The 71,815-nt window shown below is 39.7% G+C and overlaps 3 protein-coding genes and 1 long non-coding RNA gene across 5 annotated transcripts; 3 read left to right on the top strand and 1 right to left on the bottom strand.

Annotated features, from left to right (window-relative positions):
* Positions 1–20,488: 20,488 nt before the first annotated feature.
* On the top strand, positions 20,489–38,600 carry sgta (small glutamine rich tetratricopeptide repeat co-chaperone alpha). 2 transcript variants are annotated; one of them, XM_077202909.1, is made up of 12 exons: positions 20,489–21,154; positions 22,020–22,165; positions 22,246–22,349; positions 22,442–22,529; positions 23,537–23,636; positions 24,194–24,298; positions 25,802–25,943; positions 26,034–26,096; positions 26,175–26,212; positions 36,967–37,113; positions 37,967–38,089; positions 38,174–38,600. In XM_077202909.1, exons 2-11 carry the CDS (start codon positions 22,066–22,068, stop codon positions 38,076–38,078), a joined length of 999 nt encoding a protein of 332 aa, XP_077059024.1. In that variant the 5' UTR covers positions 20,489–21,154; positions 22,020–22,065; the 3' UTR covers positions 38,079–38,089; positions 38,174–38,600. The 2 variants fall into 2 exon arrangements, with proteins under 2 accessions (XP_077059024.1, XP_077059025.1); XM_077202910.1 differs by having other exon boundaries at positions 20,998–21,154; positions 22,445–22,529.
* A 2,843-nt stretch (positions 38,601–41,443) lies between these two features.
* On the top strand, positions 41,444–42,561 carry LOC143712063 (zinc transporter ZIP3-like). Its single transcript, XM_077204282.1, has 2 exons — positions 41,444–41,453; positions 42,347–42,561. The coding sequence occupies exons 1-2, from the start codon at positions 41,444–41,446 to the stop codon at positions 42,559–42,561; spliced, it is 225 nt and encodes a 74-aa protein (XP_077060397.1).
* A 2,776-nt stretch (positions 42,562–45,337) lies between these two features.
* On the top strand, positions 45,338–47,537 carry LOC143711440 (uncharacterized). The gene is made up of 2 exons (XM_077202901.1): positions 45,338–45,594; positions 46,002–47,537. Exons 1-2 carry the CDS (start codon positions 45,417–45,419, stop codon positions 47,291–47,293), a joined length of 1,470 nt encoding a protein of 489 aa, XP_077059016.1. The 5' UTR covers positions 45,338–45,416; the 3' UTR covers positions 47,294–47,537.
* Positions 47,538–48,681: 1,144 nt separating this feature from the next.
* Positions 48,682–50,547, bottom strand: LOC143712043 (uncharacterized). The gene is made up of 3 exons (XR_013194976.1): positions 50,473–50,547; positions 50,095–50,236; positions 48,682–49,017 (listed from the first exon to the last, which is right to left on the bottom strand). It is a non-coding gene; the product is annotated as an uncharacterized LOC143712043 (long non-coding RNA).
* Positions 50,548–71,815: the final 21,268 nt, after the last annotated feature.

The raw sequence follows: 71,815 nt of genomic DNA, 5'->3' as shown, positions 1-71,815 counted from the left end.
TGTTGATTAAAATGAAGGAAAACAAATATATTGATCTGAAATATAGCACATTAATTTAAAATTTATTTAGGTTCAATTACCAAACATACAATCTTAATTTAATTTAAAGCAAACAATACATTTAAAAGATTTGGGTTGTATGCACTTTTTTTTAATAAAAAAAGATATATATCCAAAAAACAAGGGCTTAAATATGAAGGTAGTTTTGTTTCTTTATTATTCAATCAAAAAATATATTTTCAATTAAAAAAAAACCTTCACTTCAATAAAAGAAAAACTTTTCAATCAAAGAAAAAAAGTATTTGAATCCAAAAATATATTTGAGACTCAAAAAAATAAATTTGAACACTGCTTTTCTTTGATTGAAAATGTTTTCTTTGATAGAAGTCCGTTTTGTTTTGTTTAAAGCAACCTTTTTAATTGAAGTAACATTGTTTTTTGATTGGACCACATAATAGGTAGGACATTTGTGTCTTTATCATTCAATCAAAAAAGAAGTTGCTTCAAACAAACAAACAACAGAATCAATAGAAAAGTCACTTCAATGAAAAGATAAACATTTTCAAATATAGAAAATTGTTTTTGAATGCAAATAAAATATTTGAGACTCCAAAAATAGCATTTTGAACACTTTTTTTATTATTGAAAATGTTCTCTTTGATTGAAGTAATCTTTTTTGTGTTTGGGCCATACATGGGTAGGACATTTGTGTCTTAATCATTCAATTCCAAAAAAGTTGTTTCAATCAAAAAAAAATATTTTCAATCAAAGAAAAAACTGTTCAAATGCAAAAAAAAAAAATTACCCCGTGAATAAAAAAAGTATTGAAGAGAATGTGTTTTTTCATTGTTGTTTTTTTTATTTTAAGTGAAAAAAATTTAGAAGTTCAAATTGTTTTGATTGAATAATTTTTTTTTTTAAGTGAAAAAGTTTTGAAGTTCAGATTTTTTCGTTTGAATCACTTTTTTTTTGAAGTGCAAAAAGTTTTGAAGTTCAAATTTTTTTGATTGAATCATTTTGACACAAACGTTCCGCAGTGGGCGGGTGCTTCTCTATTGGTCAGACATGTTTGATTGACAAGTGTCTACACCAACGACATCTTTCTGACAAAGAAGTCATGTTCGCCACTCGCCAGCCATAGACTGTAAAAAATAGTCGCCAGCAAGTGGAGGGAGCAGCCATGAAGTTCATTTTTCTGAAGCTACAGATCTATCTCTGTGAGCCTTGCAGCGGCCAAGTACAGGGGGTAGTGAACTGATGATCAAATGAGTGTTCCAATTATTTATAATTTTGGTTTATAGTCAATCTTGCACCTAGCACCCTAAAACCAAGTGATGTACGCAGTTGTGGTCATGATTACTTTCAGGAATTGAATAATCTGTTCCATATTTTGTATTTAGCTGTCTATTGCTGAAAATGACAATAAATACACAATCATACATCAAGTTAAACAATCTGTTATTTATTTCTTCCTCTATGTGTGTGCATTAATTCTATCTATCAATCTATCTATCCATCCATAAATACGTATCCATAAACTGATATCAGTTTGTCTAATGAGTGCACACTGCACACACTAGCTCAAAAAGAGTAGATCGACTTGTTTGAGCGTCCACGGTTGTCGTAGTTCCCCTGTAGTGAGAGCGCAGCTGTTGCGAGTTAGCAACATGCACGCGCAATATTTGCTGGTGGTGGGCAGATCGAGGCTTCGTGAAGCAATGAGCAGTTGAACCAAATGGTCCATATTGTTTCGAGGCTTCGAATCAATCCGACACCCGTCTCAACAGTGACACCTAGTGGTCACTTGCAGGTGTTGATCTGAAACAACCTTGACGAGCCATGAAAATTTGTTTTTTTTTTATTATTGTACTTTTCTAATATGTGAATCTTGTAACCTATAGGCTCCTCCCTGTGCATAATGTTATTTTGGTCCTGCAAAATGAATATTAATAAAATAAACCAAGCCACAATGTCTCACTTTTTTACATATTTTTATTCAAAAATATTAATTTTTCTGCTGTGGAAGGACTTCGCCTACTTCTTTTTTTACAGATAATTTCTCCAGCCTTTGAAAAAATCCTCTCACAAGGGACACTTGTTGCTGGCATGCAAAGATATCTTTAAGCTAGGACATACAAATGAGGAAAGATTACTGCTCTCTCTTTCAAGTAAATTAGTGGATCATGAGTTCTGTGGCATCAGCTGTAGCATTGTGTATCATCTGGGTTTGATGGATACGAGTATCAAAAAGTTCCCATAAAGTTCCCTGTGTTTATACTGGTGTTTATGGTGATGGTGATGGTGATGGTGATGATGTTGATGGTGATGGATACATCTATGCATACCTTGCTTAGATGGCCCAGCAGTGTCAGTAGCAGGCCTAGGTACAGGGGGAATGCCATCCTCTGTACCCTGCAAAATGGCAGGATGAGTGCTCCTCAAATGGCGCATCATGGATGATGTATTGTTGCAGTAGGCGAGCTGCCGATCACAATACACACATCTCACTTTATTTGGGGTTTCTAAATGGAAATGCTCCCACACCACAGATGTACGGCATCTCTTCTGGGGAGCCTCCATTTTATCTATCTATCCAAATCTATCTAGATATGTATCTCTAATCTATCTATGTAATTAGATATATGTATCTACAATCTATCATTTAGATATGTATATATATATATATATAACATGTATCTATAATATATGTATTTAGACATGTATCTATAAATGTATCTATAATCTATGTATTTATATATAGGCTATCTTTAATCTATCTATATATGTATCTATCTATCTATCTATCTATCTATCTATCTATCTATCTATCTATCTATCTATCTATTAATCTAGCTGTCTATATATATTTATATCTATGTATCTATTAATGTGTCACTATATGTATACTCTGTGTCTCTAGCCTATCAGTCAATGTGTTGTGTAAATTTAAATGTAAGCCTAAATATAACTAAACAAATTGCACTTTAAATGTCACTATATCACCAAAAATCCGCTATCTCAAAATCAAACTCCTCTCACAAAAACCCACGAGGTCAATATTCGTTGATTTCACTTTTATACAGATGTGCGATTGTGTGGTCTGTTTCCGACCGTGTCAATCAAACGCTGATTCGGGCATCGCGAACGTTATCAACTAGCCGTTCGCACACTGCTATCCTGTCTGAATATATTTAGATATCTAACCTAACACCATCACAAAAATTCCTCAACGTGAAGTTCCACTCCCTCCACTTGCTGGCAAAAAGCTTGCTGGCGATTGGCGAACATGACTTCTTTGTCAGAAAGATGTCGTTGGTGTAGGCACTTGTCAATCAAACATGTCTGACCAATAGAGAAGCACCCGCCCACTGCGGAACGTTTGTGTCAAAATGATTCAATCAAAAAAAAATTGAACTTCAAAACTTTTTGCACTTAAAAAAAAAAAAAGTGATTCAAACGAAAAAATCTGAACTTCAAAACTTTTTTCACTTAAAAAAAAATGATTCAATCAAAGCAATTTGAACTTCTAAATTTTTTTAAAAAAATTCTAAAACGAAAAAACACATTCCCTTTCAAGGGAACTCGAGCTGCGTTGAGACGCGGTGGGAACGCACTGCGTGATTGCGTCGTGAAGCACGTGTATAATCAGTCCAATGGAAGAGCAAGACGTCATAGGCGGTGACGTCATAGACCAGGAAGCTATAAAGCACACCAGAAAACAGACCGCGACAGCTTCTGTTGCTTTCAGCAAGCGATCTGTGTATTCTGTCCTTGTCATATTTATTGTTGTCTGTCAAGTTGCAATATATATATATATTATGGCAAAAGAGAGCAAGCAGCTTTTGTGTTGTTCCCTGCCCACGTTATATCACGGGTGGGGACACACACATCAGCTTTTTGTTACTATTTGGGAGTGGAGCATGCCACAGTCAGTTCTCGAGGGGGCTGACTGTGAGCATTGCGAGAAGCTGTCCGTGAGGACGCTCCGCTCCCGCCGGGCGTTCTTCGAGGAGGACGGTTCGGTTCGCTCTCTTTATTTTATTAGAATACATTTTATTTAGTTTATTAGATGAAATAAATCTAAAAACAGAAAAACTCTGTATCTCAGCCTCCTCGTCGGGGACTGCCGTTTTTTCCCTATCTCCACACCACACTGAGGTGTCGAGATCGTGGAATAAGTCGGTTTCTATTTTATGTGTTTAATGCCCAACGTCTAACTATAGTAATGCTATGGGTATTAAGTATCATGGTATGACAGTGCCTCGGGTTAAAGAGACGCTTGCAAGCTTTCTCTCTCCCGAGTCGGCGTCATCATTTTTAACCCCGACGTTACCCACCAGCCATCTAAATAAAATTTTTTATTAGGCAACGCTGGTGGGTAAATTATAAAGACATGGATGAATGTGAGGTTGTCAGCACTGACGCTATTCGAGAATTGCGTCGTGCAAAAACAGATAAACTATACTGGGGAGGGACGGTTTCGAGAAATCGTTTCTCCTCTGCGTCCTCTGGGTGGCGACTCTCTGAGGAGGGTCGCAGCACGGCCAGTTCGGTTGTTTTCCTGCTGGTGGCCACGGAGTGATATATTTATATATATATATATATATATATATATATATATATATATATATATATATATATATATATATACGTTTTTCTGATTTAAAAATAAAGAAAAATAAGATAAAATTATGTCTGTTCTTCTGGACGCTCCGCTTTCAAAAAAAAAAAAAAAACTAAGAATAAACCGTTCAGCGGCGTTCCAGAGGTTTCTTCCTCACCAATCTAATGTTCCTGAGACTGCTGGGCGGAGCAGTCTCAGTCTACTAAGCTCCTCGCAGCACAGAGTGCAAGAACGAGAATCGCCATTTGGGCTCCTCCACAATCGAAGGGGACTTGGGTGGCGGTAGCAGTCTAGCCAGTTAGAGATATGCAAGATCTGAGGACTATTTTATCTCTAAAAAAGCTTGGACAATAGGAAGCCCTGACGCCGAGGCTATCAGGCTTCTAAAGGGTGGTCCCCTCCGGGGTAGGGATGGTTTTGAGAAAATCGTTTCTCCTCGGCGCCCTCTGGGGTGCGACTCTCTGAGGAGGGTCGCAGCGCTGCCAGTTCGGTTTTCCTGCCGGTTCGCCGTTCAGGACACCAAGGTGTCAGTGTCCCCAAACGATCCTCCGAGGGGGGTCGTAGAGGAGTCAGTTCGGTTTCCCTGCTGGTTCGCCGTTTCAGGGTGCAGAGGTGCCTGCTTTTTCCAATGATCCTCTGAGGAGGGTCGTTGGAACTAAGTTATTTAAAGGGAGGCAAGATCTGAGGACTGTCGTCATCTCTAATAAAGCTTCTGAGGGCTCCTCCGGGGCAGGGACGGTTTTGAGAAATCGTTTCTCCTCGGCGCCCTCTGGGGTGCGACTCTCTGAGGAGGGTCGCAGCGCTGCCAGTTCGGTTGTTCCCTGCCGGTTCGCCGTTCAGGGCACCGAGGTGACAGCGTCCCCATACGATCCTCCGAGGAGGGTCGTAGAACGGTCAGTTCGGTTGTTCCCTGCCGGTTCGCCGCTTCAGGGCACCGTAGTGACTGTTCAACCAAATCCAGAGGCCAGTCTTGAGAGACTGGTTCCCCTAGTAGAATTTCTGGCAGCGTGGAAACTACTGCCACATATTTCTCGGTGGGTCCTGCACACTATAGAAAAGGGTTCAGAATTCGGTTCTTGTCCGCCCAGATTTCTAGGGGTCCTCCCCACTGTGGTGGACCCCGAGCAGGCTTTGGTTATGGAGCAGGAAGTACTGACACTTCTGCAAAAGGAGCTGTAGAAGGGGTTCCTCCTCCCGGCAGACAGTCAGGGTTTTACTGCCATTACTTCATTGTTCCGAAAGAGGATGAGGGGTTGCGTCCTACTCTAGACCTGCGTCAATTAAACAGCAGGTTTCAGAATCTTAAGTTCAAAGTATGCTTACGCTAAATATGATTGTGTCACAGATTCAGTCCGAGGACTGGTTTGTCACAATAGACTTAAAGGACGCTTACTTATCTATCCATCCTCATCACAGGAGGTTCCTGAGGTTTGCTTTCAGGGGCGAAGCATACCAGTATCGGGTTCTTCCATTCGGCCTAGGTTATCACCCCACACCTTTAACAATATGCGTGGATGCAGCTCTGGCTCCTCTGAGATTCCAGGGCATTCGCGTATTAAATTATATCGACGATTGGTTGATTTTAGCTCAGTCCGAGCTTTTGGCAGTTCAACATCGAGATGTCGTTCTGTCCCACATAAGGAGGTTGGGGTTGCGGCTCAACACCAAAAAGAGTGTACTCCTCCCAGCTCAGAGGACCACTTTCTAGGTGTATTATGGGATTTGACAACAATGCAAGCACGTCTGTCTCCTGCACGTATTTCTGCGATTTCTCACAGCCGTAAAGAATGTAAAACTAGGTCAGTCACTCACTGCAAACAGTCTCTGAGACTGTTGGGGCTCATGGTAGTTGCGTCTAACGTAGTTACTTTTGGCCTTCTGTACATGAGACCCCTGCAGTGGTGGCTCGGGACCAAGGGGTTTTCTCCGAGGGGAAATCCGTTTTCGCATGATCAAGGTCACGCGGCTATGCCTTCGTGCCTCGGTCATGTGGAAGAAACCTTGGTTCCTCGCCCAGGGCCCAGTGCTGGGTGCTTCTTGTCGACGCGTCACGCTATCGACGGATGCTTCCCTCACAGGATGGGGGGCGGTCATGAGTGGCCGCTCGGTGAAAGGTCTTTGGCTGGGGCTCATGGCAGTTGCGTCCAACGTAGTTACTTTTGGCCTTCTGTACATGAGACCCCTGCAGTGGTGGCTCGGGACCAAGGGGTTTTCTCCTAGGGGAAATCCATTTTCGCATGATCAAGGTCACGCGGCTATGCCTACGTGCCTCGGTCATGTGGAAGAACCTTGGTTCCTCGCCCAGGCCCAGTGTTGGGGGCTTCTTGTCGACGCATAATGCTATCGACGGATGTTTCCCTCACAAGTCGGGGACAATCATGAGTGGTTGGTCGGCGAAGGGTCCGGACAACACACTGATGGTCTCGTATATAAGAGCAGATATCCTGTTGAGGCAGGGGCTGTGGCCCAGGGAATGGAGACTTCACCCCGAGGTGGTGGAGCTTCTTAGGGAGAACTTCGGTCAAACTACAAGTCGACCTTTCGCATCGCTTGTACAATGCATTGCCCTTGTGGTTCTCCCTCACGCATCCAGCTCCGCTTGGACTGGATGTAATGTAATAGGTGTGGTTGCCGCTACACCTATACGCTTTTCCCGATATCTTTGCTCCTGGGAGCTCTGGAGTTGTGGATACTGTGGGCTCGGCCTCTGAGGGGGCCCAGCTCATAGATTCAGGTTTCTCGACCGAGGTCGTGGAGACCATACTCCAGTCTAGAGCTCCCTCCACGAGAAGACTAATATGCTGTTCTCTGCCTGGTGCAGAGAACGCCTTCTGAATCTCGTTTCTGCCCTGTTGGTACAGTACTTGATTTCTGTAATGAATGTTTCTTTGCTGGGCTATCTCTGAGGAGAGATCCTTAATTTCGTCTTCTCCGTGGTACATGAGGCTGAGGCCTGCACGTACTTGGATTTGCACCTGGTTGGTGGTAGTATTTCTTCACCCCAGATCGGGTTGTATTTCTAGGTCCCTACTAAATGTGCGGGTCATTTGTGCTCCAGGCCTTCTGTCCTCCACCTTTAATACCCCAGATCAGGAAAATCTTAAATCTGTTATGCCCTGTCCGGGCTTTGGATGCTTAGGTCCACAGAGCTGCTCAGTGGCGTTTATCAGAACAATTATTTGTCTGCTTCTATTAACCTAAGATAGGTTGCCCTGCATCTAAACAGATAATGAGCAAGTGGGTAGTTGAGGCTATCTCACTTGCTTATGAAGCGGCCGGACAGCGTTCACCTTTCTACAAGGAGTATGGCTGCCTCTAGGCTTTAATTTCGGGTGTTTCCCTTCAGGATATTTGTAATGCGGCAGGCTGGTCCTCACCTCATACATTTGTCAGATTTTATGACCTACACCTCTCCACTCCCGGGGCTAGGTTGCTTGCTTCTTGTGTGCGCAAGGACTTCACACAGAACGGGCATTTGTCTTATGGCGTAGTGGGTATGGGGTTCCCACCGCGTCTCAACGCAGCTCGAGTTCCCTTGAAAGGGAACGTCTCAGGTTACGTATGTAACCCTGATTCCCTGAGAGGGAACGAGACGCTGCGTTCTCCTGTCATACTTCCTGCATGCCCTGATCGACTTGCTTCAGGCTTTTTCAGAAGCTGTCGCGGTCTGTTTTCTGGTGTGCTTTATAGCTTCCTGGTCTATGACGTCACCGCCTATGACGTCTCGCTCTTCCATTGGACTGATTATACACGTGCTTCACGACGCAATCACGCAGTGCGTTCCCACCACGTCTCAACGCAGCGTCTCGTTCCCTCTCAGGGAACCAGGGTTACATACGTAACCTGAGACGTTCTCTTCAATACTTTTTTTATTCACGGGGTAATTTTTTTTTTGCATTTGAACCGTTTTTTCTTTGATTGAAAATATTTTTTTTGATTGAAACAACTTTTTTGGAATTGAATTATTAAGACACAAATGTCCTACCCATGTATGGCCCAAACACAAAAAAGATTACTTCAATCAAAGAGAACATTTTCAATAAAAAAAAAAGTGTTCAAATGCAATTTTTGGAGTCTCAAATATTTTATTTGCATTCAAAAACGATTTTCTATATTTGAAAATGTTTATCTTTTCATTGAAGTGACTTTTTTATTGATTCTGTTGTTTGTTTGTTTGAAGCAACTTCTTTTTTGATTGAATGATAAAGACACAAATGTCCTACCTATTATATGGTCCAATCAAAAAACAATGTTACTTCAATTAAAAAGAACTTCTATCAAAGAAAACATTTTCAATCAAAGAAAAGCAGTGTTCAAATTTATTTTTTTGAGTCTCAAATATATTTTTGGATTCAAATACTTTTTTTCTTTGATTGAAAAGTTTTTCTTTTATTGAAGTGAAGGTTTTTTTAATTTATTTATATTTAATATAATTTATACTTTTTGATTGAATAATAAAGAAACAAAACTACCTCCATACTTAAAGGGTTAAACTCTTGTCACTGTAACAGACACAATCTCTCTCTCTCTCACACACACACACACACACACACACACACACACACACACACACACACACACACACACACACACACACACACACACACACACACACACACACACACACACACACACACGTCAAGTCACTTCCATTTTAGATGCAATATTGAATAAGCAGAAAATTCGGATTTTCTGCTCTGAAAATATAAATAAGCATAAAAATTGAATAAGCACTTTTAATATTCTAAACAGAATAAGCACTAGTCGCTAATGAATAAGTACTAGTACTTAATGGAATAGATACTAGTATCTAAAAAATAAGTACTAGTAGCATGAAAATAGAGACTAGTAGGTTAAAATGATAAAATGTTAAAACGGCTTGCCATATTGGCTCAGAGAGAGAGAGAGAAAATGACCTTTTAGATACTAGTACCTATTAATAGATACTAGTATTTATTCAATAAATACTAGTACTAAGTCATTAGATACTAGTACCTATTAAATAGATACCAGTACTTATTCATTAGCTACTAATACGTATTCAAAAGAATATCTAAAGAATAAGCACTAGTATCTAAAGAATAGGCACTAGTACTAAAGAATAAGCACTAGTCGCTAATGAATAAGTACTAGTACTTAATGGAATAGATACTAGTATCTAAAAAATAAGTACTAGAAGCATGAAAATAGAGACTAGTAGGTTAAAATGATTAAATGTTAAAACGGCTTGCCATATTGGCTCAGAGAGAGAGAGAGAGAGAGAAAAAATGACCATATTCAAACCAAAATATCTGACTTCCTCTTGGTCTGAGCTAATGACAGTTAATTAGAAAGTTGTCCGGCTTGATCTGAACAATATGCGTACCGAGTTTTATGATTGTAGGTAAAACTATAAAACTAACCCCCCCACTTTTGTCAAAAGGTGGCGCTACTGAGCCCCTCACCACGCCCGTTTCTGAAACTTTGCACATGTCTACAGGCTAATAAATGTGATCTGTCTGTCGAGTTTCATGCAATTTTAAGCAATTTCAGGCATGCTAAGAGTCTCAAAAGCATCCAAAAAGAATATTAAAGTTTGATGCGTTGCCATGGCACCAGTATCTAAGATATCAATAATCCTTTCACAGGTCTACATCTGCCGTGTATTTACATTATACAGATGAAGTTTGAAGCAAATCGGGTTAAAATAAGAGGGTGATTTCAAAGCATTTTGACAGTGACACACTTCCTGCTGCCAGTTGGTGGCGCTATAACTTTGACTCACAATAGTCACATCCATGTGATCGGCCTCTTACAACGAACACACTGCTGAAGTTTCATTAAGATCAGCTAATGTATGCTGAAGTTATAACACACTTCCTGTTTCCATTATTCGCCATAAATTCGTTTCCTCGTCACGGCCAAACCGTTCGAGATATCAGAAATCCCCTGGCAATTTTTCATCCTCAATGTCTTGACATCATGCTGACCGAGTTTCGTTGCGATTGGTTGAATTCTCTAGGAGGAGTATATCGAATTCCAGGGGCATACGCTTCCAAACAAACCATAATAGCCGACTTCCTGTTGGGCTGGGGTAAAAAGTAAAAGTACAAAGGATATATAAACCGATGAGATCTATATGTGTACCGAGTTTCATATTATTACATGCAAGCGTGTTTGATTTATGGACCAAGTTTTCGGACCCCGTTCCAGGGGGCGCTGTCGAGCCCCCCTGCCACGCCCGGGTACCACCTTCAGCCCGGCCCTGATGGCCGCGGGTTCTGACCTGTGTGCAAAGTTTCAAGAGTTTTCGTGCACGTTAAGAGCCCCAAAAGTGCCCGAATAGTCGTTAGAATAATAATAATAATAATAATAATAATAATAATAATAATAATAATAATAATAAATATAGCTGCGAGCAGCGATTACGGGCCCAAGCCGGTGGCACCGCAACCCCGGTGCCTTTAGTTACCTACAGGCACCGGGGTGGCGGTACCGCCGGCTTTGGCCCTAGATCACTGCTCGCAGCTATATATATATATATATATATATATATATATAAAAAGCCGGTGGCACCGCCACCCTGGTGCCTTTAGGGTTATTGTGCACGACGTGACACAAAATATCTGCTGGCTATCTGCCGAACGGCTCTGGTAGTTCCGCTTCAGCACTGATGATGTTGTAGATATAGTGCGCTCTGGTTGGTCTGGATTATTTGGGATTTTTTATTTTATACAGAAATAAGTTATTTATAATTCAGATGAGAATAAAGTTAGTGTTGATTAAAATGAAGGAAAACAAATATATTGATCTGAAATATAGCACATTAATTTTAAATTTATTTAGGTTCAATTACCAAACATACAATCTTAATTTAATTTAAAGCAAACAATACATTTAAAAGATATGGGTTGTATGGACTTTTTTTTTTAATAAAAAAAGATATATATCCAAAAAACAAGGCCTTAAAGGGTTAAACTCTTGTCACTGTAACAGACACAATCTCTCTCTCTCTCTCTCTCACACACACACACACACACACACACACACACACACACACACACACACACACACACACACACACACACACACACGTCAAGTCACTTCCATTTTAGATGCAATATTGAATAAGCAGAAAATTCGGATTTTCTGCTCTGAAAATATAAATAAGCATAAAAATTGAATAAGCACTTTTAATATTCTAAACAGAATAAGCACTAGTCGCTAATGAATAAGTACTAGTACTTAATGGAATAGATACTAGTATCTAAAAAATAAGTACTAGTAGCATGAAAATAGAGACTAGTAGGTTAAAATGATAAAATGTTAAAACGGCTTGCCATATTGGCTCAGAGAGAGAGAGAGAGAAAATGACCTTTTAGATACTAGTACCTATTAATAGATACTAGTATTTATTCAATAAATACTAGTACTAAGTCATTAGATACTAGTACCTATTAAATAGATACCAGTACTTATTCATTAGCTACTAATACGTATTCAAAAGAATATCTAAAGAATAAGCACTAGTATCTAAAGAATAGGCACTAGTACTAAAGAATAAGCACTAGTCGCTAATGAATAAGTACTAGTACTTAATGGAATAGATACTAGTATCTAAAAAATAAGTACTAGAAGCATGAAAATAGAGACTAGTAGGTTAAAATGATTAAATGTTAAAACGGCTTGCCATATTGGCTCAGAGAGAGAGAGAGAGAGAAAATGACCATATTCAAACCAAAATATCTGACTTCCTCTTGGTCTGAGCTAATGACAGTTAATTAGAAAGTTGTCCGGCTTGATCTGAACAATATGCGTACCGAGTTTTATGATTGTAGATAAAACTATAAAACTAACCCCCCCACTTTTGTCAAAAGGTGGTGCTACTGAGTCCCTGCACCACGCCCGTTTCTGAAACTTTGCACATGTCTACAGGCTAATAAATGTGATCTGTCTGTCGAGTTTCATGCAATTTTAAGCAATTTCAGGCATGCTAAGAGTCTCAAAAGCATCCAAAAAGAATATTAAAGTTTGATGCGTTGCCATGGCACCAGTATCTAAGATATCAATAATCCTTTCACAGGTCTACATCTGCCGTGTATTTACATTATACAGATGAAGTTTGAAGCAAATCGGGTTAAAATAAGAGGGTGATTTCAAAGCATTTTGAAAGTGACACACTTCCTGCTGCCAGTTGGTGGCGCTATAACTTTGACTCACAATAGTCACATCCATGTGATCGGCCTCTTACAACGAACACACTGCTGAAGTTTCATTAAGATCAGCTAATGTATGCTGAAGTTATAACACACTTCCTGTTTCACGTTTCTCGCCATAAATTCGTTTCCTCGCCACGGCCAAACCGTTCGAGATATCAAAAATCCCCTGGCAATTTTTCATCCTCAATGTCTTGACTTCATGCTGACCGAGTTTCGTGGCATTTCTTTGAATTCTCTAGGACAAGTACTTTAAATTCCATTGCATGCGTTTTACAAACAACCCTAAATAGCCGACTTCCTGTTGGGCTGGGGTAAAAAGTAAGAGCATGAAGTATATATGAACCGATGAGATCTATATGTGTACCGAGTTTCATATTATTACATGCAAGCGTGTTTGATTTATGGACCAAGTTTTCGGACCCAGTTCCAGGGGGCGCTGTCGAGCCCCCCTGCCACGCCCGGGTACCACCTTCAGCCCGGCCCTGATGGCCGCGGGTTCTGACCTGTGTGCAAAGTTTCAAGAGTTTTCGTGCACGTTAAGAGCCCCAAAAGTGCCCGTATAGTCGTTAGAATAATAATAATAATAATAAATATAGCTGCGAGCAGCGATTACGGGCCCAAGCCGGTGGCACCGCAACCCCGGTGCCTTTAGTTACCTAAAGGCACCGGGGTGGCGGTACCGCCGGCTTTGGCCCTTCATCGCTGCTCGCAGCTATATTTATATATATATATATATATATATATATATATATATATATATATAAAAAGCCGGTGGCACCGCCACCCTGGTGCCTTTAGGGTTATTGTGCACGACGTGACACAAAATATCTGCTGGCTATCTGCCGAACGGCTCTGGTAGTTCCGCTTCAGCACTGATGATGTTGTAGAAATAGTGCGCTCTGGTTGGTCTGGATTATTCGGGATTTTTTATTTTATACAGAAATAAGTTATTTATAATTCAGATGAGAATAAAGTTAGTGTTGATTAAAATGAAGGAAAACAAATATATTGATCTGAAATATAGCACATTAATTTTAAATTTATTATGGTTCAATTTCCAAAGATACAATCTTAATTTAATTTAAAGCAAACAATACATTTAAAAGATATGGGTTGTATGCACTTTTTTTTAATAAAAAAAGATATATATCCAAAAAACAAGGCCTTAAAGGGTTAAACTCTTGTCACTGTAACAGACACAATCTCTCTCTCTCTCTCTCTCACACACACACACACACACACACACACACACACACACACACACACACACACACACACACACACACACACACACGTCAAGTCACTTCCATTTTAGATGCAATATTGAATAAGCAGAAAATTCGGATTTTCTGCTCTGAAAATATAAATAAGCATAAAAATTGAATAAGCACTTTTAATATTCTAAACAGAATAAGCACTAGTCGCTAATGAATAAGTACTAGTACTTAATGGAATAGATACTTGTATTTAAGAAATAAGTACTAGTAGCATGAAAATAGAGACTAGTAGGTTAAAATGATAAAATGTTAAAACGGCTTGCCATATTGGCTCAGAGAGAGAGAGAGAGAGAGAAAATGACCTTTTAGATACTAGTACCTATTAATAGATACTAGTATTTATTCAATAAATACTAGTACTAAGTCATTAGATACTATTACCTATTAAATAGATACCAGTACTTATTCATTAGCTACTAATACGTATTCAAAAGAATATCTAAAGAATAAGCACTAGTATCTAAAGAATAGGCACTAGTACTAAAGAATAAGCACTAGTCGCTAATGAATAAGTACTAGTACTTAATGGAATAGATACTAGTATCTAAAAAATAAGTACTAGAAGCATGAAAATAGAGACTAGTAGGTTAAAATGATTAAATGTTAAAACGGCTTGCCATATTGGCTCAGAGGGAGAGAGAGAGAAAATGACCATATTCAAACCAAAATATCTGACTTCCTCTTGGTCTGAGCTAATGACAGTTAATTAGAAAGTTGTCCGGCTTGATCTGAACAATATGCGTACCGAGTTTTATGATTGTAGGTAAAACTATAAAACTAACCCCCCCACTTTTGTCAAAAGGTGGCGCTACTGAGTCCCTGCACCACGCCCGTTTCTGAAACTTTGCACATGTCTACTGGCTAATAAATGTGATCTGTCTGTCGAGTTTCATGCAATTTCAAGCAATTTCAGGCATGCTAAGAGTCTCAAAAGCATCCAAAAAGAATTTTAAAGTTTGATGTGTTGCCACGGCAACAGTATCAAAGATATCAAGAATCCATTCACAGGTCTACATCTGCCGTGTATTTACATTATACAGATGAAGTTTGAAGCAAATCGGGTTAAAATAAGAGGGTGATTTCAAAGCATTTTGAAAGTGACACACTTCCTGCTGCCAGTTGGTGGCGCTATAACTTTGACTCACAATAGTCACATCCATGTGATCGGCCTCTTACAGCGAACACACTGCTGAAGTTTCATCAAGATCAGTTAATGTATGCAGAAGTTATAACACACTTCCTGTTTCACGTTTCTCGCCATAATTTCGTTTCCTCGCCACGGCCAAACCGTTCGAGATATCAAAAATCCCTTCGCAATTTTTCATCCTCAATGTCTTGACTTCATGCTGACCGAGTTTCGTGGCATTTCTTTGAATTCTCTAGGAGAAGTACTTTAAATTCCATTGCATGCGTTTTACAAACAACCCTAAATAGCCGACTTCCTGTTGGGCTGGGGTAAAAAGTAAGAGCATGAAGTATATATGAACCGATGAGATCTATATGTGTACCGAGTTTCATATTCTTACATGCAAGCGTGTTTGATTTATGGACCAAGTTTTCGGACCCCGTTCCAGGGGGCGCTGTCGAGCCCCCCTGCCACGCCCGGGTACTAGTCGCTAATGTATAAGTACTAGTACTTAATGGAATAGATACTAGTATCTAAAAAATAAGTACTAGTAGCATGAAAATAGAGACTAGTAGGTTAAAATGATTAAATGTTAAAACGGCTTGCCATATTGGCTCAGAGATAGAGAGAGAGAGAGAGAGAGAGAGAGAGAAAATTACCTTTTAGATACTAGTACCTATTAATAGATACTAGTATTTAGGCTCTAGATCCACTCCGAAAGTCACTTCGTGATCATTTAACCGCTTCATTTGAGAAAAACTATCATTATGACATAAACAAACAAACTCAAAAGGTCTTCACGGCAACCCGTCAAAATAAAAGTTCGGTTTAACTTGACAGAAATATATTACCGTTGTACAGTAGAATTTAGATATGTCCCAATGTAATAATACTAACACTAATCCAAATAAATTATCATCAAAACTGAATTTAAGGAATAATCCATGTTTTAATTTTAAAGTCCCCGTGAACCGGAAGTTGCAAACGACTTTTCTCCAGTGTTGTGACGTATTTCCGAGAGAAACGGAATACTAAATGAGGCAAAATGGTGGGCGTGGCTTTTTCCCCAACTAGCACCTGATTGGATCTAGAAAAGTAGGTGTTTTCATTCAGCCTGTCTACTGTCAGTTGGAGGGGCGTGATTACGGATGTTAAGAAGACGCCCAAACCGTGAAACCTACGTCATCAGGCAAGGTCCTCCAACGCAGAGGGGAGGGGAAATTTCAGATTTTGATTAAAGATTACGAAGCCAAACAATTTTTTTGTGTGGATTGACTTGCATGGATGAATTGTTCACCACAAAACGATCAATTTAAGCAAACAAAGTAAGTATGGTCAATTTTGAATTCATGGGGACTTTAACAGTAAAGCTCATTGTGCAGCACGTTATTTGACAAAAAGTTTATTTAATTTCATATGATTAAAATTGATGATAAATGATCAAATTTGTGTTTTATGTCTTCATTTTATTACCAGAAAAAACACAACACAGAATTAGTGTGACATTTTTTTTCATATTTTTTTTTAAATGTTGTATACGTTTAATGATTCATAATACACTATTTCAATTAATTAGACATGCTTTTTGATTGCTAAAAAATTGACACCACGTATTCGTAATACACCCGCTCCGCAACACTAGCAGTTCCCCCAATCCCCCCCCCCCCCCTGAAAAAAAATCCTAGGGGAAACACTGGGCATTCATAACGGTGCGCGTCCATGGCGACGAGCGAGCAGAGCTGAGCGAACGTTTAGTTAATTTATTCATTCGAGCGCTCTGCAAGAGCCACCATTATCAATGTGGACGTCCGTATTTAAAAGCTCTCGATCCTCAGTCACATACCAAATATGTATATAATTTTGAACACAATAGGGCAGTATGGCCCTATGTATGAGTTGGTGTTTGAACTAAACTATCACTCAAAGAGCCCCCCCCCCTCCCCTCCTCCCCTCCCCCCCTCCCCACACAGACACACACACACACACACACACAAACAGAATGGCAGGGGGACAAGAAATCCATTCAAACTACAATATCTGACTTTCTGTTGCTCTGAGCAAATGACTTTAAATTAGAAAGTCGATTGGCTTGATGAGAACAATATGCGTGGCAAGTTTTGTAACTGTAGGTAAAACGAGCAAAGTTATAACACACTTTATGTGTCCTTTTTTAGTCATAAAATTAATTTCCTCGCCACGGCCAAACCGTTCGAGATATCAAAAATCCCTCCGGAATTTAGCATCATCAATGTCTTGACGTCATGCTGACCGAGTTTGCTTGAAATCCGATTAATTCCCAAGGAGAATTAAATAGAATTTCAGGGGTATGCGTTTCCAAACAAACCATGATAGCCGGCTTCCTGTTGGGATGTCGTAAAACTTAGAGCACGAAAGTTGTTCAACCCAATGAGATCTATAAGTGTACCGAGTTTCATATTATTACATGCAAGTGTCTTTGATTTATGGACAAGTGTTCGAATCCCAGTCCAGGGGGCGCTGTCGGTCCGCCCTGCCACGCCCGGGTACCAGCTTCAGTCCGGCCCTGATGGCCACGGGTTCTGACCCGTGTGCAAAGTTTCAAGAGTTTTAGAGGATGTTAAGGGCCCCAAAAGCCCCCAAAACCTTGATCAACAATAATTAAAAGCTTTGTCACTCAAACAGACACATCCCCCTCCCCCCACAGACACAGAGGTATGCAGAGAGAGGGAGAGAGGGACAGAGATTACTCCAAAACATCCCATTCAAACCAAAATATCTGACTTCCTGTTGTTCGGAACCAAAATCTGTAAATTAGAAAGTTGTCCGGCTTGATCTGAACAATATGCCTACCGAGTTTTAAGATTGCAGGTAAAACTATGAAACTAACCCTCTCACTTTTGTCAAAAGGTGGCGCTACTGAGTCCCTGCACCACGCCCGTTCCTGAAACTTTGCACATGTCTACTGGCTAATATATGTGACATGTCTGTCGAGTTTCATGCAATTTCAAGCATGCTAAGAGTCTCAAAAGCATCAAAAAAGAATTTTAAAGTTTGATGTGTTGCCACGGCAACAGTATCAAAGATATCAAGAATCCATTCACAGGTCTACATATGGCGTATGTTTACATTATACAGATGAAGTTTGAAGCAAATTGGGTTAAAATAAGAGGGTGATTTCGAAGCATTTTGAAAGTGACACACTTCCTGCTGCCAGTTGGTGGCGCTATAACTTTGACTCACAAAAGTCACATCCATGTGATCGGCCTCTTACAACGAACACACTGCTGAAGTTTCATCAAGATCAGTTAATGTATGCAGAAGTTATAACACACTTCCTGTTTCACGTTTCTCGCCATAATTTCGTTTCCTCGCCACGGCCACACCGTTCGAGATATCAAAAATCCCCTCGCAATTTTTCATCCTCAATGTCTTGACTTCATGCTGACCGAGTTTCGTGGCATTTCTTTGAATTCTCTAGGAGAAGTACTTTAAATTCCATTGCATGCGTTTTACAAACAACCCTAAATAGCCGACTTCCTGTTGGGCTGGGGTAAAAAGTAAGAGCATGAAGTATATATGAACCGATGAGATCTATATGTGTACCGAGTTTCATATTCTTACATACAAGCGTGTTTGATTTATGGACCAAGTTTTCGGACCCCGTTCCAGGGGGCGCTGTCGAGCCCCCCTGCCACGCCCGGGTACCATCTTCACCCCGACCCTGATGGCCGCGGGTTCTGACCCGCGTGCAAAGTTTCAAGAGTTTTCGTGCACGTTAAGAGCCCCAAAAGTGCCCGAATAGTCGTAAGAAAAATAAAAGAGGAGAAAAAAAAAAAAAATAATCCTAAGGAAAACAATAGGGCCTTCGCCTTTTCAAGGCTTGGGCCCTAATAATCCTTAGGAAAACAATAGGGCCTTCGCCTTTTCAAGGCTTGGGCCCTAATAATAATAATAATAATAATAATAATAATAATAATAATAATCCTTAGGAAAACAAAAGGACCTTCGCCTTTTCAAGGCTTGGGCCCTAATAATAATAATAATAATAATAATAATAATAATAATAATAATAATAATAATAATAATAATAATAATAATAATAATAATAATAATCCTTAGGAAAACAATAGGGCCTTCGCCTCTTCAAGGCTTGGGCCCTAATAATAATAATAATAATCCTTGGGAAAACAATAGGGCCTTCTCCTTTTCAAGGCTTGGGCCCTAAATAATAATAATAATCCTTAGGAAAACAATAGGGCCTTTGCCTTTTCAAGGCTTGGGCCCTAATAATAAGTGAAAAGCATTGCGTAATATAAAAGTCACGTGTAGAAGGCGGTTACTCAAAAACCAAAACAAAAATGAGTTTAAAACCACAACCAAGACAGAATATAGGCTAGGTTGTTTATGTTTTACAATAGTAGCCTATGGGCTTATTTTTTTTTACGAAATGTCAATCTTCATCTTTATAACAGAAGATAAAATACAATACAACAATCTTCAAGATACGGTAAATCTTCAAAATTTGTAACGGATTGTCACCTTAAAAAGTGTCTTTTGTGATGGAACAAGCAATGCTACATATATAGCCTCATAAGTTGTCCTTATGAAAGATGCAAGCTAATCCTTTTTGCCTCCCTTTAATTCGAATACATCCGTGAACATATTGGCCAGTTTTGAAAAGTGCTTTGAATGTAGTCCGTCTTATACAGCCTCAACAAAAATGTGTTTCTACCCAGAAATATAAAATGATTTACATGATATGGCAAGATGAGAGAGGGGGTAAAATCTTTGCGTGGCAGGTGGAGCTGCCACTCGACCAGTCACGGCCATGTTCCATCCAGACATTATAGCACATATGTGACAGAAAATTACGTGATGTGACGTAACATAGGTATCTTGTATAATATAGTGAACGGAGTCCATTATTCATGAATAAAAATTGTTCAGTCTTTAGAAAATCCTTTGCAAGCCCAGTTTAAAATAATTTTTTGTTATCATCTGCTTTGTGGGGAAATAATCAGGGCAGTGGATGATTCTGAATTAAATTGCTGTTTACTGACACAGTGATTTACTTTTTGTCCTTTTTTTCAGATCATTAATCCACATCATTTTCAAGTAAGCAAGTATAATAAGCCAATCCTTGACGACAGCTTGATTGAACAAATCATTGACTAAATCACAGTAGCATACTTTTACTTGTATTAGATGCCTTGACTCAACGTCTTACAACGGCAAACACCTATGACTTAGCTCAAACTGTACAGAAGTGGCTGCCCTACGCCCCAGACCGAGTGGGAGGAGCTGGAAGACAGATGCTGCAGGAGTTAGCACGTTAAAAGAAAAAAAGGAAATAATACAATAAAAATGATATAGCCTTATAATAATGTTTTTAATATTATATTAAAATTACAGACCTTCAGATTAAACCTGTGCTATACTAAAACACCATTGAAGTTTTGTTGATATGCTGGGATTTCAACATTGTTTTAATATCCATTGTAATCGAAATACCATTGGAATTCTGTTGATCTCTAGGTAAGATTTAAACGTTGTTTCAATGATAATAGAGGGTGCAACATGATGAAGAATCAACATCAGATTCAGAGTTCGGCGTTGATTCAAAGAATTTATCGTTGACAGCGGGATGTTGATTTAACATCGTTTCAATACTATTCGCTATCTGGGTATTAAGCTGGGGGGGGGAAATCGTTCTTAAAACGATTCCAACGATTAGTACCGTTATCATTATAGTTGTGGTGTGGACTATTCTTTTATATTTAGAACGATTTTTAGAACTGTATTATATGTATCGTTGTAGTTTATATTATATATAGTTTGCAAGGGTAACTTAACATGTGACGTCACGAGCGTTACGGAAGCCTTCCGGGCTCACACACGTGAATCGTCACACTACTGGGTCTGGCTAGAGATCCTTGAGAAGAGACAACTGGTGAGTCTGAGTTAAAGGCGCATTCAAAATTATGCACACACAAATAATATCTTGAATAACAGTGGAGTAAAACTCACAGGCATCTAGCTCGCTTTCAATCCTCATTAAATCCTCTTGTTTTGACTTTAAATCACAGGAGCGAACTGAAGCTAATGCTAACAGAATTAGCACACACGTTGTACACCAATATAAACTGTTAGCATGAGCTAATAGCTATTGTGTGCTAGAATATTCCGTCTTTGTTTAAACTTGTTTTAACTTTGTTTTAATACAGTGAGCATATCCAAGCTTATCCACGTTAACATCAATTGTTACAGATCTGAAGCTAGTTAGTTTGTAAGTTTCTTAACGTTACATTGGCTACTATTTATCATTTGAATCAAGTGTAAGTTACAGAGTTGATAACTGAGGACGTTAAGTCAAATGATTAAACCTAGAAAATGAAATTTTGGTAACACTTTATTTTGATGGTCCCTTTTGAATATTCTACCGACTGTAAGTAACTTTGCAACTACATGTTAACTGACTCTCATTGGAGTATTCGTAGACTGTCTGCTTAATATCTGCTAACTCTTTACTTTGATTCTTCCCAACAGGCACTCTACTGACTAGTAACTTTGCAACTACTTGTCGACTTATTCTAACCCTAAACCTACCAGTCTACTAATAAAGGAACCATAAAAATAAAGTGAAACCGAAATTTTAACTTGACAACTTGAATATATATTTTGCAACATTAGAATGATCTCGCACTCAACTAAACCTCCATCATTCTTGTCAAACTGATTTGCAAACAATTATCATACTTTCTGTCTGTAATTTTGTAGGCTATTCAGTAATTATAACACTTAACTTTGTCTCTTAGGTTTGCTTAACACATTTATTTGGTGTGGTTCAAGCCTCAAGACAGAATGGCAGACACAAAGCGTCTTGCGTTTTCCATTATCCAATTTCTCCATGATCAGCTGTCCTCTGGGGGACTGTCATCAGATGCTCAAGAAAGCTTAGAAGGTAAAACCTCAGCGCTGGACAGTGGCAGTGTTATGTTATTGGTTATTAATTAACAGGTCCTAATTTGCCCGTTTATCTAGTTGCCATCCAGTGCCTGGAGACAGCATTTGGCATCTCTGTAGAGGACCAGAGCTTAGCAGTCAGTCAGTCTCTGCCAGAGGTATTTGCCTCAGCAACTAAACAGGTAAAAGCTGTTCTTGCATGTCATCTAAACCATGTTGTTTTGAAATGTTTATTTATAGTACTGAATGCGCTCTCATAAATTGTTATATATAGCAGACTGCAACACAAGATAAGACCAGTTCATCCAGTGATTCACCTTCAGAGGAGCAGTTAGCAGAGGCAGAGCATCTGAAAACAGACGGTAAGAACATCACACTTTTACCATTTCAGGGTGCTTCATATGGTCTAATCACTCAAAGTAGGGTTGGGCGGTATATCGAGTTTGTACAATATATCGATATTTTTTTCCCCACGATATGGAAGGAGGCAATACCGTTTATATCGATACAGTAGTTTGATACAAGCACATCTGAAAATAGTGGAGTACGCAGTGTGAGCTCCTGCAGTGAAAGAACAGTACAATTTGTCGTAAACATGACACAAGCTTATTAAGCACTTCAAAATAACTGGTAAGATAGTTAACAAGTTTAAAGTTAACAAGTTTATATTATTCATCTGTAAATGTTCAAACAAATCAAACAAATATGTCCATTTCACTGTCAGGAGAGGACGAGCTTCTGCAAATGAATCTCCGCTAAAATTCAAGCTTCCGTGAATGAGCGCTACCGCGCGCATACGCGCCAAACAGACGAGCACAATAGAACAGTAGCGCAATAATTCTGACTAAAATACATATTACTAAAATATTTGTTGTTGGAGACAATAAATGTGCCATATGTGGAATTTTAAACCTACAAGTATATTTTTATGAAAGTGACCATTATAATGGGGTAATCAAATGCAGGCTAAAATAATTAGTTTGTGCTTTTGTTTTTATTTTCATATTTAGTTTAGCCTTTAGTCATTTTTAAAAACAAAAGCATTATTTTTGTTTTTAGTTTGTAATGTTACAAAGTTAGAATGTAATGTGATTTTAACCACCTTTTTGCACATAATATATTGCATAGCCTACATTACATTCCCTATTTGTTTCCATATCCTTCAATATCATTGTTTGGATATCATTGAGCAGGATGTGAAATAACATTTTTTTTTTTAAATAATTACATTTTCTTTATCCAAATAGAAAAACGTAGAAAGTACCGAGATATATATCGTATATCTCCATTTAACCAAAAAATACCGAGATATGATTTTTTGGCCATATCGCCCAGCCCTAATTCAAAGTATGCATGTATGTTCCTTCAGGCAACAATCAGATGAAGGTAGAGAACTTCAGTGCAGCCATTGAGTTCTATTCTAAAGCCATCCAGCTTAATCCTCAAAATGCTGTCTACTATTGCAACAGGTACTTGCACAATTTCATTAATTTTTTTTTTTTTAATGCTGTAGTATTTTCATTATTTAAAAGGGGTGTAACGATACACATCATGATTTGTTCATTACACAATACTGATCTCATAATACAGTACTCACAATTTTTAAAAAAATATTTTTAAATTATTACTTTAAATTATTACTTTTAAAACTTAAGTGGTTTAGCAGAAAACAGAATTGTTAGAAATATATGCTTGCATATTATTACATGCAATACATTTAAAAAGTTTTAAATATTTATTTTATTAAATTAATTTTATTTTAATTAATAATAATAATAATAACAATTAAAAAAACATGGAAATTCAAATTTGTGACGTTATGACGTAATGCAATACATTTAAAAAGTTTGAAATATTTATTTTATTAAATTAATTTTATTTTAATTAATAATAATAATAATAATAATAACAATTAAAAAAACATGGAAATTCAAATTTGTGACGTTATGAGTTTTACCGAATTTGCTGCTAAATTAATATTTGATAGTATTTATAACTTTTTTGATTGATTTTTATTACTTTCTAGAGCTGCGGCTTATAGCAAACTGGGGAACTATGCCGGAGCTGTTCAAGACTGTGAACGTGCCATTGGAATCGATCCAAACTACAGTAAAGCATATGGACGGATGGGGTAATTAAAAAAAAAATCCTGTTAAAATGTACAGCACAGTTTTTACACTTTCAGAGAAATTTTTTAAGGCCAATTGATTTTGTTTTTTGTTAAGGTCACATATATGGGAAATAATTTCTTCGCACCTTAAAAAGTTTCCACAAAAAAAAAATGAAGGTCCTAAAAAGTCTAAAATATTTAAATGGTAGAATAGCAGTAATCATGATATGGTCTAATGTGATTATTACATTTCAGAAGGTTATGGTTTAATTAAATGTGAACACTCAATTTTGATATCATGGTGACTTCAAAATGTGCAAAGTTCTCTTTTTTTATGGAATATTGCAGTATTTATTATAAATGATTTATCCATGCACAATATTGTTATTTTTTAAATTAATGTGCCCTTGTAATATTTAATCAAACTATTTTGATTAGGCTAAATATTTTTAGAGTGCGTATTTTATCTCTTTGAATCAGCACCTGGAAGTAGTAAAGCATATACATTTTAAAATAAGAGTCCCAGTGTATTTCAGGCTAGTTTACAAGTAAAATATCCTGCATTCTGCATAAAATATTTGTCTTGTTATAATTGGTATTTTGGTTACAAAACAAAGTAACAAACTGTATCTGCATTTAATTCAGTGTGGCTTCTCTCTGGGCCACATCGTCACAGGATGGAAGTACTAAAAACATTATTAAATACATTCTGTTATTCATTTTTAATACTCTTGGCGCTATAGTATGTCATCTGTCTTTCTGTCAGTGTTTTCAAAATGTGCAAAGTTCTCTTTTTTATGGAATATTGCAGTATTTATTATAAATGATTTATCCATGCACAATATTGTAATTATTTTTTAATTAATGTGCCCTTGTAATATTTAATCAAACTATTTTGATTAGGTTAAATATTTTTAGAGTGCGTATTTTATCTCTTTGAATCAGCACCTGGAAGTAGTAAAGCATATACATTTTAAAATAAGAGTCCCAGTGTATTTCAGGCTAGTTTTCAATTAAAATATCCTGCATTCTGCAAAAAATATTTGTCCTGTTATAATTGGTATTTTGGTTACAAAACAAACTGTATCTGCATTTAATTCAGTGTGGCTTCTCTCTGGGCCACATCGTCAAAGGATGGAAGTACTAAAAACATTATTAAATACATTCTGTTATTCATTTTTAATACTCTTGGCGCTATAGTATGTCATCTGTCTTTCTATAAATACATCATTAGTCAAATCTTACATAAGTGAAATCTAATATCACTCAACCTCTTATTCGGGTGTATTAATTTACCAATTTTAATGCATACTGTATACATTTTATGACCACGGAGAGAGACCATTTTTTGCAGAGTGATTGGTCTGGTAGATTGTTAAACTCTGCAGGTCAGTGGTTTAAAAAAGGTCTTAAAAAGCCTTAAATAAATAAAAAAAACCTGAAGATACCCTGATTTACTTTACTCCGATATTAAGCGATGTTGATGTGGCATTTATTTTTCTTTATGTTTTGCTTAAAAACAAGACTTGCTCTTGCAAGTTTGAACAAATACTCAGAGGCTGTGTGCTACTACAAGAAAGCACTGGAGCTGGACCCTGACAATGACACCTACAAAGTCAACCTGCAAATAGCAGAACAGAAGATGAAGGAAACGCAGTCCAGCCCAGTGAGTCCACAGAACCCCCCAGATCACAGGCAGGTTTTGTCACTTTGTGTAATATAGATAATCTTAAGGTCATGTGTTTATCTTTGATAGGCAGGGGGTTTGGGTGGAGTCGACCTGGCTGGTTTGCTAAGTAACCCTGGCTTCATGAACATGGCGAGTAGAAATATATCTAAAATGCTCATCATTAATGCTTACTTATGCTCATCACTAACTCACTGTCACTCTCTTTAGGCATCTAATTTAATGAACAACCCACAAGTGCAACAATTGTGAGTAGACAACTTAAAGCACATCATTTATTATACATCTAAGTGTAACTACACACTTCAGCCATGTCATCTGCAGCTTTAAATGCTACAGCCCTTTAAAGGGGAACTTGGCAACTCTAGCCATTTCTTCGCTGATTTTCACTTTTGTTGTCGCATGTTTTCTCAACGAGCTCCCCCTACAGCTGTGGGGCGTATATTTCACAACACTGTCGTAAAAAAACTCACTTGCGGCACCCTCCTCCCCCTTTCTACTGCTGCTCATGTGCATTTATTATTATCTGAGGCGGCCATTTTTATCGTGTGGAGCTATGTCTACCGAGGTGGGTAATACATCATAGACATTGAGGAGGGCCTGTATGTTTATGTCGAATTGCCGTAAAGCAGTTAGTGTTTCTCGCTCATTCTCGCTTCACACAAGACTTCCTATTTCCAACTTACCGGGACGTTAGTCCCCATGTTGCAAGGTTGGTTTTCCACCTGGGAACGTTGGGGGGAGCGGGGAGTCACCGTTTTCACCATAACAGGTTATTTAACCAATCCAAATGATTTCTAAACGGTTTTATTAAGTTGAAATAGTTGCCAAGTTCCCCTTTTTTAAGGTTCAGGTGGATTCTGATTTGGCTGTCAGTGATTTTATCATTCATTAGCTGAAAGATATGTTCTGAAAGTGATTCCAATTATATCGTCTGCTATTTTCTTTATAGTTGTGACATGGGCTTCCCTATTCTCATATAATTAAAACTAGGGCTGGGCGATAAAACAGTCTCGATATAATTTCCCTCGATAAAACAATAACAAGAGTTCGATATGTTTATGCGGCAAAAACAGAACGAAACAAGGCTACTCATTTGAACCGCACACCACGGACCATTTATCCGCTCGGATCAAAGTTCAAATGGCAAAGCAGCGCAAGCTTACTATAATAGATATATTTACGTCATGCGAATACTAAACAGCGCTGTGAGATCCATTGAGAAGCACTTGAATTCAGTGATGAACACAAATGTCTCTTGATTTAAACTAGTTTAAAGCCAGATGAAGCAGTGCCGACAAACAGGAGAAACACTGGCTCATTTATCAATCTGACGTAGAATCATGATCGTACGTTGATAAATGTGGTGCCTGAAAACAATCATCATTTCAATTTCACACCCCTAAAAATTAATGTTCTAGAAGCCTTTGGATTTACGACATTGAGACAAAACAAGAATGAGACATAAGTTGCTATAATATAAAATGATATATTAAACTATAAAATAAAACACAAATTAGGCTATAGCGGCATTCATTATAAACAACATACAAATGTCAAGCCAAAATTAATTTATTTAAAGTGAAACTGAAACGGCAATGGGCTCACCTCGCTCATTTGTTTCCATATTTGCCGTGTAACATTTGGTTGCTAAAATAGTATTAATTTTGTAAATAAGGCTTTGTACTTCTCGTGTTCAAATATCCACGTAAAACGGCGTCCTTAACATGTGTAAAAATGTGTTTGTTTGGGCGCTGGGGACTCTGATTTCACAGCGGACCATTTAATTTGATCAGTGTTACTTTTATGTTTGATTGACTGCATTTAAGTTTGATGAATGGATGAAATGTTAAGTTAGCAACGCTAGACTAGACCTGATGTGTTGCGTGTGCGCATATTGGCTCGTTTCCACTGAGCAGTACGGTACGGTATAGTACGGTTCGGGTCGGGTCGGGTCAGTAAACCATGATCCAGCTAGCGTTTCCACCGCCAACAGTACCCTACTTGATAGGCGTGGTGTTTGCCGGAAAGAAGCGATCAACGTCATTTTCGCGCGAAGAAGAAAGCGACAAAGTAAACACCAATGGATGGCATATAGCAGATCTTGTCCTTGCTTCTCGGCATGTTTGTCACAAGAAGACAAGCGCCGACATTAGGCATTTCTCAATACCAAGTATGTAAAGTTCTCAGCAGAAGGACTCCCGAGGACGCGAGTCCGGTAATTCTCCAAATGGAACAGCGCGTTCTTGAAAGCGTCACTCAGCTCGCTCTGCATGTACATTTTAGGCAACAATAACACGAAATATGTTATAAAACACCACTCTGCATCTTTTCGTTTTCATTTAAATACATTTTAAACATTATAGGCACACAAATGTATAGAGTATAGAACTGATTATACAGCTCTATAGGCAATGTATAGAGCTGATTATATACATGTTTAACGTTAGCCTATTTATAACAAAACGAAATATAAAACACAACCCTGCATCTTTTCGTTTAAATTAAAAAAAAATATTAAACATATTCCAGGCAATATGTGCATTTGTACAAATGTTGCAATAAACAACATTACAGTGATAATCTTGTAATAAAAAATGACAAAACTCAACCCTATCTCTTTTTGTTAAATTTCAGTTCTATCAATAATAGCCATTATAAAAGTATAAGTAAAAGGTAACGTTACAAGAAGCTATACAATAAGAAATAAAGCAAACAATTCAGTCAAATATACAAATTCAGCACTAGTCTAACGTTAACTTTACAACGGAAACGTTATAGCCTAAATATATGAAACTTCACTTAGCCCCGAGCCAAAACGATTGGCCAGGGAACGAATTATCGATTCACGAGACCAAAGATGACCCGTTAGATATACACAAGACGAATTACCACTACAGAGTCAGCGGCAAACGTCAGAACGACTAGCCGAGTAAAGGCTGTTCCAGGCGGGGAACATGAGCGCCGAGCGCCCGGTGATCGCCTGGAATGGATCAAATTATCATAAATCATTATAAATAAGCCGCAGATTTGAGCTTTAAACTACTACCTTCTCGCCTCAAAAACTCTTAAAACTACATTTCGTGAAAGAATAACCGTAGTATTATATTCCAACTGTATATTAAAAATGGCGCTTCTTATGTTGTCATTCCCCTGGTAGCTCGCGCAAGTGACGATACTCTGTCAACCAATCAGCGTTCTGCAGTGAGTCTAGCTCCTCCCTTTAGTACCGTACCACTGTGCTAGGTACCCCAACGGAAGGGTACCCAAAAAGTGGTATGGTACGGTTCGGCTTTTTGGTACCATTCACAACTTTTGACAGTGGAAACGCAAATAATTGCTTACCGTACCGAACTGTACCGTAACGTACCGCTCAGTGGATGTGAGCCATATGATTTGCCTGCACGATCAGTTGGATAAAATAAAGATATAAAGAACAGTGTCACAAAAACGAGTATAGCTTGTACTACCTGTTGCAGTTTTTTTTCTTTTGTTACTCTGTTGATTATTTAATGAAATATATATTTTATATTTTTGTTATTGTATATACTAAATTCGGTTTAATCGGCTCACAAAAGCGCATATAAAGATAAAGCCATGAAAAAAAAACAATTGAGGTATTTTTAATGGGTCACAGACACCCATTTATTCTAATTTAATTTGACATTCTAATCTTAACGGTTAATGATCAACTAATTAGCTTCGGTTGTTGTTCAAGAAAATAATCGAAATGAACAAAATCCACTTATTACGGTTCTCCACCGGATTTACTATGCTTCACGCAAGTTCACTTCACACTAACTCTTACGTACACAAGCTGAGACCTGTCTTGAGATGTGATCGTAGCCACCGCTTGCATCTATACGTTTTTTTGTGGAAACAACCATACGCTCGTTTTGTAAATGACAAAATGTAAATACACTGTATGTAACGATACTGTCGGAAGGCTTTTTAGTCTACAAATCGCCATCATTTACTTTTTTTTTACTGGATTAACGATAGTAACACTAGCTGCTCCATGGTATTGTGGCAGAAATGTGGGATATTCATATCGAATTTTATTATATTGTTAATATTTCCGGAAGAAAATAGTCAAGTCAAGTCATCCTCATTTATATAGCGCTTTTAACAATGTAGATTGTTTCAAAGCAGCTTTACAGAGATAAACATATAATTTAAGGTAACAGAGATTGGTTTGGTTTTATAGTGTTTCTTGAAAAATGTTTTTTCCAGCTAAAATTAGTTTTGATTGATTCACTTCCGTCTAAATGATCATTTGTTATTAAATTAGGGGCCGCTAAGACGACACCGTTCTCTCTAAACAGACTTTAAACGTGAACCTGTAATAGACGCTGATGGCGTTCACATGCGGATTAAGAATTGATTCTATAGTTATGTGCGTTTGAATATATGTGCGCAGGTTTGTAATTCCTTACAAACCAGGCCTAAACAAACTACTTGTCTTGTCTATAAATTTTGATGCAGAATTTTATTTTATCTTATCACTTTGGGTAGGTACGCGAACCGAAAATTCCACAACGCTTTATCTGTAGAGTGGTATAGGGATCCTCCATAGGGAGAGGCTAGTTGGGACTTCAGCATTGCATTGTCATCAGGTCCAGGCGGAAGTCCTTCGTCAGATCTGGAAACGGCCTGGATCCGGCAGGCTGCGGGAAAACCTAGGGATAAACAAAGATACTAAAATTAGCGTAGATGCCATTCTTCTTATGATGTAACGAGTACATCAGGATTTAAGGGAAGTGTTCCCAGTTCCGGCTGACCTAATCTAAGCAGCCTAATATTGAATTATAGAAGTCTATAGAGTGTTATGTGAATGTTAGGTCAAAGAGATGCGTTTTTAGTCTAGCTTTGAACTGACAGACTGTGTCTGCTTCCCGGACAATGTTAGGAAGATTGTTCCAAAGTTTTGGTGCTAAATAGGTAAAGGATCTACCGCCAGCAGTCGATTTAGATATTCTAGGTATTATCAACTGGCCAGAACTTTGAGATCGCAATAGCATCACAGTCAAGCTTAAGTTCAGTGATGTTTCATTTTTGTTAATTTTTGTTAAAAAAAGTTAATTTAGTTAATTTATTTTTATATATATATATATATATATATATATATATATATATATATATATATATATATATATGTATGTATACTATATATATATAGCGCCGCTCTGGAGTAAACTGTGATGTCATCGTTCAGTTCTTGTATAATAGTGTCAATGCAGGCAGATCAATATTATTGTTGAATATTAAATTAAATGTCACATTCAATGTCCCCAACTAAGCAAGCCAAGCCAATGGCAACAAAGGTGGAAAAAGTCAACAGGGGCAGGGAACCAAAACTCCATCAGGTGACAGAATGGAGAAAAAAACCATGGGAGAACCCAGGCTCAGTGGGCCAGTTCTCCTCTGGCCAATGAACGAACAGTGTATGTTTATGATTCAGGCAACATTATAGGTCAGAAGTCAGATTGGATCAGAACTTTCACAATATTAACCAGTTCCATCTGGTTGGGGTCAGAGTCATCACGCCGGTATGGAGACGAGTTTGTCCATGAGGCCTTCACAGGGCTGATGAGGCTGGCACTTCAGGGATGCGTTGTCGTCGTGTCCATGCGATGGTCCTTCATCAGATCTGGATCCGGCTGACTGCAGTAAACCTCGGGATAAACGGAGACTAATATTAGCGTAGACGCCATCCTTATTTTGATGTACCAAGTACATCAGGATTTATGGGAAATGTTCCCGGTTCCGGCTGATCTAAACTATGCAGCCTAACATTGAATTATAGAAGTCTATAATGTGTTATGTGTATGCCTAGCCAAAGAGCTGTGTTTTTAGTCTAGACTTGAACTTGACAGACCGTGTCTGCTTCCCGGACAATGTTAGGAAGATTGTTACAAAGTTTTGGTGCTAAATAGGAAAAGGATCTACCGCCAGCAATCGATTTTGATATTTTAGGAATTATCAACTGGCCAGAATTTTGAGATCGCAATAGACTTGAAGGACTATAATGCGTTAAGAGCTCGCTCAAGTACTGGGGCGCTAAGCCATTTAGTGCTTTGTAAGTAATCAGCGATATTTTAAAATGTATGCCTACTTTAACAGGTAGCCAATGCAGTGTTGACAGAACCGGGCTAATATGGTCATAGTTCCTGGTTCTGGTAAGAACTCTAGCTGCTGCATTTTTGGACCAGCTGTAGTTTATTAAATGTGCAGGGCAACCACCCAGTAGAGCATTGCAATAATCCAGCCTTGATGTCATGAACGCATTAACTAATTGTTCTGCATTTTTAATTGAGAGCATTATTTTTAAGATAGAAAAATGCGGTTTTACAGATACTAGACACTTCACTTTCAAATGAAGAAATGGTATCAAAGAGCACACCCAGGTTCCTAGCCGGCGACGAGGACTTGACAGAGCAGAGCATCAAGTGTTAGACCAGGGGTTCTCAAACTTTTTGTGTGTGTGGACCACTATTTGTAATCAAGATTTTTCGCGGACCACCTCATAATACACAAAATCATTTTTGACACTAATGAGAGCTGTCTCAGTACTATGATACGGTCTGAATCCTGATTGAAAATCCGCACAAGACACCATTTCTTTCTAAAAACGAACATAGTTGTGAAGATACTGCCTTTACTAGTATCTTTGACTTGAAAGGTAGATTCGAGATTGGCCTGTAATTGACTAATTCTGTAGGATCAAGTTGCGTTTTTTAACAAGCAGTTTAATCATATCCAGCTTCATTTTTTTTGGTACGTATCCTAATAACAAAGATGAATTGGTATTAAGAAGAGGATCTATGACCTCTGGAAGCATCTCTTTCAGTAGTTTAGTCGGTATAGGATCTAACATGCATGTTGTCGATTTAGATGATTTAACGAGTTTATAAAATTCACCCTATCATCTAGCAATGAATGAATAAAAATTGTCGTTCAGGGAGACTAGTAATGCACTGTCTGATGCGATACTGTAGTAGATGGTTGCATAGTTACAAAGTTACAAGATTGATAATATCAGGGAGAAAATTACAAAAGTAAAAAAGTTCATAAAGTCATTACTGCTGTGCTGCTTGGAAACGTCTGGGCATGAAGCTTTATTTTTCGTTAGTTTAGCCACTGTTTAAAATAAATACCTAGTTTTTATTTTGACCTAGGTTTTGTTTATTTTCTTCTAATAGGGTTGAAAAATAAGCAGATCTAGCAATTTTTAAGGCATCTCTGTATGCAATCGTGCTCTCTTTCCATAAAATGTGCAATACGTGTTGTTTTGTTTTCTTCCAGTTGCGCTCCATTTTTCTGGCTGCTCTCTTAAGGGCTTGAGTGTGCTCGTTGTACCATGGCATTGGACTATTCTTCTTTAAGCGCAGAGGAGCAACTGTGTCTAAAGTGCTGGAAAAGAGAGAGTTAGAAGTTTCTGTCACAATATTGAGTTCAAAGCTATCTGGGATGCTGAGATGATGAAACTAATCAGGAAGATTATTTATAAAGCAATCTTTTGTGGCAGAAGTGATAGGTCTAACATATTTGTAACACGGAGTCGGCTTTGCAGCCTTGGCTAAATGAAGTTTACACGAGTTTTAGTTTTCTTTTAAGTTTTCTTTTTTGTTATCTACATGTATATTAAAATCACCAACAATTAGGACTTTATTTGCAGCCAGTACTAACTGCAGTCAGCAAATTCTTTGATAAAGTCTGTATGGTGGCCTGTATACTGTAGCCAGCCCAAATCTCAAATTTGATTTATCATTTACACTAGATATTGTTAAATTAAGCACCAACACTTCAAACGAATTATATTTGAAACTAGACTTCTTAGTAATTCTGAAAATATTACTATAAATTAAAGCAACACCTCCCCCTTGGCCTTTCATACAAGGCTCATGTTTATAACCGTAATCTTGGTGGGTGGACTCATTTAAAGTAATGTTATTATTTGGTTTTAGCCAGGTTTCTGTCAAACACAGCACATCTAGTTTATAGTCTGTTATCATATCATTAACAATAAATGCTTTTGAAGTAAGGGATTGAATATTCAGCAAACCAAGCTTTATCATTTGTTCATTTGTATTATATCTTTTCTTTATTTGTTGAACATCAATAAAATTTTTACCCTTAGATGGGTTCGGAAGTTATTTGTATTTCCTAATTTGGGGAACAGACAGTGTCTTTGTGATGATATCTAGGTGAAAGAGTCTCTATGTGATGGGGTTTATCTGACCTCAGTGACGTGAGATAGGCTTGCCGCGATTGACGGTGTTACCGGTTTTAAGCGCCATCACCGGTGACATCACTTTCCCACCGTGACACTGCGCTGTCTTGACTTTTTTAAAGTATTCGTTTTTGCTAAAATATTTATTTGAATTAATTAAAAATAATAATTATCAATTATTTAGTTCAGAAGAGAGCATACATTATAATTAAAAACTGAACTGCGCAGTGCGTGCCAAGAGCCAGTCATGATCAGCAAGCATCAGGAGTCAAATTCCATTTAGCACGTGTGGAGATTTTATATTCGTCTCTTAGACCCCATTTACACCTGGTATTAAAATGAGATCTGTATCCAGATAAGTTATCCGGATAATAAGTGTTCTGATCTTACCGATTCCATTTACACCTGGCCACATAAATGTGTTTTTGCAAAACGGATATAAATCCGACTTCAACTCCCGCGCTATGATTTAATGGATTGCACGCCACCGAAAGCAACAGAGGTGAGCTGCATTTTATTGATCATCAGCTCATTTCAAAATCAAAGACAGCAATAAGAAAAAGTGCCAACAGCCCTGGTAAGATAATTTCGTTTTTTTACTTGAAGATGATTGTGTGTTAAGCGTCTGTGTCTGTGACTTACTTTCACTTTTATTTGCGATGTTTGCACGTTGGCTTGATGAATAGACGCTCAGCTGCTCATCTGCGGTAATGCGTGTTGCAGTAGCGTCGTCATATCTGACATGAAATAGCCTATATAACACTCTCACACGTTTATTTTTTTTAGCATTTTTGGGAGGAGTAAAATATACATATGTGGTTTCAACAACCAGATTGCGTTTACACCTAGTAAAGATCCGAACACAATGCAGCCAGACTACCTCCAGATGTGGTCAGGCAGATCCGATCACAACGTATTTACACCTTGCATTAACAGGCGGTTTTTATTATCTGGATAACTTATCTGGATACAGATCGCATTTTAATACCAGGTGTAAATGGGGTCTTATTTATTTGGTTTTATCTTATTTAAACTTTGTGTAATTTATTTAGGCCTATTTTATTTTCTTATTCGTTAATAAATGTTTTATGGTTCTTATTTGTTTGGGCCCAGTTTGCCGATTTTCACTTTTTTCAGCCTATGCATGGGGTTATTTTTATTCCTTCGTTATGCTAATAAAAGTTCTGTCTATAAATAAAAGTTTTATTATCAGCGAGTTTTTTTTTTTTTTTGTCCATTCAAGCAATTGACGCTGAATTGCCAATTGACGCTTATTTCGAAAGTTAAAGTATAACGCGCACGCATTTAAAAGCTATTTAACTTCCCCGCCCCCCACGGTGACACCGCGATTACCGGTGTTGTCACACGTCGATTAACCGGTGGGAAAATTTCCTCACCGCCGCAACCCTAACGTGAGACGGCTAGCAGCCGGTCGGTTTTACTTCAGCCAGTTTGTCTGCATCCTGACCTTAGCCCCAGATTGTCATGTTTGAGCTCTAAGACTATGTGCCATATTACTAGAGAGAAAAGCAGCACCATCCCAGGAGGGATGAATACCATCTCTTTTCAACAGGTCAGGTCTGTCCCAAATTTTTTTCCAATTGTCTATGAATTCTATATAATTTGGCGGACACCACTTAGACAGCCAGCCATTGTTCTCTAAGCTAATCGCATCCAAAGTAGTATCTAAAGCCCTTGCTCTATTAAAATTAACCTCAATTAAAGTTTGGATGTGCATCTCTAGTTCTAAGTCAGATTGGTTTGGAACAATCAGAATATTGTCCAGTTCTTCAAAGCAGCGGTTGTTAAACACATGCGATTATTTCACCACAGGGTGTCAATGCTCCTCTAAACTAGTGACCGCGATGCTGAAATGTGATACCTAGTTAATAAGATCAGAACGAACATTTATGTATTTTAATAAAACATTTTAATCACTATTTTGTAATTTTTCATTGTCAGTTATTTTACTGTATGAAATTTACATGTTTATGCCCAAAATCCTTAATTAATATTCAAAGTAGTTGACTGTCAACTTTCTCTACGCTGCGTGCGTTACTGTTTAAGATAAATTAAATATTTAACATTTATTTAGGCACTTACTGCGCATTCAACTATTTTAAAAGAATGGAATAAAAGTACCAGAGCACACAAGCAATCCTTTTTATTAGTCAAATTACTGCAGGTTAGTGGGATATTTATTTATGATTCAGAATGCACATTTGGAAAGTATATTTATTTATACGAACATTTCAGCAGGCTCAAGATAATTCATGTTAACGCAGAAAACATGATTCATTGTTTTAATCAATTGGCAGCCATAAAATATAGTGATAATCTGCGTCCCCATGTATAAAGGTGCACTGAACGCTGTTACCGGAAACTCCCGAGATGTAATTAGTCGAAAGCGTAAGTAGTCCATTAGAATGATTATTAAAAATTGATAGTTATAGTTATTGTCCTTGGCGTGAATGGTCCTTTACCTCTTGAATGAATGTGATTGTGTATCTTGATCATTATTTTGAGTTTTAAACTATTTTTTTCTGCTTTTTAATTGGATCACGTGACCTTTGTTGGTCACACCACAACTTAGATTTGGAGGGGAAACTGTTTTCAGATATTAATAAAGAGTGTATATGTCAAACAATTTAACAAGCTTTTCTTTTTAAGAATGGCCTTTTTCTTTATAATGTCTAGACAGTTGTACCAACATTGACATTAATTTGTGTCATTAGGAGCAATTTATCAGCTGTTTCTTTGCCTGTGTAGGATGTCAGGTATGATGTCTGGGGCTTACGGTCCTATGGGTGGTGCCACCTCGCCAGGAGCAGCAGCAGCAGCAGCAGCTGCAACAACAACAGCAGCAGCAGCATCAACTGGAGGTGGTGGTGGTGACCTCTCCAGCCTCATACAGGCGTACGTTTTAACACCACTATCTTGCCATTTTCATAGTAGATCTGCACGATTAATCGTTAAAAGATTGCAATCTCAATTCAAACACTCATGTAATCTTATTCCTAAATGACAACGATTTGCCTGTCTATCGATCAAAGGTAACATTAAAATCTGTGTTGGCACTACCGTTCACTCAGAGAGAATAGTTGTCAATGTATAGGTATGAGACAGCTTCACAAACAGTCTTTTCAATCATACTGTATCAATGTTTCTGTGTTACAATAATTCAAATGATCACAGGAATACAGGGATAAAAGTTTATACTTCGGATATAATCACTGATGTCTAAAATAGCGATCAAAATCATCTTTTGAAAGAAACTTGAGGCTTCAAATAAAGATTTTTTATTCATTTTTTACACCAGTAGGTGATGACAAGTTTCTGTTAAAAAATGTGTCATTGAATCATTCATTCAAGCGATTTGTTCAAAAACACTGATTCATCCAGTACTGGAATAAGTGAGGTCTTTATAAATGAGTCATTGAATACTAATATATATATATATAACTTATAAAATTGTATAATATAAAATTTGATATAACTATAAAATTATTAATTTGACTAAATATATATATTAGTCAAATGAATAGTTTTTAAACAGACTGTAGCAATTAGCATTTGGTCAGAACATTTAGTAAATCACATTGTTTCGTAGCCTATTCAGAATTATCTCTATTTAAAAAATAAATAAAATTGTAATTCTCAATTTATCCAGTATCGTGCAGCTCTATTTCATAGTTTACCGTTAGTTTCCTAACTAAAAGTTCACGATTATCAAGTGGGGCTGACCTAGTTATTTTCTGTCATGTGATAGTGGTCAGCAATTTGCACAGCAAATGCAGCAGCAGAACCCTGAGCTTATCGAGCAGCTGAGGAGTCAAATACGCAGTCGACCTCCCAGTAGTGCTGGCAATGATGAACCCTGACACTCTCCATGGTACCACACATCACTTAATATTCAAACAGTTTATTTTATACAGTACATCTGTTCAGAACTTAACATCACTTTTATTTTGTGCAGAATTCAACTCTTGACTTGGTTGACCTGTGGAAGATAGGCTGCTACTTTTATTTTTTAAGATATACCTTGTTCCTACAACTCCAGGGACAAGACCAAGCTTATTCATCTATAAATACTGCATGTGTTCCCACAGCCCCACATTGCGGGAGCGGTCATCAGTGCACAATGTGCTCATCGTATTTGGGCACTGGACTCAAAGAAATATCTGATCAAATGAAATATCACACTGGGTTAACACTATATTCCCGAGTAATAATCATTTTTGTGGTTGTAATGAATTGCTGCTACATGGACATTATGTAGTGTTGCTGTGTTAACACCTCAGTGATTCATCTGTCCTATGACAAGTCTCTGTTTGAACTGAAAGAGGTTGGCAAGGAACATGTGCAATTTCAACATGGACAATTAAATGTCAGATTTAAAATAAGACTTGTTTTTGCATAAGCTTTGTTTCATAACTGCTTTTCATTTTTGCAACCAATGAGATTTGTCAAAATTACCATTAGCCTACCTAACTCAACATATACAGGTCCTTCTCAAAAAATTAGCATATTGTGATATAGTTCATTATTTTCCATAATGTAATGATAAAAATTAAACTTTCATATATATTAGATTCATTGCACACCAACTTAAATATTTTTATTTGTTTTAAAGGTCTTTTATTGTTTTAATACTGATGATTTTGGCATACAGCTCATGAAAACCCAAAATTCCTATCTCAAAAAATTAGCATATCATGAAAAGGGTCTCTAAACGAGCTATTAACCTAATCATCTGAATCAACTAATTAACTCTAAACACCTGCAAAAGATTCCTGAGGCTTTTAAAAACTCCCAGCCTGTTCCATTACTCAAAACCGCAATCATGGGTAAGACTGCCGACCTGACTGCTGTCCAGAAGGCCATCATTGACTACGTTTACATGCAGCCAATAACCCGTTCAAAACCGGGATATTAGCAATAACCCGGTTTTGAACGGCCATGTAAACACCGGCAAAAACCCGAATATGCTCATATCCCGGATTTTAAAAACCGGGATATTATAGCTGGGGTACCCCTTTTCTAACCCGAATTTTTGGTCATGTAAACGCGCACCGGCATATCCCCATAGTGATGTGTGTTCTGCGCATGTTCTAATCGCAAGGAATCTTGGTCTTTTGAGTAGAGAAACTTCTCGGCGCATACAAAACCCCGCGTGCAGTATACCGGAAGTAAACATGGCGAGACGCAGCACAGCATACTTTTGGAGCGAGGTCAGTAACGTTACCAGCACCAAAGCGCAAACAAAGGCGATCGCTATCTGCCCCGAACTATTCATTATCCGCGTGCTGCTGTTGTTGTTGTCTTTGGATACAGGAAGAAGAATCGGAAATGACGCATATTGCGTCTTAAGGTTGTCCGTACGTCCAGACGCTAACCGCGCGCCGCGTTTACATCGGGATATTGCAATTCCATGTATACAGGAGTAACTCTCTCTGCTCACGCATGTAAACGGGTTATCCCTAATGTTTCAGAAACCCGAATAGTGACCTTAACCCGACCATAACCCGAAATTTGGCTGCATGTAAACGTAGTCCTTGACACCCTCAAGCAAGAGGGTAAAACACAGAAAGAAATTGCGGCGTGGAATGGAGGCAATCAGCCTGTGGCACTGCTGAGGTGTTATGGAGGCCCAGGATGCTTCGATAGCGGCCTTAAGATCATCCAGAGTGTTGTGTCTTGCGTCTCTCAACTTTCTCTTCACAATATCTCACAGATTCTCTATGGGGTTCATGTCAGGAGAGTTGGCAGGCCAATTGAGCACAGTAATACCATGGTCAGTAAACCATTTACCAGTGGTTTTGGCACTGTGAGCAGGTGCCAGGTCGTGCTGAAAAATGAAATCTTCATCTCCATAAAGCTTTTCAGCAGATGGAAGCATGAAGTGCTCCAAAATCTCCTGATAGCTAGCTGCATTGACCCTGCCCTTGATAAAACACAGTGGACCAACACCAGCTGCTGACATGGCACCCCAGACCATCACTGACTGTGGGTACTCCAGTGTTGCTTATCTGTAGCCCAGGTCAGGCACTTCTGCCGCTGTTTCTGGTTCAAAAGTGGCTTGACCTGGGGAATGTGGCACCTGTAGCCCATTTCCTGCACACGCCTGTGCACGGTGGCTCTGGATGTTTCTACTCCAGACTCAGTCCACTGCTTCCGCAGGTCCCCAAGGTCTGGAATCGGTCCTTCTCCACAATCTTCCTCAGGGTCCGGTCACCTCTTCTCGTTGTGCAGCGTTTTTTGCCACACTTTTTCCTTCCCACAGACTTCCCACTGAGGTGCCTTGATACAGCACTCTGGGAACAGCCTATTTGTTCAGAAATTTCTTTCTGTGTCTTACCCTCTTGCTTGAGGGTGTCAATGATGGCCTTCTGGACAGCAGTCAGGTCGGCAGTCTTACCCATGATTGCGGTTTTGAGTAATGAAACAGGCTGGGAGTTTTTAAAAGCCTCAGGAATCTTTTGCAGGTGTTTAGAGTTAATTAGTTGATTCAGATGATTAGGTTAATAGCTCGTTTGCTAATTTTTTGAGATAGGAATTTTGGGTTTTCATGAGCTGTATGCCAAAACCATCAGTATTAAAACAATAAAAGACCTGAAATATTTCAGTTGGTGTGCAATGAATCTAAAATATATGAAAGTTTAATTTTTATCATTACATTATGGAAAATAATGAACTTTATCACAATATGCTAATTTTTTGAGAAGGACCTGTACATGACTAATTTGTTCTGGTCTGTTTCGAATTAAAGAAAATGTGTTTTTGTTTTTTTCCATTTTGGAGAACTTAGATAGTGTGTTGGTGTATTTTGAAGAAACTTTGTAACCGTTTGTAAGATCACTGTCTCAAGCTGCTTAGGCTATAGACAGCATTTTGGGCCTATGTAGAAACGTTTAGAATATGCAAGCAGACTTTGCACCCCTTAACGGTAGCAAAATATTTACAAATTGCGTTTAAAAACGGGGGCGTTTTAAACGCGCTTATGTTGGCTTGCAAACTTGCAACGCATACTAGCTAGGCAGTTCAAATAGGTTCTGAGACGCAGCCTCTGAACAGTCGCTTCAGCGGTAGGTATCGGAACAAAAACTGGTAAAATGTTTCGTTTCATGCATACGTTAAGTATTATTTGCTTGCTTTTCACTGTTCGTCTTTGTCGTTTGCTCAATACATGCACCACATAAAAGGCTTGTTTTTCTACTTTGATGTCTAGAAGCTCATCAGAGTTAGCATGCTAATGTGTACGTTGACATCGTCACTCACCTTATAAACAATAGCAATGGTTGTCAGGTCTAAATTAATCTATACATGCCTGATAACTGTTGTCGCACTAATACTGATTTGAAGCTGCTTAAATTACGTTTCCCAATAATTAAGATTTTTGTGAAACTATGAACTGACGTTTGTACAATTTCTTTTAGTGATGTTGTCCATAACCTGACCTCAGCGTGCCTAGAAAGAAGAGTGGATTTGGGTTCTTCTGTGTTTATTTTAGGTACATAGCTTGCTGTAGTGGGATCTCAGTCCACCTCCTTACGGCCGTTTCACACCGCAAGCATGAGCAGCACGTCAGCGCATCTACATCGTCACTGCAGCTGCAGACGCGCGCGAGTATTCACACTGGAAGCGTTTGTAAAGGCGTCACAACAGCGGCTCCCAGGCTACATATAAGAAAGCATTTCTTTACAAAGCCTTTTGTAAAATTTGTTTTTAGAAGTTGGTCATAAACACATTTGAAGTTTGTTCAAAGCCCAAACTGAATAATTAAAAAAAAAATGTAATGAGTACATTTTCTACAAAATTTTATTTTCTTTGTTTACTCTTCATTTCCTTTTCTGACATACTGCAGTTCTTGTTAAAACACACTAGACAAGCAAATTCTATGCGTTTTGGGCACTTTTTGGGTGAAATCATTTTAATTTTGTCCATCAAAAGTGTGCTTTCACTTTAATTGAGCGTGAGCAGCGCAGCAAAAATAGACTCGAAGCCGAAACCCCCGCTTCACTGCTGCTCACGCGACGCTCCTGCTTGACGCTCACGCGCTGCTCCTGCTCGCGGTGTGAACGCCCTCATTGATTAACATGCACGCCGAAAAAAATACCCGCTGACGCTTGCGGTGTGAAACGGCCGTTAGCATGGACTTATAAAATCCTCTGCCTGCTTGGGGTGTTTGCCCTCATGTTGGGAGGCATCCTTATTCCTGTGAGGGTGATGCAGAAAGACTATGTTAAAGTCACGAGGTACAGAAGAGTAGTTGCTTTAAGCAACTCTTTTGGAGGTGTTTTTCTGGCCACCTGCTTCAATGCCCTTTTACCAGCAGTTAGAGAAAAGGTATGTTATCGAGCGTGATATTAGTTCTTAAAGTAACAAGTAAAGTTCCGTGTGGTTGCTAGGGTGTTTTGGGTGGTTGATAGGGTATACTGGGTGGTTGCTAGGGTGTTCTGGGTTGTTGCTATGGTGTTGCTAAGCGGTTGCTAGGGTATTCTGGGTGGTTGCTAGGGTGTTGCTAGGGTATTCTGGGTGGTTGCTAGGGTGTTCTGGGTGGTTGCTAGGCAGTTGCTAGGGTATTTTGGATGGTTGCTAGGTGTTGCTAGGGTATTCTGGGTGGTTGCTAGGCAGTTGCTAGGGTGTTCAGGGTGGTTTTTATGGTGTTGCTAGGGTATTTTGGGTGGTTGCTAGGGTGTTCTGGGCAGTTGCTAAGGTATTCTAGGTGGTTGCTATGATGTTACTAGGTGGTTGGTAGTTGTCACAGATGGTTACTATTGGAGTTTTTAGCATTTTCTTGGCATGATTTAGCACTTACCTAATTGCTATTAGCATGTAGCTATTCACAGTTAGCATGTGTAGCATGTTGGAAGTCCTGTTTGCTAGCATGAGTCAAAAGAGACAACCCCCATCTCTATACGATGTTCTGATGTAGAGATATAGGTCTTGCAAAATGGTTGCTAGGGTACTCTGTTTGTTTGCTAGGGAGTGGGTCGGCAGCTGCCAGTCATGAAAGTCCAATGGCTGCTTGTCAGTATGAATGATATAAACCAACTCCCATGCCTCTGTGACATTTAGAATGGAAGATATCCCTTCATGGATTTTGGTTGCTAAGGTGCTCAACAATGGTTGCTAGGGAGGGGCTAGGAAGTGTTGACTTGATTCATGATTGGCTGTTTGCTGCCCAGAGTCAATCTTGTTAACCCCATCTCTATATGATGTTCTGATACAGAGATATAGGTCTTGCAAAATGGTTGCTAGGGTACTATGTTTGGTTGCTAGGGAGTGGCTTGGCAGCTGCCAGTCATGAAACTCAAAATGCTGATTGTCAGTGTGAATGATATAAACCAACTCACATGCCTCTGTGACATTCAGAATGGAAGATATCCCTCTATGGATTTTGGTTGCTAAGGTGTTCGACAATGGTTGCTAGGGAGGGGCTACGCAGAGTTGAGGTGATTCATTATTGGCTGTTTGCTGCCCCGATTCAAACGAGACCACCCTTGCGTTTCTATGACACTTCTATCCGAAGATATCCTTTTGATCTCTTTCAATGAAAGTCTATGGAACTTGTTGCTAAGGTGTTCTAAATGGTTGCTAGGGCGTGGCTTAATAGCTTCAAAATGATCCTGAGAGACTGATTGGTCATATGAGTAAAATGAGCCTGTCCCCTTGTCTCTATGACACTGTGATCCAGAGCTATGTTCAACACAAAATCCCTATGCAATGTGTAGGACGGCCCATTTCATGGGCCGTCCTACACCATAGTAAGTCAATGGGGCAACTTTGAGCAGCTCCTGCCCCCCAGGGGTGCAACTTTTACCCCATTGTGAGGTATGTTCTTACAGAGCCTGTCACCCTTTTCAAATGTGGCAAATCACATGTTTCTGTGAAATCTGATTTCTGAGCTATGACTCGTCAAAGTTTGTTGCAATGTTAAGTCTATGGGATTTTTTTGGGCGCTTTTTTGCCCCTGGGGCAATTACCGTAACCCCAATCTCTTAGAAAAGATGTAGCACACCTCTCCTCAATAAGCCGCACAATTTGACACCTCACTCAGGTATCTGTGATGTCAGCATGTATTTTTTTATAACATAGTAACAGATAGTTACTATAGAGTTATTATAGAGTTCTTAAAATCTTTATTAACAAGTGCCTTTGGATTTTTTTGGCCGCTTTTTCGTCCACTGTGTGAACATCGTACATCCAGTCGCTTAGAAAAGTCATAGCACACCTCTCCTCAATGAGCCACATGATTTGACGCCTCACTCATGGGTCTGTGACAAACGGTGCAGGAGGAGTAACGCGCCAAACTTTTGTCCGGAATAATAAGAAGTAGAAGAATAATAATAAGTATGCACAATAACAATAGTGATGCCTTGCCTTTGGCAAGGCACCACTATTGTACATGTACATTGAATGTACATTTCCAGAATGTACATTTCCAGAAGAAAATGTGAAGTGGTGCTTGCAGTGGCAAAATTCGCCACACGGTTGCTAGAGTGTGGTACATGATTGCATACGAACCAACAAACATGTCTGTATGACATTTTGGTGCTGAGATGTGGCTTATTCATGTGTTCAGGTGGTTGCTAGGGTGTTCTGAGTAGTTGCTATGCGGTTGCTAGGGTGTTTTGGGTGGTTGCTAAGATATTCTGGGTGGTTGCCAGGGTGTTCTGTGTGGTTGCTAGTCGGTTGCTAGGGTGTTTTGAGTGGTTGCTATGGTGTTGCTAAGCGGATGCTAGGGTATTCTGGGTGGTTGCTAGGGTGTTGCTAGGATGTTCTGGGTGGTTACTATGAGGTTGCAAGGTGGTTGCTATGGTGTTTTTAGGCGGATGCTAGGGTGATCGCGGCGGTTGCTAGGATGTTCTGGGTGGTTGCTATGATGTTGCTAGATGGTTGCTAGGGTATTCTGGGTGGTTGCTAGGCGGTTGCTAGGGTATTCTGGATGGTTGCTAGGGTGTTCTAGGTGTTTGCTATGGTGTTGCTAGGCGGTTGCTAGGGTGTTCTGGGTGGTTGCTATGTTGTTGCTAGGCGGTTGGTAGGGTATTCTGGTTGTTGCTAGGTAGTTGCTAGGGTATTCTGGGTGGTTGCTATGGTGTCACTAGGTGGTTGGTAGTTGTCACAGATGGTTACTATACATGGATATCCTGTGACGTCACACATTAAAGACGGCGCCATCTTTAGGACCACCAAGGGACCGGAAGTAAACAGTAAATATGCCTTCTATCTGCTGTGCCGTGGGCTGTGATAACAGCAAGTCAAAAAAAACGGGACATACGTTTTATAATATTCCTAAAAACACTGAAAGGAGACATAAATGGTTAGCTGCCATTAAAAGGGATCAGTGGACTCCAACAGAACACTCCAGACTGTGCAATGAACACTTTATTTCGGGTAAGTTGACTCCTTAACTCACGTTAGCTAGCTAGTTATGTTAGCAACCCTACGATAAGATAAGATGACATGCCACATAACAATGTTGATGATGACAGTGATTCACAAAGTAAAATAAGTCTCAATTATTTAATTTCTATATTATTTCTGGTAGAGCTAAAGTTACAGGGAGGCTACACCAGGCACGTAACTGAAGTGTTCGTTCGCGTTGCGTCTGCTGTAACTCTGCTATGATTAGTGAACTGACTACTACCGTACGTTCAAAAAAATTAAAAATAAACTAGTTTTCTAAAACTATTTTTTGCGCGTCGCGAACGAAGCATTTCACTTACCAGCCGCTGTAGCCTTCCTGTTAGTGTCACACACTGTTCATTAATGTGTCACTATATCTCATTCTACCCCTGTAGGTCAGAAGAGCGAGAATCCATTAAACCCCGATTATGTGCCAAGTTTGTTTGCTTATCTCACACCTGGGCAACGCAAAAGAAAAATAAATAGTTACAGCAAATATGAGCAAATGCAAGCTGTCAAAAGAAAGAGAAGGACGTGTGATGTTGGACTGGTGGCACCCTGTGACAACAGCAGCCATATGCAGATTGATGACTGTGATTACACCACAGCTCAGGAGGGGAGAGGTCAGACAGCTGATCACAGCTACTGTAATTCTGCGGTCTATGCTGAGAGCAGTGTACCATGCTCCAATGAAGCCTGCCATGAAACTGTGAGGAGATTGACAGACGAGTGCACTGCACTGAGGTCAGAGGTTTATCAGCTCAGGGAAAAGGTTAGCAAGTTATCCTTCAGCCAGGAAACCTTCAAGGACAATGATGACATGGTGCAGGACTTAACTGGCCTTCCATCCTTTGCCAAGCTGATGGTTGTCTTCACTTTTGTGTCAGCGTTCCTCAAGGTGGGACCTGGATTGAATCCCTTTCAAAGCTTTTTAATGACCTTAATGAGAATGAGACTGAATTTACCACTGCACTTCTTTTCATATGTATTTCATGTGTCAAAGCCTACTGCAGGCCGAATTTTTAACAGTACGTTAAATGTGTTGCATGATAGGTTGTTTAGATTCATACTGTGGCCCAGTAAGGAACAGATTCAAATTAGTTTACCCATGTGTTTCAAAAATAGTAATTCTAGAAATTGTACATCCATATTAGACTGCTTTGAAATTTTCATTGAGAGACCTAAAAACTTGAGAGCCCGAGCACAAACATACTCACAATATAAGCACCACAATACTGCCAAGTACTTGATATCAATAACTCCACAGGGAGTCATATCGTTTGTGTCTCGTGGCTGGGGAGGGCGAGCGAGTGACAGGCACATTACAGAGAACTGTGGCTACCTGGAAAATCTGTTACCTGGTGATTTGGTCTTAGCAGATCGAGGGTTCACAGTAGGAGATGCTGTGGGATTGTACAGTGCTCATCTCAAAATACCTACCTTTACTAGAGGGAAAAAGCAACTGCATCCAAGTGAACTTGAGTATTCAAGGGGGCTAGCAGCTGTTCGAATTCATGTTGAACGAGTGATTGGTCTTGTGAGGAATAAATACACAATTTTACAAAGCACAATACCCATTTCTCTCTGCCAAACTGCAACTCCAGGAGAGCTTACATCTCTTGACAAGATGGTGAGAGTGTGCTGTGCTCCGTGCAACATTTGCCAATCTGTTGTGCCCTCGCAATAGCATGGGTGTCAGTAGCATTGTTTTCCTTAGTGTCACAAGGTTAAACAATTGTGTACAAATGTAATATATATTTGGATCTTTGTTTTTTTTATACAAGGCTGTTATTTATGAGTTTCATGTAAAATTGTTTTGTGTTTGTCTTGTTTACTTGTTTCTAAAACAAGTAAGACTATCACAAATGTGTGTGTATATTGATATGGGCTGAAATTACTTTTGAAATAAATTGTTATTCATTCAATTACAACACTTTAGTGATGTTTATTGTACATGGTCACAATGCAGTAACAATACAAGTGCAATTTATAAATTTTCCATCACATTCCATTAGGGCAGTGTTGTAATGTAACAAAATACAAATACTTCACTACTGTACTTAAGTAGAATTTTCACACACAATTTAACAATGTATTACTTAAAGTCTTAAAGTGTCTGTTATTTACTGTACTCAAAGTATCCAAAGTAATCTTCTGATATTAAATGTACTTAAATGTTAGAAATGTGTGTATATATATATATATATATATATATATATATATATATATATATATATATATATATATATATATACATACATACATACATACACACTTCTAATATTTAAGTGCATTTAATATCAGAAGATTACTTTGGATACTTGAGTACAGTAAATAACAGACACTTTAAGACTTACTTTAAGTAATATTCTAAAAGGAAACTTTAACTTACAATTTTAACTTTTTACTTACTAGCTAAATAAAGTGCAGAATAAGTAGCCATTACAAGGCAATTACAATTATAACACAGTGTAGAGCCAAATATACAGTGTAGTTACTGATGTGGATCAGAGATAACACAATAAACCTGAAATAACTGTCTATAAGAATGTTGAATGTAGAAAAAAATCAATATACAGATAGTGCAAGTATAGCAGACCGAATTATACAATATACATAAGTCAAAAATATAATACAGATATAATTAGGGTGTGCAGAAACAGGCTGTGTAGGAACCAGATACTTGTACTTTTACTCAAGTATCGCTTTCAAGTACTTTATACAAGACTGTCATGTCACAGACTGGTAATACTAAACTTGTTTTCTGCACTCCACACATTTCCATGTCTTAGGCACCCTGGTCAGCTTGAGGCAGGTCTTGTGAAAGTGCTTTCGCCTACAATTTCCAGATGTGCAAATGATGACATCTGTGGCCACAGGTTGACCACAGTAGCATCCCACTTCAGGTGGCTGTTTTGTGGCTGTGGTGTATATGGGAGTAAGGCGTGGTGCTGTATACCATTTCCCCAGCATCTCAGGGAGCACTCCATTCTTGATAAAATTCACCACTTTGCCGTAAGCATCGTGGAAGAAGACAGGATCATATGTGGTGTCCACACCATGAAGCTACAGTAACTCACCTCTGCAATGTGCATTTGTGCCTGCACTTGATACATGTACTTGTGGAAATGTCTCAGTGCCATGACCCCATCCTCTCCTATGCCAAGACAGAATGAGGAATTCTTGCAGCTTTCAGTGAGGGAGCAGTTCCTGGTTTTGAAGGGACATTTTATCTCTAAAACGCCATCTCCATGGCAAGTGCAGGCTACCAAACCATCAGGTGATGCTCCAATCCAGGGGAGTTCTGGGTTGATGATGAACCCTGATGCCCTCACCTGGAAGTCTTCATGGTGGTCTTGCATCATAGCAACATACCTTTCCCTTGCTCTGTCCTCATTTTGTTGACCCCATCTGACAAAGATTGGAATGTAAGCTTGCAGGTAAATATGGTGCAAAATGTTAAAGCTTGAAGAATACGATGTGTGAACTTGCAGAACAAAAAATATGTACTTGTAACTTGAAAATTTGCACTTGTAGAAATGTTTACACACCTGTCAGGGAAAAAAAAATTCACAAATGTGTAGATTGATATGTACATGAACATGACAGCTGCAAACATGTAATACAAAAGTCGAGGTGCACAGATTTACCACTTCGTGATGCAAGCTCTCTTGACAGTGTTTTTTTTTTTTTCTTTGTGTGACTTCAAATTCAGATCACGTGTGTGAATATTTTTTACAAGTGCAAATTTTAACATACAAGTATAGATTTTTGTTCTGCAAGTTCTCACATTGTATTCTACAAGCTCTCACATTATAATGTGAACATGTCTATCATTTACCAGGTGTTGCATTATGACAATTTTAAAAAAAAAGCATTGATTTACTGGCTTATAAATAGCGGCTTCACAAACTTGCAAGCACTATTGTATACAAGCTGTAAGCCCTAGAACAAACTAGACCAATTAATCTTGCTTTATGCATGGTTGTCTAGCACAGTAGGCCTATGAATAGCTCTCCTATGAAACTGTTCTGTTATCGATGTACCTTGTTGCCTCAGTGGAGAACCGAGAAGCACGGGGATAGCAAATTCTTTTGATCAAGGATGCAGGTGTGTCTGCTCTGGCTGCCTCACTGAAAACTGACGCTGTGACTCTTCCTGCCCTCTGATCAAACCATACTCTAGATTTACTTTGCTCCCTGCTCTCCTCCTCAACTATCAAACACTGGGGAAAAAGTTAGTGACACATGACTATTTAGAGATGAACTACCACTGAAGTGTATAGATTGACTTAAACTGATTACATTCAAGAAAATCATCCATATGAATACTTTCAAAATGGAAAGGCTTATCATTTATTTCACCTGAACTGATACACTGAAATATTAAGAGTTGTACCATAACAGCCTGGTCATTATGGATATTACACTCCAATACAATTGAAGTAGGCCTATGGCAAACTAAAAGGAGAATGTTTATAATGTTTACCTGTTGTTTCGTTAGATGTAGATCATCAAAGACCTTGGTACTCTCAATCATCAGCAAGGGAAAGTCCGTCTCCAGCCAGGAGCTTGAGTACAATGTGGAAAGAGGAGCTGGCAAGTCCAGTTATATCACCTTTGGGATGTACCTGTGAGAGAGAAACAGAAACAAGACATTTTAAGTGACAATATATAGTGTCCAGACTATTTAAAGTGACAAAAGAACAAATGTACAGTTAATTATTCTAGACCTGTAGTAATTACTCATTATAATTAGCCCATGTTTTTGTTTTCCCCTGTCATAACTGAGATGAGTTGCAAAGTATTATGTGCAAGCCACAAAAGAGCTTAGTTTTCAGTCACTCTGTGGAGCAGAGCATCTTACCTGTGGGAGTGGCCCTCAATGACAGAGAGGATGGCACTCTTCTTTGGTTTGGACTCCTGCAATTCACTATTATGAGAGAAAGTGTGCAATTCACACACTATTCGCCTCAAAGAATGCTTGGCAGTCTTTATCTGATGGTCTGATATCAGGACAACCAGGACCTTGATCTTCACGGCTTGAACATGGCTCTTGTTTATGAGAGAAACTGATGTTGCAGATCTCTTCATATGGGACCCCTCTGACAGAGTTCATACTTGTCTGAGCCCAAGCACAAGGCTTCTCGGTGCAAGCCTGCCCGTTTTTAATATCATCAGCAGCCAAAACAGAGAACAAAAGAGCTTCTGCATGAGAGCAGACCTCTCCTAAGCCTGCCTTACAGGTGCAATGAGCCATAAGTACTGTCCCGTCCTCTTGGACTGTGATCCAGGGATGTGTTGGGGTCACAGAAAGGTTTTGTGAATGCTTAACCTTAAGTATGAAACACAAATTGAGAATTATAAATTTAGCAATATAGCCAGATTAACCAATAATGTTTAAGTTCAACATATATAACATTATCTAAGACTCCTAGCTATTCACAGCTAGCATGTGTAGCATATTGGAAGTTCTGTTTGCTAGCATGAGACAAAAGAGACAACCCCCATCTCTATACGATGTTCTGATTCAGAGATATAGGTCTTGCAAAATGGTTGTTAGGGTTCTCTGTTTGGTTGCTAGGGAGTGGGTTGGCAGCTGCCAATCATGAAAGTCCAAAGGCTGCTTGTCAGTATGAATGATATAAAACAACTCCCATGCCTCTGTGACATTTGGAATGGAAGATATCCCTTCATGGATTTTGGTTGCTAAGGTGCTCGACAATGGTTGCTAGGGAGGGGCTACATAGTGTTGAGGTGATTCATTATTGGCTGTTTGCTGCCCCGAGTCAAACGAGACCACCCCTGTGTTTCTATGACACTTCTATCCGGAGATATCCTTTTGATCTCTTTCAATGGAAGTCTATGGAACTTGTTGCTAAGGTGCTCTAAAGTGCCCGATCCCCTTGTCTCTATGACACTGTGATCCAGAGCTATGTTCAATACAAAATCCCTCTGCAATGTGTAGGACGGCCCATTTCATGTCAAGTCAATGGGGCAACTTTGAGCAGCTCCTGCCCCCCAGGGTTGCAACTTTTACCCCATTGTGAGGTATGTTCTTACAGAGCCTGTCAGCCTCTTCAAATGTGGCAAATCACATGTTTCTGTTTCACTCAGGGGTCTGTGACAAAATTTGCGGGACGAGTTACGCGCCAAACTTTGTCCAGAATAATAAGAATAAGTATAATAATAAGTATACACAATAACAACAGTGATGCCTTGCCTTTGGCAAGCACCACTAACTAGAATGTACATTTCCAGAAGAAAATGTGAAGTGGTGCTTGCAGTGGCAAAACTCGCCACTCGGTTGCTAGGGTGTGGTACATGATTGCATACGAGCCAACAAACATGTCTGTACTATGTTCTGGTGCTGAGATATGGCTTATTCATGTTGTTCAGGTGGTTGCTAGGTGGTTGCTAGGGTGTTCTGAGTGGTTGCTATGCGGTTGCTAGGGTGTTTTGGGTGGTTGCTAGGGTATTCTGGGTGGTTACTAGGGCGTTGCTAGGGTGTTCTGGGCGGTTGCTAGGGTATTCTGGGTGGTTGCTAGGGTGTTGCTAGGGTGTTCTGGGTGGTTACTATGAGGTTGCTAGGTGGTTGCTATGAGGTTGCTAGGTGGTGCTAGGGTGATTTGGGTGGTTGCTAGGCGGTTGCTAGGGTGTTCTGGGTGGTTGCTATGATGTTGCTAGGTGGTTGCTAGGATATTCTGGGTGGTTGCTATGGTGTTTCTAGGCAGTTGCTAGGGTATTTTGGGTGGTTGCTAGGGTGTTCTGGGCAGTTGCTAAGGTATTCTAGGTGGTTGCTATGATGTCACTAGTTGATGTTGGTAGTTGTCACAGATGGTTACTATTGGAGTTCTAAGCATTTTCTTGGCATGATTTAGCACTTACCTAATTGCTATTAGCATGTAGCTATTCACAGCTAGCATGTGTCGCATGTTGGAAGTCCTGTTTGCTAGCACGAGTCAAAAGAACCAACCCCCATCTCTATACAATGTTCTGATGCAGAGATATATGTCTTGCAAAATGGTTGCTAGGGTACTCTGTTTGGTTGCTAGGGAGTGGCTTGGCAGCTGCCAATCATGAATAGGGTGCTGCTATGCGGTTGCTAGGCTATTCTAGGTGGTTGCTATGGTGTTGCTAGGTGGTTGCTAGGGTGTTCTGGGTGGTTGCTATGGCGTTGCTAGGCAGTTGCTAGGGTGTTCTGGGTGGTTGTTAGGGTGTTGCTAGGGTAATTTGGGTGGTTGCTATGGTGTTACTAGGTGGTTGGTAGTTGTCAAAGATGGTTACTGTTGAGTTTGTAGCATTTTATTGGCATGATTTAGCACTTAGCTAATCAATATTAGCATGTAGCTATTCACTAGCTCCAAAGTCAATGTGAATGTATAAACCAACCCCCATCTCTATACGATGTTTTGATGCAGAGATATAGGTCTTGCAAAATGGTTGCTAGGGTACTCTGTTTGGTTGCTAGAGAGTGGCTTGGCAGTTGCCAATCATGAAACTCCAAAGGCTGCTTGTCAGTATGAATGATATAAACCAACTCCCATGCCTCTGTGACATTCAGAATGGAAGATATCCCTCTTTGGATTTTGGTTGCTAAGGTGCTCGACAATGGTTGCTAGGGCGTGGCTAGGAAGTGTTGAGGTGATTCATGATTGGCTGTTTGCTGCCCCGAGTCAAACGAGACCACCCTCATGTTTCTATGACAATTCAGTCCAGAGATATCCCTTCGATCTCTTTCAATGGAAGTCTATGGGAGTTGTTGCTAAGGTGCTCTAAATGGTTGCTAGGGCGTGGCTTGATAGCTTCACAATGATCCTGAGAGACTGATTGGTTGTCTGAGTAAAATGAGCCCGCCCCTTTGTCTCTACGACACTGTGATCCAGAGTTATGTTCAATATAAAAGCGGTTTCTATGGTGTAGGACGGCCCATTTCATGGGCCGTCCTACACCATAGTAAGTCAATGGGGAAACTTTGGGCAGCTCCTGCCCCCCAGGGGTGCAACTTTTACCCCATTGTGTGGTATGTTCTTACAGAGTCTGTCAGCCTCTTCAAATGTGGTAAATTACACGTTTCTGCGACATCCTCGTTCCGAGCTACGACTCGTCAAAGTTTGACGCAATGTTAAGTCTATGGGATTTTTCGGCCGGTTTTTCGCCCCTGGGGCGAACATCGTACCCCCGATCCCTTATAAAAGTCATAGCACACCATTCCCGAACAGGCCGCACGTTTTGACGCCTCATTCGTGGGTCTGTGACAAAAACTGCGGGAGGAGTAGCGCGTCAAAAAGTGGCCAGAAGAATAAGAATAAGAAGAATAAGAATAACTAGAATGTACATTTCCAGAAGAAAATGTGAAGTGGTGCTTGCAGTGGCAAAACTCGCCACTCGGTTGCTAGGGTGTGGTACATGATTGCATACTAGGCAACAAACATGTCTGTACTATGTTCTGGTGCTGAGATATGGCTTATTCATGTTGTTCAGGTGGTTGCTAGGGCATTGCTAAGGTGTTCTGAGTGGTTGCTAGGGTGTGTTGGGTGGTTGCTAGGGTGTTCTGGGTGGTTGCTAGAGTGTTCTGGTTGGTTGCTAGGGTATTTTGGGTGGTTGCTAGGGCATTGCTAGGGTGTTCTGGGTGGTTGCTATGGTGTTGCTAGGCGGTTGCTAGGGTATTCTGGGTGGTTGCTAGGGCGTTGCTAGGCGGTTGCTAGGGTATTCTGGGTGGTTGCTAGGGCGTTGCTAGGCGGTTGCTAGGGTGTTCTGGGTGGTTGCCTGGGTGTTGCTAGGCGGTTGCTAGGGTATTCTGGATGGTTGCCAGGGTGTTGCTAGGCGGTTGCTAGGGTGTTTTGGGTGGTTGCTAGGTGGTTGCTAGGGTGTTCTGAGTGGTTGCTAGGGTGTTGCTAGGCGGTTGCTAGGGTATCCTGGGTGGTTGCTAGGCGGTTGCTAGGGTGTTCTGGGTGGTTGCTAGGGCGTTGCTAGGCAGTTGCTAGGGTGTTCTGGGTGGTTGCTAGGGTGTTGCTAGGGTAATTTGGGTGGTTGCTATGGTGTTACTAGGTGGTTGGTAGTTGTCAAAGATGGTTACTGTTGAGTTTGTAGCATTTTATTGGCATGATTTAGCACTTAGCTAATCAATATTAGCATGTAGCTATTCACTGCTAGCATGTTTAGCATGTAGCAAGTCCTGTTTGCTAGCATGAGTAAAAAGAGCCAACCCCCATCTCTATACGATGTTTTGATGCAGAGATATAGGTCTTGCAAAACGGTTGCTAGGGTACTATGTTTGGTTGCTAGGGAGTGGCTTGGCAGCTGCCAATCATGAAGCTCCAAAGTCAATGTGAATGTATAAACCAACCCCCATCTCTATACGATGTTTTGATGCAGAGATATAGGTCTTGCAAAATGGTTGCTAGGGTACTCTGTTTGGTTGCTAGGGAGTGGCTTGGCAGCTGCCAATCATGAAACTCCAAAGGCTGCTTGTCAGTATGAATGATATAAACCAACTCCCATGCCTCTGTGACATTCAGAATGGAAGATATCCCTCTTTGGATTTTGGTTGCTAAGGTGCTCGACAATGGTTGCTAAGGCGTGGCTAGGAAGTGTTGAGGTGATTCATGATTGGCTGTTTGCTGCCCCGAGTCAAACGAGACCACCCTCATGTTTCTATGACAATTCAGTCCAGAGATATCCCTTCGATCTCTTTCAATGGAAGTCTATGGGAGTTGTTGCTAAGGTGCTCTAAATGGTTGCTAGGGCGTGGCTTGATAGCTTCACAATGATCCTGAGAGACTGATTGGTTGTCTGAGTAAAATGAGCCCGCCCCTTTGTCTCTACGACACTGTGATCCAGAGTTATGTTCAATATAAAAGCGGTTTCTATGGTGTAGGACACACCATAGTAAGTCAATGGGGAAACTTTGGGCAGCTCCTGCCCCCCAGGGGTGCAACTTTTACCCCATTGTGTGGTATGTTCTTACAGAGTCTGTCAGCCTCTTCAAATGTGGTAAATTACACGTTTCTGCGACATCCTCGTTCCGAGGTACGACTCGTCAAAGTTTGACGCAATGTTAAGTCTATGGCATTTTTCGGCCGGTTTTTCGCCCCTGGGGCGAACATCGTACCCCCGATCCCTTATAAAAGTCATAGCACACCATTCCCGAACAGGCCGCACGTTTTGACGCCTCATTCGTGGGTCTGTGACAAAAACTGCGGGAGGAGTAGCGCGTCAAAAAGTGGCCAGAAGAATAAGAATAAGAAGAATAAGAATAATAAGTATGTGAGATAACAATAGTGTTGCTTTGCCATAGGCAAGCACCACTAATAATAAGTATGTGAGATAACAATAGTGTTGCTTTGCCATAGGCAAGCACCACTAATAAGAATAATAAGTATGCACAATAACACTAGTGTTGCTTTGCCATAGGCAAGCACCACTAACTAGAATGTACATTTCCAGAAGAAAATGTGAAGTGGTGCTTGCAGTGGCAGAACTCGCCACTCGGTTGCTAGGGCGTTGCTAGGCGGTTGCCAGGGTATTCTGGGTGGTTGCTATGGTGTTGCTAGGCGGTTGCTAGGGTGTTCTGGGTGGTTGCTAGGCAGTTGCTAGGGTGTTGCTAGGGTAGTTGCTATGGTGTTGCTAGGAGGTTGCTAGGGTATTCTGAGTGGTTGCTAGGGTGTTGCTAGGCGGTTGCTATTGTGTTCTGGGTGGTTGCAATGGTGTTGCTAGGCGGTTGCTAGGGTATTCTGGGTAGTTGCTAGGGTGTTCTGGTGGTTGCTAGGGTGTTGCTAGGCAGTTGCTAGGGTGTTCTGGGTAGTTGCTATGGTGTTGCTAGGCGGTTGCTAGGGTATTCTGGGTATTCTGGGTGGTTGCAATGGTGTTGCTAGGTGGTTGCTAGGGTATTCTGGGTGGTTGCTAGGCGGTTGCTAGAGTATTCTGGGTGGTTGCTAGGGTGTTACTAGGCGGTTGCTAGGGTATTCTGGATGGTTGCTATGGTGTTGCTAGGTGGTTGCTAGGGTGTTCTGGGTGGTTGCTAGGGCGTTGCTAGGCAGTTGCTAGGGTGTTCTGGGTGGTTGATAGGGTGTTGCTAGGGTAATCTGGGTGGTTGCTATGGTGTTACTAGGTGGTTGGTAGTTGTCAAAGATGGTTACTGTTGAGTTTGTAGCATTTTATTGGCATGATTTAGCACTTAGCTAATCAATATTAGCATGTAGCTATTCACTGCTAGCATGTGTAGCATGTAGCAAGTCCTGTTTGCTAGCATGAGTCAAAAGAGCCAACCCCCATCTCTATACGATGTTCTGATGCAGAGATATTGGTCTTGCAAAACGGTTGCTAGGGTACTCTGTTTAGTTGCTAGGGAGTGGCTTGGCAGCTGCCAATCATGAAGCTCCAAAGTCAATGTGAATGTATAAACCAACCCCCATCTCTATACGATGTTTTGATGCAGAGATATAGGTCTTGCGAAATGGTTGCTAGGGTACTCTGTTTGGTTGCTAGGGTGTTCTGGGTGGTTGCTAGGGTGTTGCTATGTGGTTGCTAGGGTGTTCTGAGTGGTTGCTAGGCTGTTGCTAGGCGGTTGCTAGGGTATTCTGGGTGGTTGCTATGGTGTTGCTAGGCGGTTGCTAGGGTATTCTGGGTGGTTGCTATGGTGTTGCTAGGTGGTTGCTAGGGTGTTTTGGGTGGTTGCTAGGGTGTTTTAGGTGGTTGCTATTGTATTCTGGATGGTTGCTATGGTGTTACTAGGTGGTTGGTAGTGTTCACATTTGGTTACTATAGAGTTTTTATAATGTTAATGGCATGATTTAGCACTTAGCTAATCAATATTAGCATGTAGCTATTCACAGCTAGCATGTTTAGCATGTTGAAAGTCCTGTGTGCTAGCATGAGTCAAAAGACCCAAACCCCATCTCTATACGATGTTCTGATGCAGAGATGTAGGTCTTGCAAAATGGTTGCTAGGGTACTCTGTTTGGTTGCTAGGGAGTGGCTTGGCAGCTGCCAATGATGAAACTCCAAAGGCTGCTTGTCAGTATGAATTATATAAACCAACCCCCATCTCTATACGATGTTCTGATGCAGAGATATAGGTCTTGCAAAATGGTTGCTAGGGTACTCTGTTTGGTTGCTAGGGAGTGGCTTGGCAGCTGCCAATCATGAAACTCCAAAGGCTGCTTGTCAGTATGAATGATATAAACCAACTCCCATGCCTCTGTGACATTCAGAATGGAAGATATCCCTGTTTGGATTTTGGTTGCTAAGGTGCTTGACAATGGTTGCTAGGGCATGGCCAGTAAGTGTTGAGGTGATTCATGATTGGCTGTTTGCTGCCCCGAGTCAAACGAGACCACCCTCATGTTTCTATGACAATTCAGTCCAGAGATATCCCTTCGATCTCTTTCAATGGAAGTCTATGGGAGTTGTTGCTAAGGTGCTCTAAATGGTTGCTAGGGCGTGGCTTGATAGCTTCACAATGATCCTGAGAGACTGATTGGTTGTCTGAGTAAAATGAGCCCGCCCCTTTGTCTCTACGACACTGTGATCCAGAGTTATGTTCAATATAAAAGCGGTTTCTATGGTGTAGGACGGCCCATTTCATGGGCCGTCCTACACCATAGTAAGTCAATGGGGAAACTTTGGGCAGCTCCTGCCCCCCAGGGGTGCAACTTTTACCCCATTGTGTGGTATGTTCTTACAGAGCCTGTCAGCCTCTTCAAATGTGGTAAATTACACGTTTCTGCGACATCCTCGTTCCGAGCTACGACTCGTCAAAGTTTGACGCAATGTTAAGTCTAGGGGATTTTTTGGCCGGTTTTTCGCCCCTGGGGAAAACATCGTACCCCCGATCGCTTATAAAAGTCATAGCACACCATTCCCGAACAGGCCGCACGTTTTGACACCTCATTCATGGGTCTGTGACAAAAACTGAGGGAGGAGTAGCGCGTCAAAAAGTGGCCAGAAGAATAAGAAGAATAAGAATAACTAGAATGTAAATTTCCAGAAGAAAATGTGAAGTGGTGCTTGCAGTGGCAAAACTCGCCACTCGGTTGCTAGGGTGTGGTACATGATTGCATACTAGGCAACAAACATGTCTGTACTATGTTCTGGTGCTGAGATATGGCTTATTCATGTTGTTCAGGTGGTTGCTAGGGCATTGCTAAGGTGTTCTGAGTGGTTGCTAGGTTGTTTTGGGTGGTTGCTAGGGTATTCTGGGTGGTTGCTAGGGTGTTCTGGTTGGTTGCTAGGGTATTTTGGGTGGTTGCTAGGGCATTGCTAGGGTGTTCTGGGTGGTTGCTAGGTGGTTGCTAGGGTGTTCTGGGTGGTTGCTATGGTGTTGCTAGGCGGTTGCTAGGGTATTCTGGGTGGTTGCTAGGGTGTTGCTAGGCGGTTGCTAGGGTATTCTGGGTGGTTGCTAGGGCGTTGCTAGGCGGTTGCTAGGGTGTTCTGGGTGGTTGCCTGGGTGTTGCTAGGCGGTTGCTAGGGTATTCTGGATGGTTGCCAGGGTGTTGCTAGGCGGTTGCTAGGGTGTTTTGGGTGGTTGCTAGGGTGTTGCTAGGTGGTTGCTAGGGTGTTCTGAGTGGTTGCTAGGGTGTTGCTAGGCGGTTGCTAGGGTATCCTGGGTGGTTGCTAGGCGGTTGCTAGGGTGTTCTGGGTGGTTGCTAGGGCGTTGCTAGGCAGTTGCTAGGGTGCTCTGGGTGGTTGCTAGGGTGTTGCTAGGGTAATTTGGGTGGTTGCTATGGTGTTACTAGGTGGTTGGTAGTTGTCAAAGATGGTTACTGTTGAGTTTGTAGCATTTTATTGGCATGATTTAGCACTTAGCTAATCAATATTAGCATGTAGCTATTCACTGCTAGCATGTTTAGCATGTAGCAAGTCCTGTTTGCTAGCATGAGTAAAAAGAGCCAACCCCCATCTCTATACGATGTTTTGATGCAGAGATATAGGTCTTGCAAAACGGTTGCTAGGGTACTATGTTTGGTTGCTAGGGAGTGGCTTGGCAGCTGCCAATCATGAAGCTCCAAAGTCAATGTGAATGTATAAACCAACCCCCATCTCTATACGATGTTTTGATGCAGAGATATAGGTCTTGCAAAATGGTTGCTAGGGTACTCTGTTTGGTTGCTAGGGAGTGGCTTGGCAGCTCCCAATCATGAAACTCCAAAGGCTGCTTGTCAGTATGAATGATATAAACCAACTCCCATGCCTCTGTGACATTCAGAATGGAAGATATCCCTCTTTGGATTTTGGTTGCTAAGGTGCTCGACAATGGTTGCTAGGGCGTGGCTAGGAAGTGTTGAGGTGATTCATGATTGGCTGTTTGCTGCCCCGAGTCAAACGAGACCACCCTCATGTTTCTATGACAATTCAGTCCAGAGATATCCCTTCGATCTCTTTCAATGGAAGTCTATGGGAGTTGTTGCTAAGGTGCTCTAAATGGTTGCTAGGGCGTGGCTTGATAGCTTCACAATGGTCCTGAGAGACTGATTGGTTGTCTGAGTAAAATGAGCCCGCCCCTTTGTCTCTACGACACTGTGATCCAGAGTTATGTTCAATATAAAAGCGGTTTCTATGGTGTAGGACGGCCCATTTCATGGGCCGTCCTACACCATAGTAAGTCAATGGGGAAACTTTGGGCAGCTCCTGCCCCCCAGGGGTGCAACTTTTACCCCATTGTGTGGTATGTTCTTACAGAGTCTGTCAGCCTCTTCAAATGTGGTAAATTACACGTTTCTGCGACATCCTCGTTCCGAGCTACGACTCGTCAAAGTTTGACGCAATGTTAAGTCTATGGCATTTTTCGGCCGGTTTTTCGCCCCTGGGGCGAACATCGTACCCCCGATCCCTTATAAAAGTCATAGCACACCATTCCCGAACAGGCCGCACGTTTTGACGCCTCATTCGTGGGTCTGTGACAAAAACTGCGGGAGGAGTAGCGCGTCAAAAAGTGGCCAGAAGAATAAGAATAAGAAGAATAAGAATAATAAGTATGTGAGATAACAATAGTGTTGCTTTGCCATAGGCAAGCACCACCAATAATAATAATAATAATAATAAAGATTTGGATTTCAATAGTGTGAATGCTTGAAAGCATTCACACTAATAACTAGAAACAGAGCATTTCCTGCGGAACATGCGTGTGAATGCTTAAAATGCCTAACTGAAATGCAAAGAAAGAAAGAAAGAAAGAAAGAAAGAAAGAAAGAAAGAAAGAAAGAAAGAAAGAAAGAAAGAGAAAGAAGGATTAGTTAGAAGGATAGAAAGATGGATTAGTTAGAAAGAAAGAAAGATGGATTAGTTACAAAGAAAGAAAGATTAGGTAGAAAGAAAGAAAGAAAGATTAGGTAGAAAGAAAGAAAGAAAGAAAGAAAGAAAGAAAGAAAGAAAGAAAGAATAAGAAAGAAGGATTAGTTAGAAAGAAAGAAAGATGGATTAGTTAGAAAGAAAGAAATATGGATTAGTTACAAAGAAAGAAAGATTAGGTAGAAAGAAAGAAAAAAAGAAAAAGAAAGAAGGATTAGTTAGAAAGAAAGAAAGATGGATTAGTTAGAAAGAAGGAGATTAGGTAGAAAGAAAGAAAGAAAGATTAGGTAGAAAGAAAGAAAGAAAGAAAGAAAGAAAGAAAGAAAGAAAGAAAGAAAGGTTAGTTAGAAATAAAAGAAAGATGGATTAGTTAGAAAGAAAGATTAGGTAGAAAGAAAGAAAGAAAGATTAGGTAGAAAGAAAGAAAGAGAGAAAGAAAGAAAGAAAGAAAGAAAGAAAGAAAGAAAGATTAGGTAGAAAGAAAGAAAGAAAGAAAAAAAGAAAGAAAGAAAGAAAGAAAAAGAAAGAAGGATTAGTTAGAAAGAACGAAAGATGGATTAGTTAGAAAGAAGGATATTAGGTAGAAAGAAAGAAAGAAAGATTAGGTAGAAAGAAAGAAAGAAAGAAAGAAAGAAAGAAAGAAAGAAAGAAAGAAAGAAAGAAAGAAAGAAAAAGAAAGAAGGATTAGTTAGAAAGAAAGAAAGATGGATTAGTTAGAAAGAAAGAAAGATTAGGTAGAAAGAAAGAAAGAAAGAAAGATTAGGTAGAAAGAAAGAAAGAAAGAAAGAAAGAAAGAAAGAAAGAAAGAAAGAAAGAAAGAAAGAAAGAAAAAGAAAGAAGGATTAGTTAGAAAGAAAGAAAGATGGATTAGTTAGAAAGAAAGAAAGAAAGAAAGAAAGAAAGAAAGAAAGAAAGAAAGAAAGAAAGAAAGAAAAAGAAGGATTAGTTAGAAAGAAAGAAAGATGGATTAGTTAGAAAGAAAGAAAGATTAGGTAGAAAGAAAGAAAGAAAGAAAGAAAGATAGATTAGAAAGAAAGAAAGAAAGAAAGAAAGAAAGAAAGAAAGAAAGAAAGAAAGAAAGAAAGAAAGAAGGATTAGTTAGAAAGAAAGAAAGATGGATTAGTTAGAAAGAAAGAAAGATTAGGTAGAAAGAAAGAAATAAGGATTAGGTAGAAAGAAAGAAAGAAAGAAAGAAAGAAAGAAAGAAAGATAGATTAGTTACAAAGAGAAAGAAAGAAAGATAGATAGATAGATAGATAGATAGATAGATAGATAGATAGATAGATAGATGGATAATTTGGACACAGAGGCCGTTTCTCAATATGCGTTCTTGTCTGTACTTGTGTTCTTGTGGACTTGTGAAACGTCATCAGTCGCTGCCCAAGTACTGTCTCAATACACAAGTTTGCATTTTGGCAAGAACGGTTAAAAATCCCGGAAGTGTTCTTGACACGCCCATTTTACCGAGGATGCATCGGTTGGTAACTTGTGTGAACTTGACGGCAGAAATATCCCAGCATTCATTTCGGCATTCAAGGAAGGAGCGGGGAGCAGAAAGGCAGAACAACAGTACGTCGTTTTTCTACAATTTCGTATGCTATTTCATCACTAAATTCACTTCTGAGAACATTTGATGCGAGAAATCTACTGTGTAGATTTCAAATCTTGCCATTTTTACGAAAATTTATGGCGAATCGAAAATATGCTCAAACATTTTCGGTAGTGAAGAATCTCAATAAGCGCACGGGGGTGTAGCTAGCGAGCCAACCGGCCAGTCATGCTAAAAACCTGGCTGTTATCATCAATAATTCTTGTTATGTTTGGGTACTGAAGACGGAGCTGTGCGGGGTTATTGCGCAATACCAGCAAGACCACATCGCCTCAAACTGTCAGCAGCGTTCTGTGTGCTCGTCACCTTGTAAGTTCATTCTTCCAAGAACAACTAGCAAGAGCGTTCTCCCCAAGAACACAAGTCCGTTCTTTGCATTCTTGGTTTTGAGAAACGGCCAGAAAGTCAAATAGTTAGACAGGCAGATATATAGAAGAGGATAAAAGGAGGAGTAGAAAGGAGAAGAAGAGATTAGGAAAGGAGGGGAGAAGAGGAGGAGTAGAGGATGGAAGGAGGAGAAGAGGAGGGAAGAGGGAGGGAGAACAGGAGAAGCAGAAGCATAAATGCAACAAAAACCTGTAAAGTTCCTTCAGAAAAGAGCTCAGTGACTGTGCACCAATCAGAACACAGGACCAATTATGTGTGTCTCCCTTTGATCTGTGCCCCTTTTATCTGTGCTAATCAACATCACCTGTGCAATCAGCTTTCCTATTTAGACAGAGGGCAAAATCGCTGATACTTGGCCTCGAACAAACCTCCCTAGAGACAAAACTATAGGTTGTATCGGCGAAATGACCTGACCGTGAGCGAGACAAGGCCTTTGTGAACGATGTGATGTATTTTTTGTGTGGATAGAGTTGAAAAAAGAGACCACTTTGGCAAGTTGAAAAACTAGTGATCAGAGCATTACGGACCAAAGTTTGACCTGAATTTATAATTGCTGCCAATGGAGGATTGTCTGTCACTCTTGTCCTTTGGAAGGACACAGAGGAAAAACTGTAAGTCCGAGGGATTTACTAAACACACGTGAGGAAGCACAACAAAAATACCTACGTTTCAAGTATAATTACATGCCCGAAGAGTTAAAATTGTGGCCAGGCCAGCGATTTAAAAATTATTTTTTACGATTAGTTTTCAAGCTGGCTCACTCTAGCAGATGACATCACGTGCTCTAGCTCTGAACAGTCTCTCTCATCCGCTTCCATTAAAATCTGAGAAACGGCTTGAAAAACTTCATGAGACTAAAGTAGAGATTGTGAAAAAAGTATAAAAGATTTCAAAAAGTTGAATACAACGTTAATAGCTTAAAGATTTCTCAACATTTTAAAGTTGAAATGACAAAAATAGCTGAAAGTATGCACAAGTAGTGGGCTTTGAAAGCAGAAGGAGCATAAAGCAGGATTTGAAGAATTCTCCATTGACTTACATGTTAAAAAAAATGCACAAAAAGATTAATAATTTAAAAAGTATAAAAGTTATAAAAAAGAAAAATAATAGCACACATGTCCTTGAAAAGCTGAACATTTTGATACTTGAATGGTTTTTGTAGCACAAAGTAGAGAGGAGTTATAAGCGACCGTGGAAGAATACGGAATAATAATAATAATAATAATAATAATAATAAAGATTTGGATTTCAATAGTGTGAATGCTTGAAAGCATTCACACTAATAATAAAGATTTGGATTTCAATAGTGTGAATGCTTGAAAGCATTCACACTAATAATAAAGATTTGGATTTCAATAGTGTGAATGCTTGAAAGCATTCACACTAACTAGAATGTACATTTCCAGAAGAAAATGTGAAGTGGTGCTTGCAGTGGCAAAACTCGGCACTCGGTTGCTAGGGTGTTGTGGGTGGTTGCTCGGGCGTTGCTAGGGTGTTATGGGTGGTTGCTAGGTGGTTGCTAGGGTGTTCTTGGTGGTTGCTAGGCGGTTGCTAGGGTATTCTGGGTGGTTAGGGCATTACTAGGTGGTTGCTAGGGTGTTCTGAGTGGTTGCTATGGTGTTGCTAGGCAGTTGCTAGGGTATTCAGGGTGGTTGCTATGGTGTTGCTAGGCGGTTGCTAGGGTGATGCTAGGTGGTTGCTAGGGTGTTCTTGGTGGTTGCTAGGCGGTTGCTAGGGTATTCTGGGTGGTTGTTAGGGCGTTGCTGGGGGTTTATTGGTGGTTGCTATGGTGTTGCTAGGGTATTCTGAGTGGTTGCTAAGGTATTCTGGGTGGTTGCTAGGGTGTTGCCAGGGTGTTATGGGTGGTTGCTATGGTGTTGCTAGGCGGTTGCTAGGGTGTTCTGGTTGGTTGTTAGGCGGTTGCTAGGGTATTCAGGGTGGTTGCTATGGTGTTGCTATGCGGTTGCTAGGGTATTCTGGGTGGTTGCTAAGGTGTTTTGGGTGGTTGCTAGGGTGTTCTGGGTGGTTGCTAGGGGGTTGCTAGGGTGTTCTGGTTGGTTGCTAGGGTGTTGCTAGGCGGTTGCTAGGGTGTTCTGGGTGGTTGCTAGGGTGTTGCTAGGTGGTTGCTAGGGTGTTCTGGGTGGTTGCTATGGTGTTGCTATGCGGTTGCTAGGGTATTCTGGGTGGTTGCTAAGGTGTTTTGGGTGGTTGCTAGGCGGTTGCTAGGGTGATCTGGGTGGTTGCTAGGGTGTTGCTAGGCGGTTGCTAGGGTATTCTGGGTGGTTGCTATGGTGTTGCTAGGCGGTTGCTAGGGTGTTTTGGGTGGTTGCTAGGGTGTTTAAGGTGGTTGCTATGGTATTCTGGATGGTTGCTATGGTGTTACTAGGTGGTTGGTAGTGTTCACATTTGGTTACCATAGAGTTTTTATAATGTTAATGGCATGATTTAGCACTTAGCTAATCAATATTAGCATGTAGCTATTCACAGCTAGCATGTTTAGCATGTTGAAAGTCCTGTGTGCTAGCATGAGTCAAAAGACCCAAACCCCATCTCTATACGATGTTCTGATGCAGAGATGTAGGTCTTGCAAAATGGTTGCTAGGGTACTCTGTTTGGTTGCTAGGGAGTGGCTTGGCAGCTGCCAATGATGAAACTCCAAAGGCTGCTTGTCAGTATGAATTATATAAACCAACCCCCATCTCTATACGATGTTCTGATATAGAGATGTAGGTCTTGCAAAATGGTTGCTAGAGTACTCTGTTTGGTTGCTAGGGAGTGGCTTGGCAGCTGCCAATGATGAAACTCCAAAGGCTGCTTGTCAGTATGAATGATATAAACCAACTCCCATGCCTCTGTGACATTCAGAATGGACGATATTCCTCTTTGGATTTTGGTTGCTAAGGTGCTCGACAATGGTTGCTAGGGCGTGGCTAGGAAGTGTTGAGGTGATTCATGATTGGCTGTTTGCTGCCCCAAGTCAAACGAGACCACCCTCATGTTTCTATGACAATTCAGTCCAGAGATATCCCTTCGATCTCTTTCAATGGAAGTCTATGGGAGTTGTTGCTAAGGTGCTCTAAATGGTTGCTAGGGCGTGGCTTGATAGCTTCAGAATGATCCTGAGAGACTGATTGGTTGTCTGAGTAAAATGAGCCCGCCCCTTTGTCTCTACGACACTGTGATCCAGAGTTATGTTCAATATAAAAGCGGTTTCTATGGTGTAGGACGGCCCATTTCATGGGCCGTCCTACACCATAGTAAGTCAATGGGGAAACTTTGGGCAGCTCCTGCCCCCCAGGGGTGCAACTTTTACCCCATTGTGTGGTATGTTCTTACAGAGCCTGTCAGCCTCTTCAAATGTGGTAAATTACACGTTTCTGCGACATCCTCGTTCCGAGCTACGACTCGTCAAAGTTTGACGCAATGTTAAGTCTATGGGATTTTTCGGCCGGTTTTTTGCCCCTGGGGCAAACATCGTACCCCCGATCGCTTATAAAAGTCATAGCACACCATTCCCGAACAGGCCGCACGTTTTGACACCTCATTCATGGGTCTGTGACAAAAACTGAGGGAGGAGTAGCGCGTCAAAAAGTGGCCAGAAGAATAAGAATAAGAAGAATAAGAATAATAAGTATGTGAGATAACAATAGTGTTGCTTTGCCATAGGCAAGCACCACTAATAATAAAGATTTGGATTTCAATAGTGTGAATGCTTGAAAGCATTCACACTAATAAGAATAATAAGTATGCACAATAACACTAGTGTTGCTTTGCCATAGGCAAGCACCACTAATAAGAATAAGAATAAGAATAATAAGTATGCACAATAACACTAGTGTTGCTTTGCCATAGGCAAGCACCACTAATAATAAGTATGCACAATAACACTAGTGTTGCTTTGCCATAGGCAAGCACCACTAATAAGAATAAAAATAAGAATAAGAATAATAAGTATGCACAATAACACTAGTTTTGCTTTGCCATAGGCAAGCACCACTAATAATAAGTATGCACAATAACACTAGTGTTGCTTTGCCATAGGCAAGCACCACTAATAATAAGTATACACAATAACAATAGTGATGCCTTGCCTTTGGCAAGCACCACTAATAATAAGTATACACAATAACAATAGTGATGCCTTGCCTTTGGCAAGCACCACTAATAAGAATAATAAGTATGCACAATAACACTAGTGTTGCTTTGCCTATGGCAAGCACCACTAATAAGAATAAGAATAATAAGTATGCACAATAACACTAGTGTTGCTTTGCCTATGGCAAGCACAGCTAATAATAATAAGTTTAAATAGGATTTCAGTAAGTTGGCTCTCACAAGCCAACTTAATAAGTTTAAATAGGATTTCAGTAAGTTGGCTCTCACAAGCCAACTTAATTTTAAATAGGATTTCAGTAAGTTGGCTCTCACAAGCCAACTTAACTAGGAAAAGTTCGTCGAGACAAACTTTAAGTTAGCTTGTGAAAGTTTGGACCAGAAAGTTTAAAGAAGTTTAAAGTAGTTTGAAGTTTACATTAGTTTAATATGCAAATTAGCTTAAAGTGTAAATTAGTTTGAAGTTTAAAGTAGTTTGAAGTTTAAATTAGTTTATAGTTTAAATTAGTTTAAAGTTTAAATAAGTTGAAATTAGTTTAAAGTTAAAAGTAGTTAGAAGTTTAAATTAGTTTAAAGTTTAAAGTAGTTTGAAGTTTAAATTAGTTTATAGTTTAAATTAGTTTAAAGTTTAAATTAGTTTGAATTTTAAAGTACTTTGAAGTTTATATTGGTTGCTAGGGTGTTCTGGGTGGTTGCTATGGTGTTGCTAGGGTGTTGTAAGGTATTTTGGGTGGTTGCCAGGGTGTTCTGGGTGGTTGCTAGGCAGTTGCTAGGGTGTTCTGGGTTGTTGCTAGGGTGTTCTAACACCTTTTGGGTGGTTGCTAGGGTGTTCTGGGTTGTTGCTAGGCAGATGCTATGGTGTTGCTATGTTGTTCTAGGCTTTTTTGGGTGGTTACTATGGTGTTGCTAGGATGTTTTAAGGTACTTTGGGTGGTTGCTAGGGTGTTTTGGGTGGTTGCTAGGCAGTTGCTAGGGTGTTTTGGTGGTTGCTAGGCAGTTGCTAGGGTGTTTTGGTGGTTGCTAGGGTGTTCTAGGGTATTTTGGGTGGTTGCCATGGTGTTGCTAGGGTGATTTAAGGTATTTTGGGTGGTTGCTAGGGTGTTCTGGGTGGTTGCTAGGCAGTTGCTAGGGTGCTCTGGGGGTTGCTAGGCAGTTGCTAGGGTGTTCTAGGGTATTTTAGGTGGTTGCTATCGTTTTGCTTGGGTGTTTTAAGATATTTTAGATGGTTGCTAGGGTGGTCAGGGTGGTTGCTATGGTGTTGCTAGAGTGTTTTAAGGTATTTTGGGTGGTTGCTAGGGTGTTCTGGGTGGTTGCTAGGGTGTTCTACGCTATTTAGGATGGTTGCTAGGATGTTGCTAGGGTGTTTTAAGGTATTTTAGGTGGTTGCTAGGGTGTTATGGGTGGTTGCTAGGTTGTGCTGGTTTGTTGCTAGGGTGTTTTAAGGTATTTTGGGTGGTTGCTAGTGTGTTCTGGGTGGTTGCTAGGGTGTTCTACGCTATTTAGGATTGTTGCTAGGGTGTTTTAAGGTATTTTATGTGGTTGCTAGGGTGTTATGGGTGGTTGCTAGGCAGTTGCTAGGGTGTGCTAGTTGGTTGCTATGGTGTTGTTAGGGTGTTCTAGGCTATTTTGGGTGGTTGCTATGGTGTTGCTAGGGTGTTTTAAGGTATTTTGGGTGGTTGCTAGGCAGTTGCTAGGGTGTTCTGGGTGGTTGCTATGGTGTTGCTAGGGTGTTCTATGGTATTTTGGGTGGTTGTTATGGTGTTGCTAGGGTGTTGTAAGGTATTTTGGGTGGTTGCTAGGCAGTTGCTTGGGTGTTCTGGGTGGTTGCTATGGTGAACTATTTATGAATTTAAAAGTTCATAAGTGTATGAATTTCATAAAATTCATAAGTGTATGAATTCATGAGTTTATAAGTTTATGAGTTTGTGTACGAGTTTATGAGTTTAGAGTTTATAAGTTTAAATGAGTAAGAGTTCAGAGTTTATTAATTTATGAGTTTGAGTTCATAAGTGTATGAATTCATGAGTTCATAAGTGTACGAGTTTATGAGTTTATGATTTCATGAGTTCATAAGTTTATGAATTCATGAGTTTATAAGTGTACGACTTTGAGAGTTTATGTTTAAATGAGTAAGAGTTCAGAGTTTATTCATTCATGAGTTTGAGTTCATAAGTGTATGAATTCATGAGTTCATAAGTGTATGAGTTTATAAGTTTATGAATTCATGAGTTCATAAGTTTATGAATTCATGAGTTCATAAGTGTATGAATTCATGAGTTTATAAGTGTACGAGTTCATGAGTTTAGAGTTTATAAGTTTAAATGAGTAAGAGTTCAGAGTTTATTAATTTATGAGTTTGATTTCATAAGAGTTTGATGTCATGAGTTTATAAGTGTATGAGTTTATAAGTGTATGAGTTTAGAGTTTATAAGTTTAAATGAGTCTAAGAGCTCAAGTTTAGAGTTTATTAATTTATTATGAGTTTAAGAGTTTAAGTGTAGATAGATAAGTGTCATAGATAGATGAGTTTATTGGTTTAAATGAGTCTCAATGGCTCATATAGTATATAGAATGGCAGTTTGATTCAGTCTAGGGCTTCAAGGAGTTTAGATTTGAATTTTTGGCAGTTGAGGAGTTTGAAAATCTGAACATTCCGCAATGTTAAGTCAATGGGAGTTTTTTTGAGTTTTGATCATCATTTTTAGGAAAACCGTAAGTCCGATCAGTCTGAAAAGATATAGCACACCGAGTCAGAACAGTTTGAGTGTCTGAGCCGAGTTTGGAGTATGTAGAGTTAAAGCTCTAGGAGGAGTTTGATATAGAAATTTCACTGCAAGAAGAATCGGAATAAAAATAATAAGTTTAAATAGGATTTCAGTAAGTTGGCTCTCACAAGCCAACTTAACTAGAAAAAGTTTGTCGAGACAAACTTTAAGTTGGCTTGTGAAAGTTTGGACCAGAAAGTTTAAAGAATTTTAAAGTAGTTTGAAGTTTACATTAGTTTAATATGTAAATTAGTTTAGTTTAAATAAGTTTAAATTAGTTTAAAGTTAAAAGTAGTTAGAAGTTTAAATTAGTTTAAAGTTTAAAGTAGTTTGAAGTTTAAATTAGTTTATATTATAAAATAGTTTAAAGTTTAAATAAGTTAGAATTTTAAAGTAGTTTGAAGTTTATATTAGTTGCTAGGGTGTTCTGGGTGGTTGCTAGGGTGTTCTGGGTGGTTGCTAGGCAGTTGCTAGGGTGTTCTGGGTGGTTGCTATGGTGTTGCTAGGGTGTTTTAAGGTTTTTTGGGTGGTTGCTAGGGTGTTCTGGGTGGTTGCTATGGTGTTGCTAGGGTGTTTTAGGATATTTTGGGTGGTTGCCAAGGTGTTTTGGGTGGTTGCTAGGCAATTGATAGGGTGTTCTGGGTGGTTGCTATGGTGTTGCTAGGGTGTTTTAACGCCTTTTGGATGGTTGCTAGGGTGTTCTGGGTTGTTGCTAGGCAGTTGCTAGGGTGTTCTGGGTTGTTGCTATGGTGTTGCTATGGTGTTCTAGGCTTTTTAGGTGGTTGCTATGGTGTTCTAGGGTATTTTGGGTGGTTGCTATGGTGTTTCTAGGGTGATTTAAGGTGTTCTGGGTGATTGCTAGGGTGTTCTGGGTGGTTGCTAGGCAGTTGTTAGGGTGTTCTGGTGGTTGCTAGGGTGTTCTAGGGTATTGTGGGTGGTTGCTATGGTATAGCTAGGGTGATTTTAAGGTATTTTGGGTGGTTGTTAGGGTGTTCTTGGTGGTTGCTAGGCAGTTGCTAGGGTGTTCTAGGGTATTTTGGGTGGTTGCTATGGTGTTGCTAGGGTGTTTTAAGGTATTTTGGGTGGTTGCTAGGGTGTTCTGGGTGGTTGCTATGGTGTTGCTAGGGTGTTCTACGCTATTTACGATGGTTGCTAGGGTGTTTTAAGGTAACATAGGTGGTTGCTAGGGTGTAATGGGTGGATGCTAGGCAGTTGCTAGGGTGTGCTGGGTGGTTGCTATGGTGTTGCTAGGGTGTTTTAGGGTATTTTGGGTGGTTGCTAGGCAGTTGCTAGGGTGTTCTGGGTGGTTGCTATGGTGTTGCTAGGGATTTCTATGGTATTTTGGGTGGTTGTTATGGTGTTGTAAGGTATTTTGGGTGGTTGCTAGGCAGTTGCTAGGGTGTTCTGAGTGGTTGCTATGGTGAACTATTTATGAATTTAAAAGTTCATAAGTGTATGAATTTATGAAAATTCATAAGTGTATGAATTCATGAGTTTATAAGTGTATGAGTTTATAAGTGTATGAGTTCATAAGTGTATGAATTCATGAGTTTATAAGTGTACGAGTTTATGAGTTTAGAGTTTATAAGTTTAAATGAGTAAGAGTTCAGAGTTTATTAATTTATGAGTTTGAGTTCATAAGTGTATGAATTCATGAGTTCATAAGTTTTATGAGTTTAAATGAGTAAGAGTTCAGAGTTTATTAATTTATGAGTTTGAGTTCATAAGTGTATGAATTCATGAGTTTATAAGTGTATGAATTTATGAGTTCATACGTTTTATGAGTTTAAATGAGTAAGAGTTCAGAGTTTATTAATTTATGAGTTTGAGTTCATAAGTGTATGAATTCATGAGTTTATAAGTGTATGAATTTATGAGTTCATAAGTTTTATGAGTTTAAATGAGTAAGAGTTCAGAGTTTATCAATTTATGAGTTTGAGTTCATAAGTGTATGAATGCATGAGTTTCTAAGTTTATGAATTCATGAGTTTATCAGTGTACGAGTTTGAGTTTAGAGTTTATAAGTTTAAATGAGTAAGAGTTCA

Source organism: Siphateles boraxobius, unplaced genomic scaffold (assembly GCF_051911475.1).
Source record: "Siphateles boraxobius isolate OS27281-9 unplaced genomic scaffold, OSU_SipBor_1 5, whole genome shotgun sequence".
In the NCBI taxonomy this organism is placed as follows: Eukaryota; Metazoa; Chordata; class Actinopteri; order Cypriniformes; family Leuciscidae; genus Siphateles; species Siphateles boraxobius.
Note: the sequence above shows the minus strand (reverse complement) of the source record. Positions and strands in the feature narration are given on the sequence as shown.

What these genes read in the sequence shown, in the direction of transcription:
- sgta (XM_077202909.1), top strand. Translation starts at nt 22,066, where the DNA reads ATGGCAGACACAAAGCGTCTTGCGTTTTCCATTATCCAATTTCTCCAT. An exon ending in TTGCCTCAGCAACTAAACAG is followed by an intron (nt 22,350 to 22,441) that starts GTAAAAGCTGTT and finishes TGTTATATATAG; the next exon opens with CAGACTGCAACACAAGATAA. An exon ending in AGAGCATCTGAAAACAGACG is followed by an intron (nt 22,530 to 23,536) that starts GTAAGAACATCA and finishes ATGTTCCTTCAG; the next exon opens with GCAACAATCAGATGAAGGTA.
- LOC143711440 (XM_077202901.1), top strand. Translation starts at nt 45,417, where the DNA reads ATGCCTTCTATCTGCTGTGCCGTGGGCTGTGATAACAGCAAGTCAAAA. An exon ending in CAATGAACACTTTATTTCGG is followed by an intron (nt 45,595 to 46,001) that starts GTAAGTTGACTC and finishes CTACCCCTGTAG; the next exon opens with GTCAGAAGAGCGAGAATCCA.